At 40.5% G+C, this 71,046-nt stretch overlaps 5 protein-coding genes across 6 annotated transcripts in view; 2 read left to right on the top strand and 3 right to left on the bottom strand.

Annotated features, from left to right (window-relative positions):
- Positions 1-17,033: 17,033 nt before the first annotated feature.
- On the bottom strand, positions 17,034-23,093 carry LOC128381155 (gap junction delta-3 protein-like). The gene is made up of 2 exons (XM_053341106.1): positions 22,215-23,093; positions 17,034-17,354 (listed from the first exon to the last, which is right to left on the bottom strand). The coding sequence occupies exons 1-2, from the start codon at positions 23,091-23,093 to the stop codon at positions 17,034-17,036; spliced, it is 1,200 nt and encodes a 399-aa protein (XP_053197081.1).
- A 1,559-nt stretch (positions 23,094-24,652) lies between these two features.
- Positions 24,653-37,714, bottom strand: top2a (DNA topoisomerase II alpha). Its single transcript, XM_053340932.1, has 34 exons — positions 37,569-37,714; positions 37,312-37,402; positions 35,373-35,436; positions 35,072-35,217; positions 34,781-34,878; positions 34,488-34,700; positions 34,115-34,288; positions 33,670-33,771; positions 33,354-33,491; positions 33,130-33,268; positions 32,882-33,039; positions 32,559-32,684; positions 32,186-32,296; positions 31,776-31,881; positions 31,535-31,644; positions 31,258-31,350; positions 31,045-31,159; positions 30,800-30,921; positions 30,486-30,634; positions 29,916-30,147; positions 29,682-29,816; positions 29,327-29,527; positions 28,981-29,176; positions 28,765-28,856; positions 28,535-28,678; positions 28,340-28,423; positions 27,861-28,058; positions 27,002-27,122; positions 26,517-26,678; positions 26,009-26,189; positions 25,851-25,909; positions 25,641-25,766; positions 25,178-25,422; positions 24,653-25,096 (listed from the first exon to the last, which is right to left on the bottom strand). The coding sequence occupies exons 1-34, from the start codon at positions 37,662-37,664 to the stop codon at positions 24,950-24,952; spliced, it is 4,674 nt and encodes a 1,557-aa protein (XP_053196907.1). The 5' UTR covers positions 37,665-37,714; the 3' UTR covers positions 24,653-24,949.
- Positions 37,715-50,342: 12,628 nt separating this feature from the next.
- lrrc3ca (leucine rich repeat containing 3Ca) lies at positions 50,343-51,152 on the top strand. The gene has a single exon (XM_053341688.1). It carries the CDS (start codon positions 50,358-50,360, stop codon positions 51,150-51,152), a length of 795 nt encoding a protein of 264 aa, XP_053197663.1. The 5' UTR covers positions 50,343-50,357.
- A 2,003-nt stretch (positions 51,153-53,155) lies between these two features.
- LOC128381154 (uncharacterized) lies at positions 53,156-60,019 on the top strand. The gene is made up of 5 exons (XM_053341105.1): positions 53,156-53,336; positions 58,353-58,537; positions 59,392-59,499; positions 59,592-59,732; positions 59,828-60,019. Exons 1-5 carry the CDS (start codon positions 53,156-53,158, stop codon positions 60,017-60,019), a joined length of 807 nt encoding a protein of 268 aa, XP_053197080.1.
- A 1,294-nt stretch (positions 60,020-61,313) lies between these two features.
- Positions 61,314-71,046, bottom strand: part of med24 (mediator complex subunit 24) — an 11,255-nt gene continuing 1,522 nt past the window's right edge. The window contains exons 6-26 of one of the 2 annotated variants that reach the window (XM_053340971.1): positions 70,800-71,023; positions 70,182-70,293; positions 69,891-70,041; positions 69,537-69,650; positions 69,172-69,225; positions 68,935-69,017; positions 68,704-68,790; positions 68,291-68,402; positions 67,161-67,303; positions 66,940-66,977; positions 66,745-66,827; positions 66,446-66,624; positions 65,890-65,989; positions 65,359-65,534; positions 64,964-65,228; positions 64,357-64,538; positions 64,162-64,255; positions 63,837-63,936; positions 62,944-63,024; positions 61,976-62,124; positions 61,314-61,574 (exon numbers count right to left, since the gene is read on the bottom strand). In XM_053340971.1, the coding sequence (XP_053196946.1) occupies positions 61,458-61,574; positions 61,976-62,124; positions 62,944-63,024; positions 63,837-63,936; positions 64,162-64,255; positions 64,357-64,538; positions 64,964-65,228; positions 65,359-65,534; positions 65,890-65,989; positions 66,446-66,624; positions 66,745-66,827; positions 66,940-66,977; positions 67,161-67,303; positions 68,291-68,402; positions 68,704-68,790; positions 68,935-69,017; positions 69,172-69,225; positions 69,537-69,650; positions 69,891-70,041; positions 70,182-70,293; positions 70,800-71,023 (2,644 nt within the window). In that variant the 3' untranslated portion in view covers positions 61,314-61,457. The remainder of the gene's footprint in view (positions 61,575-61,975; positions 62,125-62,943; positions 63,025-63,836; positions 63,937-64,161; positions 64,256-64,356; positions 64,539-64,963; positions 65,229-65,358; positions 65,535-65,889; positions 65,990-66,445; positions 66,625-66,744; positions 66,828-66,939; positions 66,978-67,160; positions 67,304-68,290; positions 68,403-68,703; positions 68,791-68,934; positions 69,018-69,171; positions 69,226-69,536; positions 69,651-69,890; positions 70,042-70,181; positions 70,294-70,799; positions 71,024-71,046) is intronic. The other variant, XM_053340972.1, reaches the window with a different exon arrangement.

The raw sequence follows: 71,046 nt of genomic DNA, 5'->3' as shown, positions 1-71,046 counted from the left end.
TCTCATAGAACAGCTGACCTCGGTGCTGCCAGAGGGAGGAGGTGAGCAGTGGGGTATTTTTTTTGGGGGGGGGGGGGGGGTTTCTAGATGTCATTACTTTTTTTTTTGTATTTCATATTTTATCCTCTCATTCCCTCATCCCCTGACCTACCACCCCTCCATCTACACATCTCATTATTTTTTGATATCCCCCTCCTTTCCCATCCCTCTACGTCAACCCCTCGCTTCCTCTCTTGTCCCCACTTTTAAGGACACGGGCTTGTTGGAGTGGAAAGCCGGCCTGTCGCTTGATATTATGGCCAACATAGGACCAGTGGAGTGACACAAGGTGTGCAGAGCCAAAAGAATTCTAACAAAAACCGAACCAGACAGCATTAGCTCTCTTTCTCTCTCTTTCTGTCTTGCCTCTCTGTCCATCCCTACCTCATCTCTCAGAACTAGAACAAATGCGGACATGCTTAGAGCGAGGAAAGGAAGTGACGGAGAGTGAGTTAGAAAGGAGGAGAAAGCCGATACAGGGGGAGGAAGGGTAGAAAAAGAGAGAATGAACGAGCTTTTGGAACGAACCGAAATCCAGTAACAGGTTTAGTGAAAAGACATAAAAACTCCAGAAAGGTTGCTTAGAGACTTACACAATTATATGGAGCATGTCTAGTTGGCAAAAGAGGATGATGGGTCAGAGAAGGGGAAGAGAGGACAACAGGTTTGTTCATTTGTTAATCCTCTAAAGCCCCCTACCTCTGATCTGTTCATCCCAATCTTTCGCTCCAGTAGAAAGCCACCTCCCCTCTCTCTACTCTATGATAAGATTTCCCTGGAGAGAGTCAGCTGGTGCCGCTCCACCCCCACCACCTCTCTTTTTCCTCCATTCCTCCTCTTTTTCCTCTGTTTTAACCCTCCTCTCTGTCACTTGGCTAGTCATTCCCTATGCCACCTTTGCCATCATATCACTCAGTCTTACGGCACTGATGTGTGAAAAGCACAGGGGGAGAAACCTCCACTACGGGGCCTCTTAAATATTCAAGGTCACTGCACGACAAAGCGTATGCTGCAACGCGTGCAATGTTTCACAAGGCATGTGATGTTTTGTAATATTTGATGTGCTTCCCTGCAAATCTGATACTGTGTGGTTGTGTGTGTGTGTGTGTGTGTAGGGAGGGGGGTGTATGTGTGTGTGTGTGTGTATGAGCATGTGTGCAGTTTGCAAAACAGGATGACCTGTGGACAGGGTGTGTCCTATATGACAGTGTTTACACTCGTTTCGATTTTCTGTTCTAACATCATCGCTCTTTCATAACACATTGTTGACTAATGTGCCGTTTGTTATATAGTTGTTATTGCACATCTGACATCTGGGGAAAACCTAGAAGTCAAAGGCGTTGATTGAGTTTCATAAACTCAAAGATTAGATTTCTGTTTCTCAGCCTCAGAAGAGAAAGTAACTGAAGTTTTCACCTGACAACAACAGTATAAATTTGAATCTTCTTTGCTTCAGGCTAAACTTTTGTCTCAATAGCAGGCCTTCTTCACTGAGCAAAACGGAAACCAAAGATAATATGATGCAATAAAAAACAGACTGCTATCTATCACAAGTGATGGAAAAGATAAAAGACTCACTCACATTCACCTATTTCGACACACATTGTGAATGACAGTGATGTACGGTCTGCGGCCATCAGCCAAGCTAACATTGATCAGGACTGGCTGTCCAGCTCACCACCAAATCAATCATGTGTATTGATCCAACACCATGGGAAGAATGTATGTATGTGTGTGTGTGTGTGTGTGTGTGTGTGTGTGTGTGTGTGTGTGTGTGTGTGTGTGTGTGTGTGTGTGTTTGTGTGTGTACATATACATTGGGGGATGTTTGTTGTTGCGGCCTATAAAGAATATGATATTACTGTAAGGTTAAAATTAGAGGAAAATCAATGCTGATTTACAAGGTTGCAAGGCTTGAGGAGCACAGCAAAAAAAAAAAAAAAAGAGTCTGTTCTCCACTTACTCAATAAAACAGCATGAGCTATGCAAGGCCTTCAGTTAAGATACTTCTCGTGCACACATGAATAGATCAAGGCTGAACCAAGGTCCTTATACAGTATATTACATGTTATTTAACATTATTTTCCTACTTATCTCTGCTTTCTTATGTTCAATGAATAATTAAGGAGTAAAACAATGCCTTACAAGATTTTGAAGGGTAAGTTTCAGTGGGAATTTTACACAACATATTTAAAAGGAAAAACAAAAAACCATGAAAATCTGGAATTATTAAAAACAAAAGTGTGTTAAGAGTTCTTCTGCCCGTGGGAGCGTTATCTTCATAGCTGCTGTGAGGCCTGTTGTTGCATCCAGTATTCCAAGAGCGAAAGAGAAGTGGAGGCTGGCTGTCTTCTTTGGATCTTGTAAGGTCAGGAGAAGTCAGTAAAATATCAACACAAATCAAGTGTTGGCAGTTTAATAGTGACTGAAAAAGCACTGGGGGAAAAAAAACTCAATTGAGCTATGAATACGCACCATTTCATTGGATCTTGTAAGGTCACAAGACAGGGTGGCTGTTGCCGTCGGGAACAGCTCTGTGAATTTGCACCAAACAAATAAAAATTCTACATAGTCTTAAAAGGAAAAAGAAAACCATTTCATCGTATCATAAAATGAATATTCTGCTTCTGTATCAAATATATTAAAATGTTGCAGCATTCCCTTCAGATTCTTTGAGCCTGATGGATTTTAATCCGCATAAGCACCATTTGGCCCACGCCATCATTCGTGAAGCCCATTATGCCACATACCAGCGTCTTCTCATCAAAGAAGATGTCTCTGGATGTCTCTTAAGACAGTTTGCTTAGCTGTGGGCCATTTGCATTCAGCCTACAGCTGCTTGAGAGTCCAACCCTGAGGGAGTCTGCTTGGAGTTCACTGACCTCAACTCTAATGGCACAGGAAACAAGCAGAGACTATGACTGTCAACAATTGCCAATCTGTTCCTTTCATTTCAGTTTTTGGTATTTCATTTGGGATTTATTTTAGTTTGGTTCATTCGCAACATATTCTAACTGCCCTCCAAAGATAAGGTGGTGTTTGATTGTAGAATTGTTGCAAATATGAAGGGTTAAATATACCTTGTCTATTATGAGACAATATGTTATGAATAGTATTTCAGTAGTGTATTCCTTATTTTGCCAGACTGGGTACATTAGTCCCCTGAACCCATCTTGATAACACTTAACTTAAAAGCAGTGTGTAGTTTTACTGGGGCTGGGAATTATATCTATATTATATTATATATATTGTCCCATGGTGTAAGCTGTTCTATTATCTGAGTTACAATGTTACAATAATGTCGCAATATCGATAATAGGTACTTAGTCTAAAATATTGTGATATTTGATTTTATCCATATCAGCCACCTGTGTTTTACCTTTATCTAGTAAAGTGATTCTTAAAATAACAAAATAGTAACAATAAATGGAACTAGAAAATATTTATCATATATTACATTTCATGCTAAATACCCTTGTAAGTCTCTTTGGTAATGGTTTATTTCAACCAATTACTATATTTTATGTTTTATTTCCTTCTTGGTACATTTATTCGTCCCCTTTGTTCATATTCAAAGTCTCAAGAGAGATGCTCTCTAGTTTAAATCATATCCCCTCTTTAGCATCAGATCGAAGGCGATTGGACAAATCTACACATGTGCCACCAATCCAAATCATTTCACATCTGCTGCCTGTCAGACAAGGAGATGAATGAGAGAGGAGGGGTTAAATATCCCAACATGCTGAATGACAAGCACCAGAGAGAGTAATGTGTTATTAGAAGAACTGGCAACAAAAAAGAGTATGTGTTTTGGCTGGAGATTGTGAACACTGATCATCTTGCCTCCCATCTGAAACAGAGATCAGAGGAGATAAAGAGGAAACAGAGAGCAAAAGAGAGAGTGAGAGGAGGAGAAGAGCCATACCCCCAGGACCTGTGCATGTTTTCAGACAGTACTTTTACCACAGCTTGTCCCAAAAGAGCGGACGATGTTTGACATATACAAAGTGATAAAAGGCAAGCAAATAAAGAGAAATGTATGTTATGGTGGGTGGGATAAAGGAGAAGAGGAAGAATATACAAATGATGGCATGCTGGTGGAATGAAGAATACTCCTGCTCCTGTTATCTATCAGGGGAGAGGAGACGAAGGCAGAGTGAGTATCACACTGGGACCAAAACATAAAAATCAGATGGAGGGAAAAGAAGGGGTGGGAAGAGGGGAGGGGGGGCACCAGACCTCCCCCAAAAAACGATTGGAACATCAGCCTGCCTTTATGGTTTAAGAACAATGTCCTGCATTCTTTCCATTAACCGCAAAACTGCACGGCACTTACCCTTCTGTGTACACACACTCTCTCTCTCTCTCTCTCTCTCTCTCCCTCTCTCTCTCTCTCTCTCTCTCTCTCTCACACACACACACACACACACATACATGCACAGAGGCATTTGCACACGCCTCCTCCAGAACACATAAATGCAGGCGTCCTCACACACATGTTCATGCACATAGGTGAACACATGCACAGAGGCAGACCTTTTCTGCTTTAGAAAAAAGGCACATTACACATGAAAGGATGTGGTGGTGGGGAGGGGGAAGGGCATGGGGCTGGCAGGGGGGGTGGCTGTTCAGAGTGTGTGTCTTTTTATCAGGTGAAGGAGAAGCAGGGAGGGGGCGGTGTAAGATTTATCTGCTGCCTTCGGAAAACTTTGACCCCAGAGTTGTAAATCTGTCAAAGGAGTCTAGCCAGCTCAACAGGAAACACGAAGAGGAAAGAGGGGTGGGGGTGGGGGGAGGTGGTGGTGGTGGGGGGGGGGCAGGATTGCAGGGAGGAGGTGGGGAGGGGTGGGCACACCCATAGGCTCAACCATTTCAAAAGAGGCACTTTTCAGAGTCGGGGGAGTGTGGGGTGTCCCCGCCATGTTTACAATCCTGAAACTGATCCCTCACAGCCGGCGAATCTCCCTCCAACTTTACCCCCCGTCCCGTTACTCCCTCAAAAAAAAACAAAAAAACAGTTTAACTCATTCACACACAGAAACAATGCAAGAAATTACTGTTTTGATATGTGAGTATCAGTCTGCACTTGTAGCATGTGTCATTTGAGACGGAGGTTCCAGTGATCTTATGGAGCTGGTTTCACATTTTGGGTCAAAGCTAGCAGAATCAGTTTCAATACCACTGATAACACAATCCCAGTGTTGTTTATACTGACATGCTGTCAGACAACTACATGTCTATTCAATAGCTTATTTGTATTGAGGCTCTTAATAAAGATGCCCAAGAAGTACCATCTGTTTCAGCGACAATTACTTCCCTTCATCACATCATATTTTACACTGGTGCAGTTGTCTGAATAGAATTAGATGTCAATGGTTGTGTTCTTTAATTCAATGTTCAATGTTCAAAGTTTCAGGACAGGTGGAGAATGTTTCAATGTGGACAGAAAACTTTTAGAAAATAACACTGTGACACTTAAAATAAACTGAAGGTTTACACAAATGGCTATATCAAATGGAGCTGTGATTGTGAACATTGCCAATGTCTCCTCCATCTACATCAGGTTAACAAGCAAGACATTTTTATATACACACTAGGAGAGATCATGCCTTTACTTACCGTATAGCAACCACAAATAATGATGCAGCATAGAGCTGATTGAGGAAGTGTTGCACAGTATTTATGTACTCCTGATGGAGTTTATTTTCAAGAGTTCAAATTTGCCCTCCGGTCATGAATTGGAAATGACAAAACAATCAAGGATTCATTCGCTTTGCATTTAACTCAACACAGCGTTCACAAATACAAAAAGTGATGTTTGAATCCACATGCAATACATCTTCAAAAGGATTACTCAACCCAACATTTCTCCACTGGGATAAGTGTGTCCAGTCTGTCCTGTGTGTCCCGTACTATGTGCCTGGGCGATTGGACACGCTTGATGGGGACTAAAAGCGTCTATTACTGAGCCCTGGGAAACCCCAACACCTTGGCACAGGGTGGCACGCTGTCACAGGCTGCCCTGGGAACAGCTCAATTAGCCACCTGGCCACTGGCTCCCTGTCACAAGACTGAGCTTTCCGGCCCATGGGCAGAGGTGCAATGGGTCAAGAGGATGGGATGTTTTTTGGCAGCCAGCTACACACGCAAGCTTAAGGGAGCTCCTTCCTTACCTCTGGGTATTGTTTTTTTCTTTCCTTTCATCATCCGTAAACTGTTTCTATTACTGGGGTACTGGCATAAGAAATGAGATCATCCAAGAGCTATTGTTCACCACTCGCAGCCCACACCTTCACATTGCATTGCTTCAACTTAAATCACAAGAGAAAACAGTGAGAGACAATGAGAAGGCTGAGCTATTGTGTCAGGGAGTTCATTCACAAATTGCAAAGAGACAGTTTTGAGGCTACAGTGTGAATGTGTAGGAGCATATCTGGATTGCATGCAAACAGAGCTGTGAAGTCGCAGACAAAGAAACCTCAAGAGCATGTGAGGTGTGTTTTTGTCTGAATTAGCATGGAACGTCTACCCACTAACAAACAGGAGCTGGTGTGTGAGAGGGCACATGAGCTCAGTCTATTTCTGCATGTGCATGTGTGCATATATAGTAAGTATACAAATGACAAAGAGTCCAAACAAGGGCATAGTGAGTCTGTGCCCCAGAAAGATATTGAATGCACGCACACACACAAACACACACACACACACACACACACACACACACACACACACACACACACACACACACACACACACACGCACTTCTCACATTACTGTGGGTGAGGGTTTTTTTCATGCTTTCGTTGAGTGAAAGAGAGATAGAGAGGTGTGAAGCCTCAGTCACGCAATGCCTCTCTGTTTGACTTGTGTGTGTGTGTGTGTGTCTGTGTTCTGTGCACCATGGCACCAAATTAGGTATCTATGTTGTGGTTAGCTAGTGAGTGCAACTACACGTATAAAAGGTGACAATGTTGAGAGACCTGAACACAGGAAGTTCCTGTCACCACCCTTCCACACTGAAAAACAAATCTGCACAAAAAAAAAAAAAAAATCTCTACGAAAACTACTTCTTGTCACAGGTCTGAAAATATCATTAATTTACAACATTGCACTCAAAGAACAACCAACTAGAGCTATCTATATAGATATATACATACATATATACATACATATATAAGCAGTCCTGCAGACACGTGTGCATGTGTTGGCATGGGGGAGGTACAGAGGGCATTAGAGGCCACGTTTGGAGAACTTGTTATGGTAACAGATACATGTGTGGTTTTATAGAAGGGGAAGTGAAAGCTGAGGGCCACAGCTGTTCATGTCTAGAAGGCCTCATCTATGCTAGCAATAAGGGAAAGGAAGTGAAGAGCAGAAATTGCCCATGTGCCACAGTTATCTGAGTGTTACAATCTGCCATGAACGAGAGTCTAACTGTGCATGTTATTGGCGCCGGTGCCAGCGAGACACAATGGTCAAACTTCTGTTTTTCAGCCCTTTTCCTCTTCCTTGGTTAGCACTTGTGAGAGAAACACACGTTTAAAATTCAAAATCAGATATGAAAATAATTCTAGTGCGGACGGCTTCATCCTGGTTTTGTATGCTGGTAAATTGATCTGCCTCGACTATAAAAGGTCATTGTTACGACACATAGAAACCATTTCCTCCATTAACTTATGTGTCATCTGTATCCTCATAGGTCACAATGACTACTAGTTTGAGTTCATTTAAGGATGTTTTGATTAATGAATAAATGAATGGAATCTTTTGTATGTCGTCCTTAAAGCCCCGGGTGACGTTTGAGTAAATGTGCAACAATCCTAGGAAAAATTTATCAAATAACTTGAGTTATCACTACTTGAAGTTTAGTTTTTTAAAAACCCAGCTAATATGCTTCACCAGGACAGTGTGTGTATACAGCAACCAAACAACCCACCAATTTACATCACATTTTGAATTCAAATGCTGTCAAATTCTGATTGCTACACTTTTTCCAACGAAGCTCACAACTTCAAACTAGCTTGAAAATCACAAAAAGGAACATAAATACATTTTTGTGAAGTGCCCAAAAAATATTGGAAGCTAATAACTAAAAGCTGATTTAGAAAATATGGCTTCAGGGCCTTTAAGATGAGCTAAAGATCTTACAGTATATGAACACAATGAAACATATTAGCATCTTGTATTTTGATGGTCACTTTGCCATCGGTGACTGTAGAAAGTCCTGAATTACTACAATGCTAGTTAATCTTTTTTATTGCAGCTTTAAAACAAATCTGAATCTACGACAAAATCTCAACAGAGGAAGAAATGAATAACAGGGGACATTAAAAAAGTTATAAAAATTTTTTTATAACCCTCTTCAACTTGACTAAAGTGGTTGAATCTGGGCTAAAACAAACTCAAAAAGAGGATAAGCCTACTCATTGGAAAAGAAAACATCTCCTCTCACCAAACTATTGTTTAGGTGCTATTGAGCCAGACACTTCTCCAGCCACCCCAGTGGAGCAAGTGGAGCTGTACTGTGGCCTTTCTTAGGTGTTGAGGTGTGTGTGATTGTAGGCCGAGTAAAAACAACCTCGACTAGCATGCTCACATTTGAAAAATCAGCACAGAGTAGTGGAGAGAAGTGGAGGTGAAGGTTGTTTTTGGCTTGAACCCAAATACCCCCACACTTCACCTCCCCACGTTCCCCCTTACTCATCTCACAGACTCCCACTCTGAGCCCTGAGCTCCAGTATGAAATCAACATTGGGCCTGCAGGAAATGAGAGATCTCCACAGGAGATAGAGGAGGGAGGGAAGGAGGAGGAGGAGACAAAAGAAAAACAGCGGAAAGAACCATAGATTTGACTTTTGGCATCCAAATGTCCGCTCTTCTTGTCATGGTCCCTCTCCCTTTTCCTTTATCTCCTCCTTTCCTTGTCTTTCCATCTCTCTGTCTCTGTCTCAATGAACATCTGCTTGGTGTGTGTGTGTTCATGCGTGCAGCTGTGCCTGCGTCGATGTAGTGAGCTTGAAGGGCTCGCCTTATGAAAGGCTCGGGGCTTGTTGTTCTTTCCTGGCACAGTAATTCGCTGGCTAAGCCAAGAAAGTGGACAAGCAGCGAGCTATTTCAACGGGGCCTTGTTTTTGTTGTTCCACGCACAAAGACAACATGACCTCAGGTGACCCCACTGAGCTACTCGCTGGCTGGAACACAGAGAAGTGCTCAAGGTGTGGGAGGCAGATCATGGCACAACCATGCAGCGCTCCAAACACAGATGAATCCACGCTCTGCTCCAAATGTTTCACTTGAAAACACGAGAGAGGCCACTTTAAGAGGCGCTGTGTCAAATGTACTGCACAGGGAAGAGGGGGTACTTTGACTTTCTGCATGTGCACAAAAGTGTGCATAAAAATGTGTCTGTGTCTCTGTGTGCAGACACAGATAAGCGAGACAGACATGGACACACACACACTCATACACAGAAAGGGGTGGGGTAGCAATGAGGGGCTCGGTTAATGGCTTTTAAATTTCCACTGAGTGAGTGACTTACAACTGTGGAGGAGCACAGCTGTTCCTGATTTGGGGAACAAAGAGGGGGGAACGGCAGCGATCTGAGAGACTGGACCGGGCTGCTCTCATTTAATGGGCTAAAATCTCCCAGGAATGACACAGATGTGTGTGTTTGTGTGCATTTGTGTGTGTCCACACTTGCTTGCAAGTATCTGTGGTCATCCTTCATGTACTTACTTTACTGTGTGTAATCTCTTTTGTGTGCATGCATGTGCATGTTTGTGCATGTGTGTTCTTGTGCGTAGGAGGCTGGGAGGGCAACAGGATACGTCTGCATCTACAGCCATAGATTACAGCCGCAGAGCAAGCGAGAGCAGACTTACGGCTCTACAGAGCTGAGCGATAGTGAAGGTCAGCTCATTTGGGAATAAACCAGAGAGCTGGAGAGGAGGGGAAGGAGGGAGAGGAGGGAGAGGAGGCTCAGATGCGTGAGATTTAATGCAGGGAGAGAGGAAGGGAGATGAAGAGCGAGAGAGAAGGAGAGAGGAGATTAAGGCCAGAGCTCATCTGAGCATGTCAATAAGAGTTGAAAAATCTAACGTCAGCCAGGTGGAAAAAATCCAACTCGCTTTGATCAAAGACTTTCCTTCTCAGGCAGACAACAACGCAGCACGTTTGAACGTTGCCTGCCATGCTTCTTGATGTCAAACTTTTTATAGTGGAGTTCCATCGCTTGAAATACTGCTTCCTGACCCCCCCACCCCCCCACTCACACTCACTCAAACACACACTCGCCTTCTCCCCTCCAAGCTGTGCTTTGTTTCCTGCCGCTGGTGAACGTAGCTCTTTTCCTTGGAGGCCCCCTCGCTGCACTGCAGCCTTGTAAAACATAACAGGTCAGCGTCACATGACTGAGGTCTAGGACACTGAAGGCTGGGGCCAACCCTCTGCCGCGCAGAGCAGGAGTTGGGTGTCAAAGTACACATGGGTGGGGCAGCGTAGAGGGAGAAAGACAGAGACTGACAGCAGACAGAAAGAAATAGTGAGAGTGAAGGCAAGAATGGAGGGGAGGGATAGAAAAAATAAAGAAATACAAAGAAAAGTAAGAGACGGAGGAACAAATGTTAGCAGTAAACCAATAATTCTCCCAAGAAGCTGGATGTGCTGAAAGAATGTTATTTCCATTTATCCATCTCTCCCTCCCTCCATCCCTCCCTGAAGAACACCCCTCTCAACTCTCATCTATTGCCTCCTCCCAAAAAACTTGTTTCTTCTCACCTCAGGTCTGAGATGCTCAGTCACCCATAGACTGATGCAGATGTGAATGAGCCTCCACACCCTCCTCTTCCTCTCTCCACCCATGTTTCACTGAGTGATCAGAGCTGACATACATATGGAACACACTCATCCTAGTAGCACTCAAAGCAGAGGGGGGAGGGGAGAACATGCCCACGTTCACACGCACATACACACACGCACACACACACACACACACACAGACATATCGGCGTGTGCACAAGCAGACCTATCAATCTCTACACACACAATAGATTCACTTTAGGTTGTATGTACTGTTATGAATTTGCCTCATCAATCAAGTTTCAGTAACCCTCTGTTACCTCCCAATTCATATCTCTCATTTTGTTGGTTTCTATTTCCTTATAATTCAGCCTCTCATCTCATCTTGTACACCTCTTACCCAATCACCCTCGCTCTCTTGTTTTTGCGCTAAGCACTTGGAGTGTGTCCCCAGTGGTCTCCAGCTTTATAGGAGTCCTGTCACACTAATAGATTTCACCTTCTCTGATTTTCTCTCTTGCTGTCACCCACCCCACCCTCTCTCACCCCTCTTTCTCATCTGCTGCCCAGTACAGGCATGAGTGTCTCTCTCACCACAAGCTACTGTAGCTGAATGTACTGGGGGGGGGAATCAAATATCTTTTGCTGTTTTATTTATTTCCAATGGCAAACATGTCCGAGTATAAGTTTTAATTATTCAAAAGTGAGCTCACGGCTTTGCTCAGAGGCTGATGCTGCTGCTGTCCATTCAAAGGCTGTAAAATATAGCAGCAGAGTACACATTTCATTGTGGTGATCTGTTAATATGGCATTTAAAACAATGCAGTCAGCAGTGGGAAATTAGGGGAAGAAAACATGTAGTTACAGTATATTTACACTTCCTGTTTTGCACCTGAAATCAGTCAAGCACATTTCAATTTCCGTCCAGTGGGTTACAATATAAAAAGAAGCAGGACTCATTAGTTTGTAATTATGCTAATGTATAAGAATTATTGTATTATTGTATCAGTGCTACACGAATTTACATTGAACAACTGTATTCATACTCTTTGGGTTTTGTACAGTCTGTGCAATGTTTCCTGTCAATATAAATGCTTTTATCTCTGTATGTATATCTGTCCTTCACTGTCCACTTAAAGTATGCAGAAGTTGGTCAGATTGAAGCCTGCCTGCGTCACAGTTTGACAGCCTGACTTTGTGCGTCTCTCAGACCTGTGTATCAAAGTGTCCTCTGGAATTACCTAACCCCACCTATCCTCCAGTCCCCCCTCCCCCTGCTCCGTCTTGCTCATCCCGCATGTCACATCACATTTCCCAGGCAGCCACAGGAAAAGGGCAGAGGCCTTATGAATTGATGTGGGTCGCTTACAAGAGCATGGCCAAGACAAGGACACACACACACACACACACACACACACAAACACACACACACACACACACACACACACACACACACACACACAAAGTTGAATCAAGAATATGAGAATATGACACTGTACAGACAATGTCCTTCACCTGCTTTCATGTGAGCATTGCTGTACAGTCTGAACTGCAGCTTCAGTGTCTACTCTGCACACACTATGTTTTATCACATATGTGTGCATGTAACAACCTGTTCCTTCCTACAAATACACACACACGCACGTTACCTTGCCTTTGTCACACTTACCGAGCTATGGCAATAATGCAGTGTTACACCACATGGAGCCTCAGTAGCTTTGGGAAGGGAGCTCTCCCTGTCAGTGACCTGAGAACAAGCTGGGCAATGCCGACACCTGTTGGTGGATATGATACATTGTTCTGCATTGGGAGCTATTTCAGAGAATGTATGCGATGAATAACCAGTGATATTGAGTGCATTCATCATCCACTGACAGCAAATTCACAGAAGAAAATTGACATTAGCTCATAAACATCTATCACGGGCCTGCATGTTCTGCAGCACGTGGATGAATCAAATGCAGAGGAGCAGAATTATGATATTATCTATGTTTTAAATTTTCACCCTTCTGATTTTACACCTACTCGTTTTCTGTCACTGTCTCTCTATCATCAACTTTCTCATGGTGTTTCAGTGCTTCTTCGTGACTCCTGTTACTCCTGATTTATTCCTGTTCCTCACAGCCAGCACAGTCTTTTATATGTCCAGTTAGGCAATTCTCTCCCCTATTTGGTTAATGGAGAGCATGGAGGGAGGGAGGGAGGGGGGTTCTGGTGTAAAGGGAAATCCCAGGAGCCTCTGAGGCCTGCTTCATGCCCACTGGACTGGAAGGGAGCCAAACTGTAGCCTTCACCAGGCTTCACAGTCCCCCCCCATGCGTCCACTGGACTGGAGAAGATCCAAGATGGACACCCTCAGGGCTGTGCTGCTGTGAAATTTACACTATTGTAGATGGAATCTGGAGTTGAAGAGCTCTATAAATGCTGTTTTTGTATATTACAAATGATTGATGTTAGGACAAATTCACATCATATGATAATAATACCTAAAACTGCCTACTTTAAGCTACTTTAAACATCAAATATGACTTAATAGCCTGCGACAAGGACAGATAAATCTTATTACATCAATAATGTATCAGAACCTGATCCATTTTGTGACAAAAGCCTCAGCTCATAGAACAAATATTCCAAGACTGTAATTGCAGCATCATATCAAGCTGCCTGTCCCGCTCAGTGCTTTAGAAAAACGCTCTTTGGAAGAATGGAGCAATTTTTAGAGACTGTGTCTCGAAGCTCAGTGATCCACAATGCTTCTGCATGCAGCCGTCTCCCTGGGGACAGAGAAAAACACAGGATGGAGAGATGGAGGAGGAGGAGGTGGAGAAGGAAGTGCACGTAAGCCCACAGAGCAGAGGAGAGGTGAGAGGGAGAGTGATGCAGAAAGAAAATATAGACAGGGTGTTCAGTCTTAATATAGATTCTTCATGTATAAAAGGTCAAAATGGTGAAGGGAGAGACTAATACTGTCCCTTCTCTTTCCTTCCCTCCAAACCACTCGTCTTTACTATCAAGCACTTGTGTGGAGCGCAGGATGAGGACAGGACTGTTCACAGCCGGCTTTTGCAGAAGGAGAAGGTTTCAGAAAATAACTTTGCTATTAGATTGATATGCTCATTTATCATACTTAGTGTATCACTACAAGAGCAATACTTTTAGTTTTGATACTTTAAGCCATCTGAGTTAGTCAGATAAAGTGGATATCTTCCACAACCGCAATTATTAAGTTTCAAATTTGTCTTGAGCTTTTGTGTTTCCCTGGGTAATGTTTCTCTGCAGTGGAAAAACAGAAAAGTTGAATTAGGCACTAAAAAGACTCTAACTAACTGTGACTAATTTGGACAGATGAGGCTTCATGTTAGCTTCAAATAAATTCTAAGGTACAAATACATTTGTCTCTCATTGCTCACATTGAAAGTGCATTATGAAGGGATCTCTTAATGGCCAGTATAAACAGTAGAAATGATTACAGTGAGAAAAAACAAACCCGTGTCAGTGTTCATTTGGGAACCTTACTGTTGTTTTAGGACAGACTTGGACAACTGTGGAGCCCTCCTTTAAATAAAGGATCTGAATATTTCCTCCACCACTGGTTTAGAATCATATTAAAGTTGTTTCCAGATATACCAATCACCAGTTGATGCCATATAAATTTGTTTGGCAAATGTTTTATTGTTTTATCTTCCTGGATTCCAAATTAAGCTCTTTTGCATCCCAACAACAAACAACTGTTGGATTGTATTGAATAGTCTTTATTGTCCCCAGGGGACAATTTGGTTCACAAGCAGTAGTCAACAAAACCAATATGCATACATAAAAATAAATGAAAAGACATAAATACATATAATAAACATACTGTAGATGTCATCGTAATAAAGTAGCAATGAACTACAAAAGAGGAAGAAAGAGTCCAAAGAGTCATTTATTAAGCAACCCGGCCTACAGCTTGTTTAAGAACCAAACTGCTGAGGGAACAAATGATCTCAGATATCTGTTTGATTTGGCCCTGGTAGGGAACGTGTGCCTCCTCCCTAATGGCAGGAGTTGAAACTCTGCATGAAGAAGGTGTTGAGGGTGCGCCAGGATGGCCTCAGATTTTTGATACATATGCCAAGATCATGCAAGTTAAAGCCAGTGGTCTTTTGGCAAAAACAATCCCTTTCAGCCTTTTTTTGTTCACCAATGCGGAGGTTGCCACTGCACAAGTACTCCTCATATTATCTGTGTCTCAGTGAAGAGTGTGACCTTCCAGGTTTGACAACAGCAAAAACAAGCAAACAAAAAAAAACCTGCTTGCTGTTTGCCAAAAGACCTGTTAATATGTTTACTTAAAGACGGTGGTAACTTTCATGGTTGTTCTTGTTGTGAAATGTCTGTATATGTATGTGTACATATTTGCATATGCATATTGCCTAGTGTAGATACTGCAGTGCAGTAGGGAGGAATATTGTTTTCTTTCTGTCTTCATGTGTATTCAGTATGTCTTATGTTGCTTCTTCATATGTATTAGAAACTTAATGTAATGGAAAATATGCAGCAGGCAAGAAGCAATTCAGAAATGTCCTTGAGCAAGGCACTGAAAACTTTCAGTGGCCAAACACTGGGCAGCACCTAGGCATGAAAATGTGCAATGGTATAAATATGAAGCAGGGTGTTGCATGATAAGTCAACTTTCCCCGGATGCTGTAGCTGAAGGTTAAAAGAAAGTCTTCTGAATTCTCCTATATCAGGATGTTAAGATGAGAAGGTATTTAAATTTCTCCTTGCCATTGTACTTGTCCGGCTTGCACTCACCAGCTGCGAAGTCACAGAGGTCAAGGTTCAAACTGCGATAACTGCAAATGTCAAATGACTCGTCCCCTGCTGTGACTGTCATCTTGGCTCATCGTTTTTGAGAAGCCAACCGGCAGGGGGATATTGAAAGGAAGAGCGAAAGTAGAGGAAAAGAGCTCATCTCAAAGGGCTGGGTGGATGTACATATGGAAATGTGGCGTTGCATAATGGAATATTGCATAATATGTCCCATTTGATACCACGTCACTTAATGATGCACATTAGGACCCCTCGTAATGCTGCTGGCAAGCAGGCAAACAAGGGGGAAGGATTTTGGGGTGAGGTGAAATGAAGGGGGAGGGAGAACATGGTTCTGTCTCCGAGCAGAAGACATGGAGTGACGGAAGTAGACAGCCAATGGGGTGTGGGCGCAGTGTGGCGGAGTGGGAAGTGATGGGGGGAAGGGTGGCAGCGGTGGTGGCTGTGGCGGGTGAGGCTGCTGTGTGTGACGGTGGGTGGGCGAGAGCGTACTGGTATTTCTACCCTGTCACATCGTGTTAGTGTGCAGCCGAGCACGACTGCTGAGCACACCACTCTGGACAGCTCTGCACACACAGAGTGAACACACACACACACACACACACACACACACACACACACACACACACACACACACACACACACACACACACACAGGTTTAAATTCAAAAGGACACATAGTACCTACACTTGAGTGCACACACACTCACCACACGCACGCACACACAGAAATCTCCCACAAGGACATCCAAAACAAGTGAGCACCGATGGAGTTTTGACAAAAAATAGGGCAGAATCTTCATCGTCCAAACTTCACTTCCATCCATCCATCCATCCATCCATGCATCCATCCATCCATCCATCCATGATTATTACTCACCATTAGTGAGTGTAGTTAATTTCCTTTTTTCTTTTCTCACAAAAATGTGCACACTAAATGGAAAAAAATACTGGAAACGGATAAATCAGAAGCAAATGAAGTTTGTCTGTCCCAAAACATTGTGTATTCATGTTGGAAAAATATTGCAACCTGATGTTCTTGGCTCTGCACTTCAGTAACACAGGCAATATCTTGTTTTGGAAAGAAGCTCTTCAAACCCAGATGTGCAGACTGCACAAAGCTACAAATGAACCATAACAATTTACATTACCACAGTCAAACATATTGCCGCACTGAGCGAAAAGAGCAGCCAAGAACCATCATCCACATCAAACAAAGCTATTGTGTCAGCAAGGGCAGAGCAGTCAGCTCATCCACTCTCTGGTCACTGTATACAACATGGCTTAGTGGCCGGAGCCCAAAGGCTTTACACAATATTTTCCTTGAGAAAATGAGAGAAACGGGAGGGAGGGAGAGAAAGTGAGTACGGATGACGGTGCAGCATTCACACTGCGTCCCCCTTCAGGCAGGGAGAACAGGAAGAAGGGGAGAAAGCAGATGGAGTAAGAAGTGAGGGGAATGAGTAGAGGCAGCGAGAATATTTCTCGGTAAATGCTGCATTCACACAGCGCACCCTGTGGCAAGGGAAGGAGAGAGACAGGATGGCACAGATGGATGGTTGAGGAGGAGGTGGAGATACGATGGCGAGGTGTGATGTGCGGTGACCCGAGCTCTTTGGTGACGCCATAAACTTAGCAGCACGCTTCAGTGGCTCTGAGCCAGGAGAGAGATATAAGCTGTCCTTGGCCACCGGCTCTGTGGCTGACTGTGTGACAGGGCAGAGGTCACAAAGTACACACAGAAATGCATAGGGCATTGTAAGCAGCACAGACAGTCACAAAGGTCAGTGTTACATAACTGGACCTGAATATCCTCTGTGCTACAAACACTTATGTTCTCACACAATGCATTCTTGCAAGTTTGGTTTCACATTACGACTAGAGGGACACGTTCACTCCACATTAGACATGTTTAGATGCGTTTATTCGACCTCTGGGGCATTTTCTCACCGGCTTTAGCAGCAAGGTTCTCGCAATTTGCATTCTGTGGTGTGCCATTAGCAGTGAGAGCTTAAAGGAATCATTCAACATTTCACATTGCTTTCTTGCCGTGAGTTAGATGAGAAGATACCACAGCTGCTCTGTCCTAAGGTAACAAAATGCACATCTGAAGATCTCTAAAAGCTAAACTAACGAGATATAATATGTTCATTTGTTCTCATCAGAAAGTTAATTGGCTAAATTTGAAAGAAAGCAAATAAAATATCAAACCACAAACCACATAGTTACTAATCTGTCTCCAGGTAATATACATGTTAAGATCATGATGTATATTCCTGAATACATTTGTGTTAAATCAAATAAGCACAAACCAACTGAGCTTGAGCAAACCTGAGGCTGGTAGAACAGAAAAATAGCATTAGTTGTTTTTAGCAGCATAATATAATGAAAGAGTCCCTAATGGATGCTTAAAGCAGTGGTCCTTCAACTTGTTCAAGAGACCCTAAACTGACACAAATTGGACCATGGACCCCCATTAAATAAGATTTTGTCCAAGGTTCTCAATTTGATGAGACTTTTGCTTCTAAAAATGTTATTACAGAAAGTGTATGAAACCCATGACCAAAACAGCTGAGAACCCTGTAGCACAACCCAAAGAACCCCACAACCACTAGCTTAAAGACAACAGAACACCCAATGCAGATTTTAGGATGAACCACGGTCTCAGTGATTCATTTAGCCATTTGGTGGTTTCTTGTGTATTTCCTAGAAACGACCTATCACTATAAATTCTTGACAAGTTATCAGGAAGGAACTGTGTAATCTGCTACTAAATGGAAACAGTGCTTGACTGGTACACAAACAGATGAGTTGTGCTTGTAAAAGTGTCATTTGTCTTTGTAGTTGAAAATTACAGGGCAAGCATGTGATGTATAGTAATGTTTCTAATATTAAGTGATCATTTACTTGTGTTTAAATAAGGAGCTTTGTCAGTTTGTCCTGTTAATGTTTTAGTCAAATCAACAACCACTTTTGTAGTTGTCATATTTCCAGTAAAACCTTTGAGAAAATGATCAAATTGCAGGGCACATAACAGCTTTTTCATATGATCTTAAACTATCAAGACAAATCGGTCATGGTTATTCCAACTTTCAGGAACTAGGGTTGACCTTATTGGATCACACGTTGCCAGGCAACTTAAACAAGCAGACTTGGGAAAAGTAAACACGCAGCTTCATTTTACTTCATCACATCAAACAGTGATGCAGCAGAGTGAGCTGCCAAGACTATACTTGGACCAAAGAAAGTCAACATGTTTTTTTTTAAATGTCCCTTTGTTAGGTGTTGTCCCTACATGACTCAGTAAATTGTGAGATGCTCAGAGATGTGAAGCTGTCAGTCAGCTAGATGTCTACTTCAGAGAGCCTCCATGGAGCAGACTGGGGATGCAGGTACAGTAGAGAGCACAGGGAGTCCCTGAATGTCTCACTCAAGGTGGAGAGAGAATGGGAGGGAGGAGGGGCACCCACAGAGAAAGATGTTATCACTTCCATCTCCTCCTCCGTGTTGGTGAAAAGGGAGTCGCTGAAAACAGATGACCTACATTTTCTTTGAGGCAGACTTCAGCAGCGAGGCCTCCCTGGATTCAGAAAAGACAGAGTGAAGTACGGAGACTCAGAAAAGAAGAGGAGGAGGTATAGAGAAACAGGCAGGCTTCCAGTTTGACGAGGCAGACATGAAAAGGTGGAGATGCATGCAGACAAAAGGAAACAGGGAAAGTTTTGACAGTAATCCTCCTCGACTCTTCCCTCCTTCCGTCTCCAGTGAGAGAATGAGCGGTTATATAAAACACATCTAGAATTCTGTTCTGTGCACATCAAAGAGCCTGCACCGCTTTGCAATCTGCATATATGATGCGTCCAGGGAACAGCAGGAGGGATGTGTGCGTGTGTGTGTGTGCGTGTGTGTGTGTGTATGTGTGTGTCTCTGTGTGTGTGTGAATTACTGGGAGGAACATTTGAGTCAAAAATAAGCTTCTTTGGAGAGTATTTAGGGTACTTTGTGTTCAGATGAGCCACTCGGATCTGTGCTTCAGTCTTCAAAAGACAATCACCTTTTCTTCATGTGAGCATGCTCTCACTGCAAACACAGCAGTAATCATTAAAAACAACAACAAAAGAAACAGTTGATTTAATTTACATGCAGCTATTAGCATTGTCAAGGTGGAAAGACTGAATGAATACTCCCAATGAATGAATGTTCCCAATCCCCAGGATCATGCTGTGATCCTAAAAAATGAATCCGCTCCTGTAATGACAGGAAAGTGCGGATGCTGTCATCGGGATAATGTGCCTGCAAATGAAGTCATCTTACTGGAAATGAGAACTTCATTATTCAAGTGAGCAGTGTTTCCTGTTCCGTTGCTGCCACCTGCTGCTGACAAAAAGCACTTGGAAGAAGGAGGCAGGGGACATGACGCTTTCATGCAAGGTTACATACTCAGTTTCATGTTGTAAAGTTGATATTGTATGACTCAGTATTCCAAAAGTGATATGATATGTGATACCCAACAACATAAAAAGATGTTTGACGTAGCAGGTATCAATAGGCTCATAGAGGCATAAAACTTTAATGATACATTTCGATGGTATAAAACTATTGGATTTGATGTGATGATACAGTCAGTTTTATTGTATACTTGTTACTATTTTTATAAAATGGAATTATTTCCATACAGAAAGTAGCAACCTTTACTAATGAGGTATGTTTAAGATTTTTTTTTAAATTACTGTAATATGTGTAATAATATAACAAAATTGTGGTAATGTAAAGAAGAGGATAGAGTGTGTGTGTTTTTTAGTCAGCAAATGCATGAGCTGTTTTAATTATTTGTCCTCGGTTATCAAACATATGACAAAATGGAAAGTGATAATGATAGTGAAAATTATATATTCTACGTGCAGCCGACAGTTACATGTCCATAAAGCCTAGGCAACAATGACTTTATGAAATGCCACTGAGCTGGTTTCTGCCACGCTATTTGACAGATTATCTCAAGATATGAGCAACAAACAGAGGCATACTGTGGGAAGATCTGTACGGCATACTTAAGATACAAACGGCTCATTCATAGCACACTTTATTTTAAAACAAGCATGATACTTAACCAGAAATATGCATACATAAGTGCCAAAAAAAAAGAAAAAAAAGAAAAGAAATTTCAGTCATGTCAGACGTGATGAAAGGTGTTTCACATCAGAATCATTCAGGGGACAAATAAACAGGATGAAACATTGTTGATCTTACAAAAGGTCTTAAAGTATGCAGTTTCATTTATGGAGCGCCTGTATGAGTAACCTGGCTCTTCTTGTTCTACAACTGTGACATCTCATGCAGTCTATGTTGGCTCTCTCACAGCCACTTTCAAGTGAGTTATGATTTATTGAAAAGTAAAGACGTGAATTCAAAAATCAGCTATTGAACCCAGCTGATCATAATCACAATATAATGATTGCTACTAAGGGATTTCAATTGTATATGTAAATTAACACAATGTTGTAAGGTTGTAGGGTTGCCAGTCCCCCCCCCCCCCCCCTTTTAAATCTGATACCTGGTTAATAAATAAAATACCAGATCAGTTATAAACCGTTCAAAGGCGCAACTTCTGAGTAGACACATTGTGAAACATTTTCCTATTTATATCATTTCTTTTAGTTACACAGTAAATTCAACCTTTTATCAGAAGACATACTTCATAATTCAAATGGATTTTTCATAATCTGGCAAAGCAAAAGTTGCTCTTATAACTGATAACTAATTAAAGTTCAGTGATTTATGAACCTTTGTTACAACCTATAAACCCTTTCTGAAACTTGTCTTGTTAGTAACCAAGACAACCGTACAACAGTGATAAACATGTCTCTCCCTATTAAATTAACAAAAGACATTGAAAAATCAGTACACAGACGAACCTCCTTAACATTCCTGTCATTATAACTGTCATACCAACTGTCCACACTTTTGATAATTGAGCATTTTGGGAAATACACTGCTTTGCTTTCTTACTGAGAGTTAAATGAGAAGATTGATATTACTTTACAGACATGATAACTCTAATTCTAACTCTTCCAGAAATGTGTAACTATTCCTTTTAAGGACAAATACAGACTACAACAGACCTCTAAAGGTGATTGTTAGCATGAATAGATATCACTATATACATTTGCTGAAAGGTGTGGCATTAAAGTGTCCAGTCAGGGTTTTTTTTTTTTTTTTTTTTTAAACCAAGAAGGAATCATTGTGAAACTTGCTTGTCAGGTGTATTCCAACGGTTTTCCCTGTTTACAATCTGTAATGATTAATCAGAGGAGCAAACCAGTAAACAATGTCTTACATAACTCCATCTTATCAAAACCATCTGTCTTTCCTTGACTTGATTTGACTCCTTATCTTCTGATCTGTCTCCCAAGCATTTCCTTATGATGTCTCCCATTTTTTAAAATAACCTTCATTAATGGTGGGATAGCTATATTGTGTGAAATGCCATGTGGGATTTTTTAAGAAATGCAGCAACAATATTGAAATAAAAATTAATAGTCTCATCATCATATTTGGACATCTCACACCATAAGTGTCCTGCTGCTCACATATTTGCCGTTTCTTGTCTTCTGCCCGATGCTGGAGCCCTTCTTACCGGTGCTGCTCCTCATCGATCCCCCCTTCATCCTCAAGCTTCCCAGTGCACTCTCTGACCTTGCCTTTCCTAGTGGTTTCTTCTCCCCCTCCTCCTCTTCCTCCTCCTCAGCCTCCTCTGTCCTCATGTTGTGATGGTTCTGGCAGTCACAGGAACGATCCGATGTGTAGGGTTCCGAACCACAACAAAACCATTTCGCGGAGCCGTAGAAAAGCTCTACACAGCTGGAAACCGCTGCCAACACTCCAACGCCGAAGTAGAAGTAGAGGAAGACTGTTTTCTCTGCGGGACGTGAGACGAAACAGTCCACTGTGTAAGGGCAAGGAAAGCGGCTACAAGGGAACTGGGGGTTCACAGTGAAACCATACAGAAACCATTGACCCACCAGAAAGCCCACTTCTGCAATTATTCGAAAAGCCACATTGATCATGTACAGTCTTCTTAAACTAAGGGTCTCTCTGTACTCCTGGCTGCAACTTTGGCTGTTTTTGGGGCGGCTGTCCTTCTTGCTATTGTGATGCATGGCATACATGAGGAAAAGCATGGATGGTGTAGCGATGAGGACAATGTGAAAGACCCAGAATCGGTACTGGGAGATCGGGAAGGCCATATCGTAGCACACCTGTTTGCAACCTGGCTGGAGGGTGTTACAGGCAAATTCCTCTTGTTCATCGTCAAATAGATCACTGGCAACGGTACCCAGAATTAGTATCCTAAAAACAAGCATGAGCAGGAGCCAGAAACGACCAAGCATAGGCGAGTGTGCCTGGAGGTTATCAAAGAGTGCTCCGAGGAAGCCCCATTCACCCATGATTGCACCAACGTCTCAGGAATGTCTTCTTGGAAGGGTTTATCCACCTGTTAGTCTCACACCAAGTCTCTGTTTCAACAGTGAAACTAAAATGTGTCTTATTACCACCAGTTTATAACTTATCATGACCAAACCTGCAGGTCAAAGTTTGCTGCACAACATTTTTATGTGCCTTAAATGACAACATCCATGTTCCAAGGTCCCTGAAATAAAGAAACCAAATCTGATTATTACATGCAATCTCATCAATTAAAGCATATCACTCCAAGGAATAAAACAATAATACACACCTATGTTTAAACCCCCCCCCCCATGGTATTTTATAGGTTTAATTTAACATAGCTATACATTTAAAGAGACTGATAAGAAAAACAGCTGATTTCAGAAACCAATCTTGTCTTAATAACTTGTTTAAACAGGCACAAGAAAAATACTGGTTCTTGTCCTCTCATCTGAACATAATGGAAAAAAGCACAACAGGTATGAATGCAGCTTCCATTAATTACAAGCTGATACTTGTACTGGTGTGATACTAAAGGAAAAAGGCTGGTAGAGCTGCTTGCTGGTCTTTCCAAAGAACATAAAAGGACAAGCAAATAAAACCAAGATGACAAAACTGTTATAACCCGAAGGCATTTTATCTACCTTACACAGAGGCATGCGAAACCTGACTCGCCTTCCGATCAGCGTTTAAAAAATCCTGTTCCTGCTCTTCTGCTACTCAAATAAACCAAAAGGAAGATTTAAACAAAAATGTGTGGTCATGATCAAAAATGCTATTCCTCTCACATGTTCTCCAAATGTGACTGAAGTTTGTCACTGGTTCTAATTGAGAGGGCGGCAACAGTTCAGGAAATTCCTGCCACGTCCTAATCTGTACCCATCAAGAGTCCCAGACAAAACTGATGTTGACTCAAGAGAGGCGAAGTCTTGATGAGCATTTCAAACAGCTTCCTAAATGGCAGGATGTACCACTAAGCTGTACCAGTTTCCCCAGTCACAAGGGAGAACATGCAATGCAACTTGGTGGGACTAGAGACTCATTTCTTAGAGGTTTGAAGCTCAAAGTTTGTTCTTTTCTGGAAGAAGGAACATTGTTTCGATTGCTTCTCAGTGGTTAGATGACTAAAGAACCAGTTTGTCAATGCAGCACTAAAATGCTAGATAAGGAAAAGTCTGTCTCACTATTCATACACTCATATCTACATACTTAAAATGGACATAAAGTCAATTTCTGAATTAAAAACAGGTGGAAATTAAAATATTGCTTACCTATCTGACCTCCCCAATGATTTTTTCTCATTACACCGCAGTCTATTTAACACATCAAACTGATGCTCCACCCTTAAAACATGACATTTGAATACTCCCACTGACAACTTGTACAGACACAAACAAAATATACCCAATTATGTATTTCAGAAGACATTAGTCCTAAAGCAAGGTATTCATGCAACTCCCGATTCAAAAAGCACTTCACAATGAATGTATAAGTCAACTTTATTTTTCAGAATGTAAAATGAATAGCCATTGAAATATTTACAGGACGAGACAACATTACAAAAGGTAGAAAAGACTAAAAACTAAAAAAGAAGCATATCTAAGACAAACTGTATTCATAAATGGAGTTTTTAAACTTCTGAAAGGATGAGAAACTTCTTTTTTTTTTTTTTACACAGTAAATCAGATTTCTTCAAGCTTACAAACCGGAGCATAAAAAGGTCCAATAGAAACAGTTCAAGTGAGCAGAGCCATATTCATCACATGGCACAAACTACAACTTAGTGAAGAAGTTACCTTCACAAAGTCTCAAAGAAACAAAAGCACCATGTGGACACTGACTTATGGACAAGATCTCAATCAGAGTCTGAGTCCAGGGTGTAGGAGACAGGTTTCCTGGCACGAGAGGGCTTGTCTCGTGCTGCCACAGGTGCAGGAGCTGTCGACTCCCCTTCCCCGTCTGAAATCTGGAAGCTGTCGTCCTCCTCCCACGTCTTGGTTTTCTACATGAACAGAGAATTTAATAGATTATGAAACCTCTAATGACTCCTTTGGAAATGAGAGCACAATGTGTAGAAACTGACCTTGGAGCCCACAGATGATTTGGCTTTGAGGCGTGACATGAGGTCGTCTGAGCTGCTGTCGGAGTCATCGCTCACGACCTGTTTCCGTTTGAGAACTGGCTTTGCCTTTGCCTTTGTCTTTGCGGCTGGAGCTTTAATTTCACCCTCTGAGTCACTGAAGTCAAATGAAGGATCTTTCTTGGCAGCAGTGTTGGATGAAGGTTTGGGTTTAGAAAGAGCTTCCAGGATGGACGGCTGTTTCACATCTGTAACAGAATTAAAGGCTGAAGTGAGAAGACTGTTAATCATATAAATCAGAAGGAAAATCCTAGAAGAAAATTAAGTGACAATTGTACAACTATTACGATTTATCTGAAAAATCTCAACCATGTAAGATCTGTTCTTCTATTTGTGTGACATAAACCACATCAAGCTGTTCCTAACAAGTCTGATCCCACTTGAGACAACAGGCTCGTCTGAATACCTGCAGCCTTCTTCTTGGATGCGGCTGGTTTCCTGGCGGCGGCAGGTTTCTTGGGTACAGCCTCTTTGGTGGTTTTACGTTGAGCTGGAGCCTTTGGTGCGGGGGGTGCTTGATCATCAGACGGAGCTGCAAATATCCATCAAGAACAAATAATTACACCTCAGACTTTTCTCAAGAGCTTCAAAACTAGTGTAACATGAAAATACTTACAGCTTGATTTGCTTTCAGCTTGTCTCGAGGTCGTTGATTTGCTCTTTGTCACCTTCTTCCTGCACAAGATAGAAAAGAGGAAATTGATTTGAGGTAAATTAAATTAATCTGACTGAAAAAGCTTTGCCGTGACAGGTCGTTTGACGTTTTGTACTTACGTCACTGGAGCTTTTGGAGGCGGGGCTGGAGAGTCCACATCACTGTCGGCTGTGGCGGCGGGCTCTGGGATAAAGCTGTCATCATCATCACTGATCACTGCTTTCCGTTTTGGAGCATCCTTCTTCCCCCAGTCATCAAACTCCTCATCTTCACTGTCGGACAAACTGTACTTCACCGCAGCTACAGCAAAAGACAACAGAAAGGCTCGGTTTAGTTCTGCTTGTTTACTGCAAGTTGTTTGTTTGAAGCACCAATAATATATATATATATATTTTTTTGCTTTTATAAAAATTTGAGTGAGTTGGTTTTACTAGATTCCTCAGTGGTTGCAAAGTGCCGTTTGGGATTAAGTGAGACAAAAGAGGCAACTATCCTCAGGAAATGAGCTTTATCCGTGTTTTAATTAAAAGATCCAAACATCTCTGGAGTGATTACATCTTGACTCATGGACTTTGTGGGGAAAGAATAAATATTTGCTAAGTGGTAATGTTATCCTAGTGAATTCACCTTTGGTTTTGCGTTGAACCTTTTCTCTGGGGGCAACAAATTCCTCTGCCTCCATGTCACCATCGGACAGAATGTCAGACTCATCGTCCGACCACGCGTTCTTCTTGGGCTTCTTGTCAACAGCCTTGAACTGAAGTGTGGTCTGTTTGCCGGTCGTTGACGCTATTGAACAGAAAAAAAGTGTTAAAGTCATCTTTAATAAAAGTGCAATGAAGCTAAATTACAGCACATCTTGGTACACCATTTAAAAAAGATTGCAATCTATAACACTTTATGGAGGTATGAATACGTTAATAAATTACAAGATACATTGTGCAGTCAGTCAGATCTACAATGTTCTCCAATAGTTGTGATGATAAAATCTGTACAGATCATGCTTAATGTATAACATATTTTTGTGGCAAATTCTGTTCTGTGGGCACTTTTGAACCGTTGACTAAACTCAAAATGGTCAATGAAACATTTTCTGCAGTATTTGTTCTCACCTTTACCCTTCCGCTCAGTTTTTACTTTCTTGGTGAGTCGAGCAGCCAAGCCCATCTCCTCGTTTGGCTGTGGAGTCTCTCCTTCTTCTCCAAACTCCATCTTCATGACTACGTTTTCACTCTACAATTACAGAAAGGGAATCAAGCAAAATATAACTTGCTGTACACACACACACACACACCACATTTCAATGACACTGCCATTGCACAAATACTACATTTATCTATCAAAGGTGGCCTCTCCTCCCTGTCTCACCGAGCAAGTGAATGAGACTGAGCTAGAGAATGAATAAAGAGAGTGAGCAGCGCTGGAGAGAACAAAGCTGTGAATCAGATAAATAAAACTTTTCTTTTGGATTGCTTCAATGTGGTTATATTCTAAACCACAAACCAACATGCTCACACCTCCTGTGCATTGCCAGACTTTGTGTGAATGCAGAGCTTCAACTTGTCCACTGTGGTGTCTCTGCTCTGTGTGTGTGTGTGTGTGTGTGTAGTTCAGCTATCAGCAAAGAGACACACCGACCTGCACCTCTTTATACAGCCATGGCACATAGACAGAGTTGCGCAGATGAGACAGCTGTAATCTAATCACAATACTAAAACTCGTGATTTCACACCTCTCGTGCTGTTACTAGCCCAGAAATATCACAAACTCAGCAAAATAATAAGAAAATACGTATAAGTGGAGTGGTCTCTATAGATAAATGCACTGCCACGCACTTCTAGAGGGTCATAGTTTTGATTGATAGGGATTACTTTTGTACAGGTCTATATAAAACAAATCCTGCATAGTATACTTTTAATAAAATGAGAATTACATCCAAAACTCTAAGATATGTATTCTGAGAAGACATACCTTGATTTTCTTGCCATCTCCTTTCTTGTTAACGCCAGCCTTCTTGTTAGCTTCAGCTTTCATGGTGCTGGTGATGCGTGGGACGACACGGCGACCCTGTGGCGTGGGCAGAGTCTCTTGCTTCACCTTCACTTTGCTTTTTTTGGTCCCCTTAACTTCGGGCATACTGGCGTTCTCCTTTTCTTTTGCCTCAATACGCTGAACAAAAAGGGAACAATTTTACAGTGACAACTCTGACTGTAACTAGGGATTCTGCACCCTTTAACTGAATTCATTCATTTTCCCCAGACATATATTTCTTGATCAATAGCAATATTCAGTGTTCAGTATGTCTACATTGTCATGTGGGATTGCTAATAGGATTCAATTAAGCCAGTTAGTTTTTCTGAAACTGCGGTGGAGATATCTGACAAAATGTGACTCACAAGATGCATGAATAGTGAACGAGTCAGTATGATGTGTTGAATAAAAGCCATTACCTCCAGTTCCTCAGAGAAAGCAGCAAGGTCTTCCTTCCACAGGTCAGATGGAGTCTTCTTCTTCAGGGTGTTCAGCTCTGTCAGCTACAGAACAGTGGTTGGATAAAAATAAATAAATTGTCAGCATAAAGTATTTCAATGTCACATTTTTTTATTTTTTAGTCTACAAGATTTCAGAATAGCTCAAAAGCATACCTTTGCATCCTTCTGTTTGCACAGCTCCTCTTTCTTTTCCTTAGTCAAGTACCACATGGGCATGCTCAGCAAGTAATTATAGTCTGGTCCACTGTTGTCCTCTTCTGCTTCTTCCCCCTCGCCATCCTCTGTCTCCGCCTCATTCTAAAGAGTAAATATACTATGTAATTTTGCTCAGCTGGCTGGATTCCTAATTCATGTAGCTGAAAGCCATTTTCACCAACACCTACCTTCTCTTGAGACTGCTTCCACGCCTTGACTGGGTCAGAGTCATAGCCCATCTCCTCCAGCATGCGGATCAGTTCCTTCTTTGGCTTGTTCTCTGTAAATAGAAGGATACTCTTGATCAAAGGAATTTAAAAATAGTGGACTCAATGTTATAATCTACATAACTCAATTTCAGAAGATGTGTGTCTTTTGAACTGAAGCCATAACAAGCTACTGACCAATGACCAAGGTGCCCTGGATTTTCTCCAGGATGAAGCGAGCCTGGTTGGAGAGCTTAGCGCTCTCTGCCCCCAGCATTCCAGCCAACCAGTCTTTTCTCAGCACATAATACTTCAGTCTCAACTCAAAGAAGACCTTGAGAATATCCTGCACGGACTCATACTTCTTGAGGCTGCCCACATGGTCAAACAGGACCTAAACGGTAAAACAAACACTAAGGTTGGTGACAGGCTAAGCTATGGTAAGACATCCTTGCCATTTCATGGTAAGGTGTAAAAAAGTCTTGATTCATCCTCAGTCACAAGAACATACTAGATATGTGCATTTTTTTGTGGTATCATTTACCATAGAGTTACAGGTGAGAGTATTCTGCAGCTTGAAGACTTTATGGAGACCAGCAGCCTCTGCCTCCCTCAGCTTCTCTGGAGCCATTTTGACCACAAAGCGAACAGTGCTGTCGGTGTGGTATTCCTTGTAGTCCGTGATCAGAGGAGGAACCTTCTCTGTGCCATTCAACATGGGCTCCAAAACATTCTCCTTGTAGGTCTAGACCACAGACAGGAGGATGAAATAATATAGAGGTCATTAAAATGAATAAGCCTCAGTTAAATTTGAGTCTATGTTATGAACGTCATTAATGAACTTTATAGAACATCATGAATATATCCACAACAGAAAGGACAAGACTTTAGTGACTAACCTGTGTCCAGGTTTTTACAGGCAACTCAGAGATCTCAATTGTGGTGTCATCAATAATTGACACTTCTCCACTGTTCATGTAGTGGTTGTCCAACAACTGGTCAATTGTGCCTCTGAAGCCTTTGTAGTTTGGAAGCTATTGGGGAAAGGCAACACACAAACAAAATGCTTTTTAATCACACCTGCAACTTAAGTTCACTACAACACAAAGCAACCAGTCATATCCTGGCCTCACCATGGGCAGAGGCTCATCTCCGTTCAGCATACGGTGGATGTTGTTGACGATCTCTCGTATGTCGAAGTTGGGGATTCTGCTGGCCCAGCCTGTGCCGATACCGTCGCTGCCGTTCACCAGCACAGTGGGGATGATAGGCATGTACCACTCTGGCTCCACACGCTGGTTGTCATCATAATTGTACTTAAGCAGGTTGTCATCCATAGATGGGAAAAGAAGGCGGGCCAGAGGGCTGAATGGACAGACAGTTGGGGGGATATTTTTAGATTTTGCACAATATACCTATGCATATGTTTGTAATTTTTTTAAACCAACTTTTGACAGTGCAGGTCAATGTCACACTAATAAGATCTTTAGTGTATTAAACCACCAAATCAGATAGTATAGTAAATGAAGTTAAATATTCGTAATTTGGGATTTATAAACATCAAATTTGTATTTTACATGTCAAGACTTATTTTTGCCATCAATTCTGTGACATTAATTCCACCACACTTTCTCAAATTTGGTGGATATGTACCATAAGCCAGTAGGTTGACATCAATTGTAGTTTGTTAAAAGGATGCTGACCTGAGCATGGTGAAAATGTATCGAGGGCTGGCGTAGTCCTTGCCACCATGCAACCTGGTTCCAAACTGACCCTGAGGCTGCAACAGGTTCAAGTTGTTGCTTCCCACAAAGTTCTGGGCTAAACCAATAATGGTCATCATCAGAGAAATCTGGGGAAAAAAATGAAGGTGATTAAATCAACAGTACTGCAAAAAAAATAAAATACTTTAGACTATTAAAAGATAAAACAAATATGTATACCACCCCCCAAAAACAAAACAAAAAGCTGTTTAAACCCATTAAGAACCTGGCTGATTCAAGTATAGTTATCTCACCTCTCCATGGTGGTAGGCTGACATCTCAGCCACCGAGCCAGCCAATTGGGCCACCTTCACTTCACGCTTGTCATTTCTCTTGAGACAACAGAACAGCACCTTCCTTTGGCCTGGCTTCAGACCTGACATGCACAGTCAAATGCATACACACATAGACACAAACATTAGAGCAGTTTCTAATCCCAGCATACAGTGTTCCTTAGAGTTAGAAATGTGTTCTTGGTTTTTACAGTTGTTTCACGCACCATCCACCAGGCAGGGAATTGACCTCTCATTGTCAGAGTTGGAGAAAAGCACCAGCTCCTTGTTAACAAAGTCATTGTAGGAAAGGGATTTGAGGGCCTGACCATACAGGTAATCCTGTGAAGAGACAGCAAAAGGTTCAATTTAACAGTAAACAGTAATAAAGCACATGTTGTTCACCAGTAGTTGGAAGATCATAGCAACGAATAACTAACCTCTGGCAGATTGTGCTCCTTGCGCTGGCGCCTGTCAGTCATGAACCTAGTGAGCCACTCTTTCCGCTCATCCACTTTCTTCTTGCTAAAGGCCTAACCAAATGACAAAGAAGCAACATTTAGATATGGACAAACAAATTACTAAATATATCCTGGCCAGAATGTTTGATATAACTTATAATAAATCATGTTGTTATTTTCTAAATTTGATGTGATCACCACCAGTTTTAAATCACACTGGCTGAGGAATGAATTGAATAAATGTGTGATATCTTACAAGGGTGATAGCCTCATCGTCTTCAGGTCCAGAGTACTTGAATGGAATACGGTGCCTCTGCATATCAGCAAAGTACTCCTTCGCTTCCTGGGATGTGCTGGTACCCAAACCTAGTTAGTAGAAGACACCCCATTAATTATAGAACTTACAATGAGGTTTTAGACCAGAACCATGACATTGGCCAGGTATGAAGGGCTGCTTACTTGTCTGTTATACTACCACACAGGGGTTTGTAACAAACCTTTGTAGTATTTGATTTTCCAAGATTTGATGTTTGGCTGACTGGCCTTCCATGCATCGAACTCTGGGATACTGTAGAAAGACATCTGAGTTTTCTTGTGCGATACCTAAAGAGAGATACAAACACATTACAGCAGCTTTCCCATACAAAATACAGTTCTGTGGTTTCCATGATTTTGACAGCAGATGGCAGTGTCGTAGCAAATTCAGGGACTCAGCATGTTACAACTGCCATCAGTGCTGGAAATCAACATTGCTTTACGTTGAATAGCATATCTCCATATCTTTTAGCTACTTTCATTAATTTGGCAGGTAACTAAATTAATTGGATGGGAACAAACCAGGTAAAAAAGGGAAAGTCTGGCCAAAACATCCTTTGGTTTTATTGAGACATTTTGTAGGAACATATACCTTGATGATGGGGGTGATGAACTCTTCCAGGAAGCTGTGGCGCAGCAAGGATGGCCAGTTATGGTGGATGAAGTTGATCAGCAAGCCCTTAATGTGGGATCCATCTTGATCCTGTCATAAACACAGTGATACATAGAGGCTATTCATATTAATCTAACAAAATCAGTAAAGATTAATAGTACTTGCATTTTAACATGAGACACTGCACCTATAATGAAGTGAATGATGACCTCAAAACTATACAAAAATGCAGACAGGCTTAATGAAAAGCAGTTTTTAACAGGTGGTTTGTGACAGCACTAAAAAGAAACTAAATTAAATGATGAAGAAAAGTTGGATACAATAAAAAGCCAAGCAAAACAGCATAGCACACCTGATCTGTCATGATCATGAGCTTGCCATAACGCAGTGTCTTAAGGGACTCTGGATCGCTGTAGTTCTTCTTATACTGCAGGCCGAGAATTTTAATGATGTTGTTGATCTCAGCGTTCTCCATAATCTGTGAAGGAAGACCACACCATTTCAATTGTCAACTGCTTTTTTAAAGTATATTACAAGCAGATTATTTACAAGACAGAAAACATCTTATATTATTGATTATGATATATATAGATTATATCTTTTCTTGTTACATTGGTGCTTAGTGACACCTGGACAGGCTAAACATGGCAGCTGCCATTGAAAAACTCTGCTAACCTGTTTGTGTGAGGCCTCCCGCACATTCAGCAATTTTCCTCTGAGAGGAAAGACACCATAGCGGTCCCTGCCGATGACACCCAGCCCAGACACAGCCAGTGTTTTGGCTGAGTCTCCTTCAGTAAGGATTAGTGTACAGCCTATGGAGTTCTTGCCACCTGCCAGAGGTAATGGTTATCACAGAATGATGGTCACCAACATGTCTGCTGATAAAGCCAGACTCTATTAAAGTTACTATTATATAGTACCTGCATCATTGGCATCATCCAGTTTAGGCACGCCTTTGATTTTTGTGTGTTTGACAGCTGAGCATTTCTTGTTGAGCTGGGTTTGAGCCTTGAACTTCACCCAGTTCATGATACTTTCCACAATTCCACAGGAGGTGGCCTGTGGAGAACAGAAAATGATAAGTTGTTAGCAAAGTGAAAACAATTGTGAGGGGAAGACTGCAATACTAGTCTTTTATTAGCACCTGTTTGATGAACTTGTCACTGAGAGGACAAGTGGACCCAAAGCTCTTCTGTTGCAGAGTCATGTTCTCTTTGGTCTGTGAGTCAAAGGTGGGGTTCTCAACCAGGCAGTTGACAAACAGCCAGATGTGGTTCTTCACCTTGAAGGAGAGGAAGTAGGGCATATGTGATTATTATGATGTGATCTGATAACAAAGAAACAGTTTGGGATACTTTTCATTCTGCTGTTCAGTATTGCTCCAGCAACTATAGCAGCTATGTAATCACACAATTTCAGCTTCATAAAAACAAGATTTGAGTTTAGAACATAAAATTTACCTGGAAAGGCTTGACCGTCACCCCAGCTTTGTTCTTCTTTTTCACCACATCAATGAGCTTCCCAACCACCTGGTCGGCCACATAGTCAACGTGCCTCCCACCCTGGGGTCCAGAGGACAAATATAAGAACCCATTTACAGAATAAATATCATAAGTCTTAATCACAGTGACACCAAGTGGCTGGGAGAGCAGCCAAACTTGTACTTAGCTGCCAAGGAAAGCTGGTCAACTAGTTTAGCAAGCCTCAAAATGCTTTATAGCTGCTCTAAGATGTAAATTTAAAAAGGGCTGACAAAAATCTGATCAAATTTAAGTTGGCACTCTGTATTCTGGTAGACTAATCAAAACATTATTTTTATTGGTTTGGCATGGAGGGTAAGGCCTACACCCACCGTTATATATAGGATAAATAGATTAAAGAGGCTCTAATACACTATGACATTACCTTGGTTGTAGCAATACTGTTGACAAAGCTGACTTGCTGGAAACCTTTCTCACTCATGGTGAGACAGACCTCCCAGCGTTCATTGACAATCTCATGAATGACCTGGAGTTCTCCACCCAGCTCATCCACCTTGTCCTTCAGATACATGTCCACGTAATTACGGAAACCTGTGATCTGGAGCACAAGACATTACCTTAGTCTTAACTATAACAGTACACTGATCAGTAAAATCTAAAAAAATGGAAAAAGTGAAAACCCAAGTAGGCAATGAAAAGAATGGTAGAATAGGAGTAATGTAGTTATTCCTGTTTGTTCTATTTGAGATACTAATTGATACATCAAGTTTGTTTTAATTTTTAACATGCTAACTTACTGGAAGCCTTGCACCATTGAAGAACACACGAACACCCTTGCTGGCGCCAGCGATGTCATATGCCCTCCTAGTCATCAGAGCCACTATATCTTTGTCCAGGGTGCTCATTTTAAACTTGAGCAGATCTGGGCGGAAGGTAATGCAAGTGAATTCCTCCTTGTCAAATGATTTGATCTGTGCATCTCCAGCCCTGCCCATGTTGTCATACCAAGTCTGTGAAAAACATGGACAATAATAAATGTACTTTTCCCCGACAAGTGTGATTAGAAAGGATCAAACGTTGCTCAGTCTACCTGCTTGAATGACTTCTTTGACTCTTTGCAGGCAGTCTCAACGGTGAACTTTGTGCTAAAGATGTTGCAAAGCTTAGCACCATATCCATTACGTCCACCTAAAGAACAATAATTGGTTTAGTATGGGCTATAATGCTGTGCTAGCGAAACACGTGGCTGTAGCTGTTTCCACACACCCACAGTTGTTCCAATTACATTTCCTGTTACATAAATCAGTCTACTGTATGTGCAGTGCACTGTCCTTATAATAAAAAAACAAACGAGTCCTCAGAATTACACAATTAGGCTTACCGGTGACTTTTTTCTCGCCATCGTCATAGTTACTGGAGGTGAGGAGCTGTCCAAAGATGAGAGCAGGCACGAAGACTTTCTCGACCTTGTGCTCCACCACAGGGATACCCTTGCCATTATTCCATACACTAATTGTGTTGTTTTCACTGAAATGAAAAACATACATTCATGAGAAACTTTGATAACACTGAGGGCAGTAAAATTGGATATATGTTAGGACTATTCAGCAATCTAAACACAGTGATAGTACCATAAGATATTTTGTGATCTTAAATTGGCTGTGCAATGATGCCATACTCACACATCAATGTTGATTTTGATGCAGGACATGCTCGCATCCCTCTGCTTATTGTCAGCTGCATTTACTGGGGGGACAAAGAAAAACAAATTATCAGTATCGTAGGCCGTCTGTGAGATGTTAAACATTTAGTCTTTTGTATGGAGTTAGATTTGTTTCATAATGTTGTGTGTGTGCAGATCGACAATCTGTGTGTAAATGTGTAATCTGTAAATATAAACACCTTCCACAAATACAAAAAAAAGATTTGTATACTCACAAAAATATTTTGCAAATATAAAACGGATCTGCAAATACACAAACAAATTCCACAAATATAAAAAATACATTAAATTAATTTACAAATAAATGAAAAGCATTTGTGAACTCAGTTTTTATTTGTGAATCGAAAAAACATTTGTGGATCTCAGTTCTACGCTTGTGGATTTGCTTTTTACACACACGGAGTTTTGAAACAAACTTTCCGCCGGTCCGAACGAAAATCCACTCGTATCACTCGGCTATTTTCGGATAGCAAGCGATCGCCTACTGGTTACGTCATTTCCGCATATCAAAGTAAGAGCACGCAGTCTTTCTATGAGCTTTTTAAAATGTTTATCAGCGATAAGTGACGTGCATTCATGGTTTCATGTTAATGTCATACAGTGATTATTAGTGTGTGTTTATTTGTTCTATGTATATTATCTAGCACACACTTTCATATACACTTCTGTTTGAGTATGAAAGGCACCAGGATGCTTGTGGGCAACATTCAGACAATTTTTATCGTTAAACAATAATAAAGAATAAACACAGCTATTCATAAATCAGAATGAATACAAATGTAAAATATATATTATTATTATTATTTTATTATTGTTTAATGATAAAAATTGTCTTTTAAATGCTGTGCTGAAAATGTCTAAATCTTAAAACCCATAACTTTCTACTGATTACACTAGTATTGAAAGGTTGTGAAGAGATGTCTGGATGTCAGTCACCAGCATCTTCTACAGGGGCCCTCTTTACAGGTTGGATTGTTATGACTTCTGGTCTATTTACAATGCATCTTAATCATATTTGCAATGTATAAAATCCTGCACCCTGTTCGTTCTCCCAACCCGCAACATGAATGCTTACACATAGACATTAGAACTACATTAGTAAGAGTCAGTACACTACTAATAAGATGAAGTGCGTTGTGACTTTTACCCATCTGAAAGAATAAATGAAAAATATAAAGGATGAGGTGGCTGATAACTGCTTACTGAAGAAGCAGCCAAGCCACCGTTTTAGAGAGCTGAACGTTGCCCACAAGCATCCTGGTGCCTTTCATACTCAAACAGAAATGTATATGAAAGTGTGTGCTAGATAATATACATAGAACAAATAAACACACACTAATAATCACTGTATGACATTAACATGAAACCATGAATGCACGTCACTTATCGCTGATAAACATTTTAAAAAGCTCATAGAAAGACTGCGTGCTCTTACTTTGATATGCGGAAATGACGTAACCAGTAGGCGATCGCTTGCTATCCGAAAATAGCCGAGTGATACGAGTGGATTTTCGTTCGGACCGGCGGAAAGTTTGTTTCAAAACTCCGTGTGTGTAAAAAGCGAATCCACAAGCGTAGAACTGAGATCCACAAATGTTTTTTCGATTCACAAATAAAAACTGAGTTCACAAATGCTTTTCATTTATTTGTAAATTAATTTAATGTATTTTTTATATTTGTGGAATTTGTTTGTGTATTTGCAGATCCGTTTTATATTTGCAAAATATTTTTGTGAGTATATAAATCTTTTTTTTGTATTTGTGGAAGGTGTTTATATTTACAGATTACACATTTACACACAGATTGTCGATCTGCACACACACAACATTATGAAACAAATCTAACTCCATACTTTTGACATGATACACATTGTGAGATAGTAAAAGCTTTTTACTTACCAAGGATCTCATCAAATATCTTGTAAAGCCCAGGCACATATGTCACATCACGGCAGTTCAATCCAACACCCTCATCATACACCCACATTTGCTACAGAAAGAAGCAAAATAGTGACTATAAAGTTTGAGCATAAACTTCTGTAATATTTAATCTGCACTGAGAGAAAAGTTCTTCAGGAAAGTATCTATTAACAGGTCATTAGCTCAGGACATGAATAAAGGTTTGGTAAAACACAAAGATCTGTGTGACTTCCTACCTGTGTGACAGGCTCTACAGAGCCAATGTAGGAGTCTGGCCGGAGCAAAATGTGCTCCAATTGAGACTTCTTCTGATAGATCCGCTCCACTGACATCCGCTTTGGATCTTTCTTTGTCTTTGCCAGAGGCTTGTTTTCAAAGAAGTTGTCCTGTGAAAGACATGGTTATCTTTAATATGAAAACATCTTTACATTTTATTCACAAGTAATTACTTTTTCAGACAATCGGAGGTCCGTTCATGCAAGCAGAGCACTGAGTACAAAACACTTGCTTAAAGTTGCTGGACCCTCAGTTTGTTTATTGCTGAAAGACACTTTAAAAAGGAGCAGATGCTTGATGATGACTATAGAGTCAGGACCATGGTTTGCTGGTTACAGACACTTTTATTTACTCAGTACATACCAAATGTAAAACTAGCCACATTTAACTCCCCAACGTGAGGTAACATTTTCACCATTTTTTAATTTTCGACAGTTATGACCAAATAATCCCCCAGATAATAACTATGACCAAAGTAGAGCAAATGAATGATGTTAAAGACACGTTATTAATGTTAAATAACACCGGATACCCCAGACAAAGATAAGAAACAGGGGTTGACCTCATATCTCAACGGTTAGAAGCAGATTTAACGTGTAAATTAACACGTTAAATTGTTTGTTACCGACATGACATGTTTACGTTTTCGTAATCAGTGCATTATGCGTTTTAACATCACACACTACGAGTAAACGTCATATATTATTAACGATGCACTAATTAGGACAATACCATACTAGCCACATTAGCATGTACTAGCTAACTGTAGTCGTTGCTAGCGTGTTTCTTTTCGCGGTGCTACCGTTAACTGAACGAGATATATAAGTGACAGTAACGTTACCTTCAGCGGCTCAGCCATTTTGTTTATATTTACTAAGAAACGCCGGTTCTTGAAATATAGACTACGTTTCTGACTACCTAACCAACTTTCAGCTAACTCCTAACAATAACTGCAGCCTTGGGCGAGGACCTGTTTGAAAATTTGAAACTGGCACGAAATCTCTGGCGCCAGCGACATCGACCAATCAAACGAAGGACCTCTTGAGGTTTTCCTCCAATAAGACACTTTAGTTAAGCTCCTTTCGAGTACACAACCAATTAAAAATGAGAAAAGAGATGTAAGCCCGCCCTCACTGGCTCTGACCGCCAATCAGTTTCCCCTATTTGAAGTGCATAGAAAGAACAGAGTAGTTTGGAAAATGTGATAAATTCAGTAAATATATATACATGAGGTCATCTTAATGACGGGTAACGACGTAAGGGACAACATGAAGTAATTATTTGTCATGCTTCCAAGACATCAGCTTACATTGTCCTGTAGCACTCACATACATCAGCTAAAGAAAATATTGGAAATTCAGAAAAACTAGATCAAACCCCTTTTTTTCTCCAAAATACAACCACAATTATTATCTTCATACGTTTATACATCTACACAAGCCCATACACGTTGCACACATTTCTTTAGTAGTGCAAGTTTATGAACAGTAATGTGTGTTTTATTATATATATTGCAGTACACTGGATAAATGAAACAAACACTGTGAGGTTGAAGTGCTGATTTTCAGTGTTTGCAGAATAATAGGTGAGCTTTGACAAGGGCTATGATCCACACAGCTCAGTGGATATAAATGAAAAAGCCTATAAACCAGCGCTAGTCAGCACTAAAACATCATAATACAGTACATACAGTGCAGATCCATTTGCTGCACTGTATGTAGGCAACTGTCCATACAGTGCAGCAACAAAATAGCTCTACAAAAGAGCCCTTTTTTGAAAATGTAAACCATATTGGGGCTCTTATGGACAATGCTGTTGATTTACATTTTGGAAATTGTAAGATGCAATGATACCCTACTAGAAACTCTAAAGGTCAGGATATCTTTGCCTTTGTTGCTTGGATTTTGACGATTCTTTATTCTTGAATTTTATGGAACACCAAATTGGTGAAGTGCCATGTTCACAGTAACATAAAGAACAGCTCAAGAGAGAGTGTGGATGTTTCACAAAAGTACATGACTTTGGTCTTAGTAAAAATGTATAGACTTCTCTAATTCCAAGTAGTTCCCAACTTGTAGGCCTAACTTAATTGATGACTCATTCATGGCAGATTTATGGATATCACACAAGCTACTGTGCAACACTTTTTTGTAGCATTAATATATTATTTGAATACCAATATGCCAGTTGTCCAATCCTGCAGGATTAATATAGATCAGAGAAACTACAGCTGCATAACACATTCAGAATGAAAAGATTTAAGAAAAGTTGAAATATTCAACACTTGTGCACATTTCATCTTATATCTTGTCTTGCAGCTATACCTACAAAGTCAAACTATTTCAAGTCAATTTATTTTCAGAATAATCTAGATTACAACAAAGATTGATTCACCAGAAATTTAAAAGTAATCACAGTTCATGATACATACTGATCTAAAGGTTTCATTGTCTTAAAGGTACATTTCCAAATCTGTTACATGGCCACATTGTCTGGCTAATGGGGTCATTCCAGTGGTTCAGACAAACAAGCCTGCCATTAGTGGTGCTTCTGACTTGGCTCCTTGAAGTTGGTGAAAGATTGTATCCTGGTAGGGGGTCTGTCTCTTCCCCTATACACCCGTCCCTGCCAAAGAGAAGATAAATTCATCACAAAATGGGAGGAGAAAGTGGAAAATGGAAGAAAAGGATCCACGCTGGCGCTTTCAATATCAGCTAATGATTATACCTTGTTCTGTAATGTTTTCTGGGAAAGCAGTGTCCCTATTTTCCCAAAGTGTAATTTAAAATTTTCTTCATTTATCAATATCTCCTCCCAACACACACACACACACACACATACTTATCTCTCTCCCTCATTTCCTCCAATCTCTCTGTCAGACACGCATACAATGCAGTACATGATAGCTGCCTAAAAGCTATTTAGTGGTTAATGGGTTTATCTCCCCCAGTGTGCTGTTGTAGTTTCATGATAGCCCTCAGCTGATGTATTTTTGCAGCAATGTATAGTCATGCAGAACTTGCCTCGTGTATTACAGCCGTATTTAGTTGATATGAAAAGATCCAGTAGTGCAGGATTTAAGAAAGCACAACAGAGAAAAGAAAGAAGATTTTGTTCAACACTAAATCTACATGGATCTTTATATATCTGTTCAGGTGGCTAGCAGTCAATGGAAATGCAGTAACCTGATTTATCTAACCATTTTACCAGTCTTATCTCTTTTCCTCTGCTATGTTGCCCACTCATCTGACCTTGGCATGATAATAATAGGGTTGAGGAGATTGAGCTGTAGGCCTAGTTCAGCTCAGCAGATGTAGTGGAGTGTATGTACACGAATACACCCACAGCTGCACACATGAATGGAGGTGCAAAAACACACAAATAGGCAACAGTTTGATTTGGCACCACTAGGAAGACAGATTTATCACCTTTAGGAAATATAAAAGAATGTGCCAACTGCCCCAGCCTCATCCTTATTCATATAACACAAAGGAATGAATATGGTGTGTTGGAATCAGACGCGAGCTGCACCTCATCTCTGTTATCAAGCCTTCAGCAAATACTCAGCCCTGCCACTTCCACTCTGCCAGATTGTAGCCTCTGTTTTAGTCAGTGTTACTATGCTTCAAGCCTCTTGGCCTGTTGTTGCTTGTTTTCCCGTGCCTAACCCTGTTTCCTGTCTCCTGCAGTTCCATTTGGTCTTTCTAGGGCCTCTGTCTCCAGCCCTTTCTGATAAAAAAACAAAAAAACAACCCAGTTTAAATTACTTTAAAACTTGTGCGGTCTCCCTCTTTGTCTAGCTCCTCGACCCTGGGCTATGACACCCTCGTTTCATCTCATCAAGCCTGCCCTGGATCTCTGCTCTTCCCATCTTTCAGCCCAAATCTTAGCCCCAGGTTCCCAGCTACCAGCTTCCAGCCCAAGCCTCAGTTCCTGGTCCCTTGTTTCTAGCACCAAGCTCCAGCCCCAGTTTCTCAGTTACCAGTCTGCATTACCTTTCCCCAGGCTTTACAATAATTACCTTGTTTCCTTTTCTCCTTGGCGTTGATTCCCATCCTTGACAAAAAAGACAAATTAGATTCTTCTTAACTGGACCTTCAAAATATATTCCATCACTTCATCAAAACTGTTCAATTTTTCAAAGAGACTCTGTATAAAACATACAAATAACATAAAAGATCAGCAAAACACAATGATCAGATTATTTCACTTTTCTACCATTTGGGTAAAATACATTTATTTGCTTTTTTGCTGAGCGTTAGATGAGATTTATAGTGCTCTTATAGGCTATATAAATACTAAATATGAAGCATAGGATTGAGACCTTAGCTCAGCATAAAGACAAGAGGAGGTGGGAAACAGGTAGCTTTGTCCAAAGGATACACAATTAAACTATCAGCAAACTCACAAATTAACAAATTGTTTTTAAAAATACACAAACTGAAACAAATATACCTCAGTTTGTGTATTTGTGGGTTTATAAGGAGTTTTGTGCCATATACATATACACATATGACCACCTACTATACGTATATAAAGTAACATGTCACTTTTTCTTTGCCATGTAATATTTATGTCGGCACTACTTGCACTCTTTACCTGTGTGCACTATTTGTATCCTGTTTACAGATCACAGAAATAAATTCACCTCCATATAGTCATTCCTTGTGTGTCTTTCTGAAGATTGTGTTGATTGTGTTGTGTGTAAGATTCTGATTTTGATATGTCTGACTAACGCACAGTAATGACAAGGCTCCAGGAAGTCAAAGAAATACTGTAGACATGTGAATAAGCCCCCAAAAAACACAAACTGCCAGCTACACTTTGGTTTTGTACTGATTAAACAAATGAGATGTATTGTGCTGATCAATGTGTTTGTAGAGGACCTGGTAACTTCAGACTGAGCCAGGCAGTTCCTATCAGTTTCTAGTCTGTGTTACCTTAGCTAACAATCTCCTGCTGCTTTTAACTTCATATTTGAGAGTGGTATTGATCTTTTCATGTAACTCTCAGCAAGAGTGCGGATAATTTGATTTCTCACAATACCTTGCTTTTCTTTTATAGTCAAATCTATCTATTTACATTATACATTCTTTTAGGCAATTTAAGAGGACACATTTTTGTCATTTTCAAGTCTGACATTACTATTCTAATCCTATAACACACTCACGCAGATTTCTTCTTGTCTAATACTAGTGGGCAGTTTCAAAGAGAGAATACTATGTACTTTGCATCCAAAAATAGTTCTCCATCTGAAATGCTGAGAGATGTTAGCAATGTAGATCGACACCCGCGGTCTAAGTACCACCTGCTTTCCTGTTTATTTATTGATGACCCTGTGTTTTCTGAGGCCTGATGCAGCTAGACTGTTGGGTAAGTGGGGGAAAAGGAAACTTGATGTGCCATAGATCTGTTGATATAGCTTAATGCAACTTATGTAAAGCTATTCAAAGTGTCTCCTAACTGCAAGCCCATTTTTAGGCCAATGGTTAGGTACTCACATGAGTCAAATAACGCCTCAGTTCTTCCTCAAAGGTAGGATTGAGACTTTTTGCTCCATCGTAAGTTTAAATGAATTTGCTTGAGTTCAGCTCAATGTTTGTGAGTAATTATTTCTTGGCAAAGACTAATCCCATTTCTTCCTGTGGGTGTTAGATGATCGACAGGAAGTAGATCATGTGGAGCCCAATGTGTGCACTGATATCAAAACACTCAATTACAATGACACGATGATGAAAAAGAGACATTTTTAATATTAAACTACGGCTACATGTCCACCGTGAGTAATTGGCTCTCTTAATTTTTAGGTGTTTGACAGATGAAATGATTAAAAGTAGAAAAACAAACCTTGAAAACTCAAGCTATGCAGAATTTGTGCAGAACAGGACAAATATGAGAAGAGCAATGTAGATGACCCACAAAAAGCACCTGCGACTTCTTAAATGTAACTCATGAATTATTTATTGTCTTAACATAACCTTTGCAGGACTTCCAACAGTGTTAAGGGAAGAAAATAACACATACAATAAACCTCTAACACACAGCAATGAAGGATATTCACTCTGTTTTCTTTATGGGTTTGTGTTTTGACCATCACATTTCCAGCAGTGTCCTTAGAGGTCCATAACATGACCTTTAAGGTGAACACCCCTCCCTGGCTGTCATTGTGAATAAGTCTGAGAGACACAATGAAGGAGTGAGAGTTATTAATTACTTTTAAAGGGCAGTGGAAAACAGCTTTAACCACCTCTATCCTGTTTTGGTAGGCAACCGAAGGCAACTGTAAAAACTTAACATTTAAGATACCATGCTTTAAATTCAGTGACGCCACTCTAATGATTGTTCTCACTTACTGTGAGAAATGTGACCACGGGGTGTTTCACAGCCATGACTGTTATACATTTGCAGTAGATGAAATGCCTTATTTTCACAGTATACAAAGTAAGTAAAGTTTTCCTTTTTTATAACAGGTTTTCTTCAGCAAGGTCACAATTAATATGGATTCAAGGAAGCAAGCATATTGACTTTCAGGCAGAGTGAAAAATAGAATACCTTGACCTGACTTGACTGATTGAGATCAGAGTCAATGTAAGCATAAATCATGACTGTGCCTGTATCAATTACGTTCAGACACCATTTGTTTCACCATGTTGTTTCCAGAGTGAAATATCTGAACTATTAGATGGATTGACATGAACATTTCTACAGAGTTTCATGATCACCAGAAAATGAAACCTACTGACTTTACCGATTACCTCATTTTTCCTGTAACGCCACCATGAGGTTGACATTTGTGGTTATGAGTGAAATTTCTCCAAGACCTCTGAATGGATTGCTGCATCATTTTAGCCAGATGTTTGTGATCCCCTCAGGATAAATGTAATACATTTGGTGGTCTGACTTTTCTTGTAGCTTTGTCATCAGGTCATAATTATTATTGCTCCAATATTTTGCTTTATGACCACAATATTGTAAAACAAAATACATTCTCAGCCTCAGTTGTAGCTTGTATTTAGTGGTTTAGTACCCTAAACCATTCTCTTGAAAAATTATGTTTTGTTTTTTTTGAGCTACAAACAACATCAGCCACTTGTAACATACCAGAGGAGCATGATATCATTCATAATCTGCTTTTACTTAAAGATTCAAGGCTCCAAAGCTTGTGGTTTGAAGCTTTTGACAAGTCTCACTTAGCCATATTTCTGTCAGAGGAGAATTCAACAAGGTTCAATTAATTTCTACAGCACTTTCATATTCCCTGTCCATTGTTCCCTTAATGTCAGTTGATATCATACTTCAAAGACTCGGCTCCTCACAGGGAAGATGAGGTGAGGTGACCCCCCTGTTACTGGCAGTGGCAGGGAAATCCTTACAATACACCTTTCTTACATGTTTTGATTAAAGGGTTCAAGACATGCAGGGAAATAAATAAATAAAGAAGGGTAATGTTGTATTCACAAAGACAAGCCAGGACTTTGATCTTTGATCAGGGACGAGGAGTAAGCTGGGAGCCAGACTAAAGAGACAGAGTACGTGTGTTTCTATGAACTTAGGTATATATGTGTGAGCAGGCAAGACAAAGTGAGATAGACAATGAGGGTGAAAGAGAGATAACTCATTAATATGAATCCTATTGTTCCACTGCAACTCGGAGCATACAGAAAAGCCTAATGGCAATACATTCTCACCTTGGTGAGGTGACATTGTAGAAGTTTTAGCACAAGCATTTTCTCAGCCCAGCTTCACACTCAGCACTTTGACTCCATGGATAACTGTTCGCTTGCAGGTATGCCACCTGCACTGGTATTAGAGTAAAAAAGATGAGAGTCTGAGCCAGCTACGACTTTCTTGACAGACTGGAGAGGAAAAAAGTACGGTAGGGGTGGGGGTGGGGGGTAGGGGGGGATAACTTTGATCCACTTGAAAGTACAGTCTATCAGGACTAATGCTTGGTTGATAATGCATACAAGCTGCCAACTGCAGCAGAACATTTGAAGTAATCCGATAAAGCTGGCGAAGACTGATTGCCAGTGCACTCTCCTCTGTCAATGAGGAAAGTAATCCTATTTTCTGCTGTTTCACTGTCATATGCTCTCTCACCTATCTGATCTTCCTGTAATTGACGAGAACAGTCTCATGACCGCAGGGTTGTCAAAGCAGTGAATGCAGAGCTGCAACAATGAACACAATGTTGTACAGTATGTGTTACTCGCGGGGACTGAGATACACCACTGTGGTGGTTTTATTTATCAATCAATCAACCCTGTCCAATGAGACCAAGGAAATACAACCGTCAACAGTCTGTAAACAGTCCAACCAATGTAACTAGTAACTAGTAAAGTTATTTAGAGGGTTAAACATTATAGTAGCCCAATACAACTGACTTTTGCATTGTGGAGCTGCATCTCCTGCCAGTTGTTCTAGATGTTCCACTATTAAGTTTACAATGAGATGAGGAAAGTGACAACCAGAGAAGTGATGCAGATTTTCCTATGTTACACACAAGGACAGTTTAGTATTGAAAGAACTGGTTTTGTAATTAGTTTTTATAACTGAACTGTTGTAAAGATTTTTTTCCGTTAAGCAAAATTTTATGGCAAACTAGGTTAAGTCTTCATAGATAGATATACACAGTTGAAAGAATAAGAGCATTTATTCAGGGATGTGAAACAGATATGTTATTAAGGATCAGTATGATCTGACTCTAATTGGTCACAATATACACATGTAGCTGCAGTTGATCACACATAGTCTGCCACCCCAGAGCACCAGGGAGGGAATTTGGGTGGAGCAACCTACTTTATTGATTTTAATTCCATTAATACCATATGACTGGCTGCTTGGCAGACTCTCCTAGGTCAGTGCCCATACACGTCTGTTTTTATAGTGCATTTAACTGGGCTTCCTTATCGGTTGGCAGCAGACAGGAAAAGGGCCTGGAGACGGCCAAAGATCCACAGCCCTGGTAGCCAGGCTGTATGTTTGAAACAAGAAGCTTTAAATCAAATATGATTAGTGTGGGCTCCCAACTCAGTCATTCCATGTGCGCTTTGCACAGTGTATGAGATCACTTCTGCGTGTGCGTGTGAGAGATGTGGGGGTGGGGGTACTAAGTTGGCACCTGATGCATGTACGTTAAAGCCGTTTCACTTAAGAGTAATCAACAGATGCATTGAAATCAATCTAATCATGCCATCACAAATTTGCATGAATGCATTTCCAAGATTCAAATCCTTCCGGTAACGTAAATTATATCCAGCCACTAAGGCGAGTTCTGTGCGTAAACGCATTGCGCGCCATGTGTCTGCCATTTTAAACATTGCATAATATTATTATTTTTTGGTCGTACACATGATATACCGCCATCAATGACAGGCTTCCCGTCTGGCAATTTGCGCCGGCTCCGACAATGTTGCCTAGTTTTCTGGTTGCGTGGAAACTGAACGGCTGCACTGAGCGAGCCCTGAACTGTACACGCATTTCCAGTGGCGCGTCGCGGCTGCCAGAGCGGCTCTCAGCACAAGTTTAATGAGCTACTAACAGACCTGATGGAAGCCAAACCAAAATATTAACCGAACCGACTTTTGGGGAGCGCTCTGGACGATTTTTAGGAGGACACTTTCTGAGAAACACATCATGAGAAGGAGAGGAGAAGCGGCAAAGACGTGAGTATGCGTGTATGTTACTGATCTTTTATACAGTCTATGATCAAAACGCATGTTATTCCTTGTGATATTGCCTGCTCCTACACAGTTTAGATACATAAAAGAGAGCATGTTGGTACGGGTTTCTAAATGTGACTGGTGCAGAAAACATTAATTGGATGGTGAGTCTGTTTAGGCTATTACTGACCTAACAGGATGAAAGACAAACTTATCAATGGTAGCCTCTCAGTTCCCGGTTATTGCTTATGAGCAAGAATTTATGCTTGTTTGGCCTTTTTTTCATATTAAATGCCCTCAGCTTGTGATAAATATAAATTAAAGTTTGAAAGTAATGGCTCAGTATGGATTGAAGTTATCTGGAGAAGATTGAAGTTAAGTTAATCTTGAGATATTTTCACTATGACATCAAACCTTAAATAATTTCCAACATGCATTAAATGCCATTACACCATTAACTGCCCTGGTGAAACAGGGTGATTGCATATTGCTCTATAGGTAAACTCAACCAGATTGTTTTATGGGGGCAAAATGGAGTCTTCAGGTACAATGGAAATCTGCCAGGCACCGTTTTGTGCTCAAAGTGAACAAAGAGAGCATCCCCAGTAATGAAAATGGACACTGAGTGAGGTGGTCAGGAGTGGATGGAGCTAAGAGCCCTGCAATCTGATTATAGTTGCATTGATAACCTGTATTTTAAGTTAAATATGTCGGTGTATGGCTGTGATGTAATTTTGCCATAAATAGGTCAGATTTATACATGAAAAATATCATGTCACAAAACATATTCATTTATGTTGCCTTTTAATGCCTCTGGTGTTTAGGTTTGAGTGCAAATTACTGCTTACCATCCAAAGATGCCAATGACTTATCAGTGCAGCACTGACAGCAGCAAATTTATGAAGCAAGACACTGACCTTTGGCTGCAAGAGTGCTGTATTTATTGTGTAAATTAAAGGCAGGACAGTTATTTATCACAGAAGTAAGCAATGACTTTACAGACACTGACGATGCCCTCACCTGATTTAGAGGTCCATTGATTTATTGTATTTACGGTATAAGGAGGTAAGAAGGGCTGTGTTTGTTGTAAGGGGATAGGCCATTAGTAAAATTAAAGTACACCCCCCCCCCCCCAGTGATAGCATGTTTTTAATTGAAGTATAGTTTATGAAACTCTGACTTGGAATTATACTGATGCTCCACCCTGTGACTCATTAGGTTTACCCCCTTTCCTGTGTGTTTATCTCATCCAAAGGCGACACATGTCTGTTAATTTGCCAGTTGTCTTCATCATCTGTTCCTGTGAATTACTAACATTTGCTCCTTTCCTCAACATCTTATTAGTGTCACACAATGTTCTCAGTGTTGTCATTGTAATGTTACCCCTCTCCTTAAATCCTCTTGATATCAGTCCTTCTCTCACAACTCTGCACTCGTGTGTCCAATTTCCTCCTAGCCCACATGCTTTCTTCTCCTCCTCCTCTGTTCAAAAAACCTTCTGCTCCTGCTTCCCCATTATCTCCCAGCAAAATACCAGGCTTGCATGCTGTGTGACAGGAAAAGTACAGCCTTTGCAGTAAGCGTAACGTTACCGTTCAGTTTAGGCGAGTCTCTTTATATCCTTGGCTGTTAAGCTGCAACGATCATGTTATTTTACTTGCTCATGTACCCTGGTGACACTAAGTGCAGGGGGAAACCCTTTGGAAGTTGCTTTGCCTTGTCTCGATGAAGATGTATGGATAAACATATCATGTCTGAGGGAGGCAAACTACAGCAGTCAGACACTAATAGCACAGGCTTCATCTGTACTTTGCTCTGGCGCATCAGCCTCCATCTCGCCCAATGGCTCATTATTGGTGTTTGTCTGGCAGGCATCTCTTAAACCGGGCGTAACACAATGAGTGTTATTTGCTGTGTCTTGTAGACAAATAATCTGTACCCCCTCTCAGACATATACTACCACCACCGTTGCCACTACACGCTGTCCTCTACCCCCCAACGTCATGTGATACTTAGAGGTACTTAGAGATCGATTTCATTTTTTAATCTTGGTAAGTGGATCTTGCTCTGTCTCCATCCATTTTGAAGAAATTAAGAAGTCTGGTTGAACTCTGTGGTTCCTTTTTGTCTCTAAGAAGACAGGCCATCACATTGTCTGTTTTGTTGGCCTTGGCACTGTTTGTAGCATTAGCATTTACCCCAACAAAAGGATTGGGTGGCCAACACTGATGCTACACTGACTTAAGAAGTTTTTCCTTAAGAGGATTAGTAACAGGATAGGAGGTAGCCCTGATCAGCTATTAATGAAGTGTGTTAAGGTGGGTAGACCTGCTTTTTCCAAAGGCTTACATACAAAATATAAAGTGTAATTTTACCTTGGCTACCTGTGTTACTTGCACTGCTGACTAATTGACCTTATGGACTAGCGACAACATAGCCTGACAGACACCAATCTAGGAAAGTTACAATGGTCACTTTCTAGAATTTGAATGGTAGATATAGTTTAAGAAAGAACTGGAAACATTACATAAAACTATATCAAATCCAGTTGGTTTTTAAAGCCCAATAGGCTTTGTTCAGAACATTTGTGCCTCTTGGTGTCACATCACTATGTTAATGCCAGTCTCTGTGTACTGAAATAGCCCTGCACTGCAGGGATGTCAATTATAAAAGAGACGAAGTGACACCAAAGGATTTTCTTAGCTTGTTTATTGTGGTGGTATGAAGGGAATGTTTGATCCTTAGACTTTCCTAGAAATACAGCAGAAGTGCAGTTGTTTCTGGCCACCAGCATGCTGAAATGAGCATGTAGCATTCCTGCTGCCTCCTCACTACAATTAGACAAGCTACTATACCCCCCATTTGTGTGTTAAATAACATGGTGGCGTTTAAAGAATCATGTTTTATGTAGAGGAAGTATTTTTCACTTATCTTTTTACTTTTTTTCTCTCCAAATGGCTGTGTTCCCACCACTCCTAATATGTTGTTGTTTTTTCTGTCACAGGCTCAACAGCTACTGGGGAGATTGACGTGTACTTCAGGCCCTTCATCCAGGTGGTCCTCCTTGGAGCATGCCCATATCCCACAATGTCCCTGTTGGCAGACTGGCTATTGCGCCACTCAGTGGTCATGTGTTTGCTGCTGCACAGCCTGGTGCTAATGACCTTTTGCTTCCACCATGCTGCCACCAGTTGCTCCAAGAACTGCTATTGCTCTGGGAGCGAGAGTGGCGACAAGACAGTGCGCTGTAGTAATCTGCAGCTCACAGAGATCCCCAAGGACATCCCCAATGACACGCGACGTGTCTACCTGGACTTCAACCAGTTCACTACAGTCCCAGCTAATGCTTTTTTAGGTTTGCCCCACCTGGTTGAACTGGATCTATCACACAATGAATTAAGTGAGCTGGAACCAGGGGCATTCAGAGGCCTGGGCTCCTCACTACAGTTCCTAGATCTTTCTTCTAACAAGTTAGACAATTTTAACCCTGAGTCCTTTGAGGGCCTGCGGGCTCGTGCCAACTTAACAAACAATCCTTGGCATTGTGACTGCAACTTGCAGATGGCCATGCCTCGCGTGGACCTGGAGCCTGCGTCTTTGACGGGCATTGTGTGCCAGACTTCAGATCCAGAGGAAATACGTGTTCAAGGTCTTGCCTTCCTGTTGGTGCCAGATGTAGATCTATGTGTGGTGATGAAGAGGACTACAGATGTGGCCATGCTGGTCGTCATGTTTGGCTGGTTCACCATGGTCATCTCCTACCTGGTCTATTATGTCAGAGCTAATCAGGAGGATGCCCGCAGACACCTGGAGTATCTCAAGTCGTTGCCCAGCAGACAGGGCAAGTCAGAAGAGTCTTCTACCATTAGTACTGTGGTATAGGGCTGAGGGAACTACACCTGGGACCTGAAGTGGTAACCACCCCAAAGCAGATGGAGTTACAACTTGCAACTACATTCATAAGTTGTAGTCAGTTCTGCCCAGCTGTTGTAATGGAGCCAAGGTGGGCTACAAGACATGTACCTACACAAGAAAAACAGGCCAATACAACCTAGCCCAGATTAATTATTCATCTATAAGCTGGACCATTAGGAGTTTTTGCTGGCTGAGTTGATGGTCTAGTCTGTGCGCTAAGGGAGTGAAAGCACTGGCATGTTTTTGGTTAACTCCAAATATGGAATATTAATGGAATTTACCCAGTGGTGCATGCCCCTTGATGCACCTCTCTGACACATATTATTCAGGAGGCAACATCAAAGAGCAATATGAACAGCGGAATACGTAACTCTAATGTTAGGAACTCTTATTACTTCAATTCATGTACAACCCTTTTCACTTACAATCCTCTTTACGGTATTCATCAGTGTATTATCAGTAAAATTATGTTTTACAATAACATAGCTGTTTGTGGATTTCTCTTTTTGCTTGTTGAGATATTATATTAGAATCAATGCCTTCCACCAAAGCAAGTCAACTATCACACCAGAAATGAAAAGACGTACAGTGTTTCAAATTTGAATCACTCTTAAGCAGATGCATGCTTAGCTCACTGCGGATGTATCAGATCGCTGTGTGATGAAGGACTCATCAGTTATTCTGTGATGTGTTTAATAGCTTCTGTACCTCAGTTCCATACTGATGAGAACCGCAGACCTCCAAGCTGGCTTTTGGATATTAGGACTGTTTGACTGTGGAGGGTTTCTGCTGTATACAGCTGATTTTTCTCACCAAGGTATGAAAAAATGGGACTCCTGAATAATCTGTACAACACATCTCAGTACTCCACATTGTCCATGAAGAGACTTATAATTTTCTTTTAATTTACCAGTTTCCTGGTGTGTCTCTCCATGTCAGGCAATTGAAAATTGTAGTCGACTTAGTAAATGAAAGAACATGGGAGGATGTAGGCTTGGTGAAGAGGGAACGAGCCGAAAACTCAATTGTCAACCAGTGGTGAAGGACAATTTGATTGTTCGCCACCAAATAGGAGCAAACTGGAAAAGGTGTGACAGTCAATGCCTATTTGATATCAGAAACACACTACACCTCTGGAATTACTTCTCAACATAATATGCCAATTTTGAAATGCTAGTTCTTAGTCACAAGACAATAACCTTGTAAGCAATATCATCTCATTGTCAGAAAAGGTTGATTTGAGAAGCAGATAATTAAAGGGTACCACAGTTCAGCTGTCATGAAATGAAAAGAGACAAGGAAACAGGGATGAGTTCTTCATATTCTGGTAGGAAAAGCCCTTCAGCAAACACTCATTACTCTCCCTTCTACACTCAGAGTAATTAAGGCAACACGGGAAACCTTCATGATCACACCTGGTTATCTAGACAGAGCCTTTCCCCCTGTGCTGTTTTTCATTCTCTCTCAAGTCTTTAATAAGCACCCAGGGTGCCCTTGGGAGCCATATTGTCTGATGCGGTCACTCCCATGGGTTTTCCAAATAACATTTATGGGGCCATGACCTGCTGGTCCATTTAAAAGAGCTGTCAGGGATGTGGCTCTCCTATTTCACTAGACTGTGGCAAAGAGGATGATGCATTTGTATCTCTTCTGATTAAATCAACAGTACTAACTGAGACCCCAAAAAGGAAACTTGTTTGAGAGGAGACTTTGCACTCTAAAGATGAGCTGTTGCCTTTTTCACAGAGCAAGGTAAGAATAACCCAGTGCAGCACTGAATAATGAAATTTGATGTTTATGATTATTTGTCAACAAGGGTATCCCTATGTCAGACACACATGCCTCCAGAGCAGAGCAAGACAATAAATCATTAATGATGGCCATAAAAAAAACACTTGAGCATAAAGTATGGGAATGCACCCATCATCTTGTGTGACCCAGTTCTCGAGGAGAAATTAAGAGAGGATGCCATGGGGGATCAGCTGCCCCCTTCTCTGCTGCCTGGCTGCTTGGGTGAAGGGCTGTCCAAATACCCTTTGGGTGCCGTAAGGGTCCAGAGGACTCACAATGACAGCACAAAGACAGTTTCACCTCAACCTCAGTCTGCCTGTTTCCCAAAAGAAACGCCCCAGTCTTTTAAAAGACATTTTGGTAAATGTGCTTATTCACTTTCTTGCCAAGAGTTAGATGATAAGATCAATACCACTCTCTCTGATAGTGGTATTAATCTTGTCTCCTAACTCTCGGTAAGAAAGCAAATACATTTCCTCATTTATATCAAAGTACTTCTTTAAGAAGACATGTACTTTTTCTGTTACTTTTTTTGCTATCTGGTTAACAGTTTCCATGCTCTGTTTCTATAAATAGGCTGAGTTTGTTTTACAGAAAACAATGATATTGATCTTGACAGAGTTAATCTTAAGGACGCCTAGGTACAGCCTCCTGTGACGAACAGGAGGTTCAACAGTACTGAAAAATAGATGGTAAGCCTCTCTCTTTGACATTTCCTGCCACACACACAGCTCCCTCCTTCCCTCTCTCCTGTGATAACAGACTAACGCATTTAGACCAGCCACTGTTAAGGGAGGCTCATAGGAGGAGATAAACATAAAAGTAATGGACATGTGGGTCTCTGTATTTCTTTCAACTAATGTATGCGAGTGTGTGCATTCTTTTGTTAACCTCTATGTACGACAGGGTTGAGTGTGTCCATGCATAGAGTGAGGGTACTGGTAATGTAACACCTCTGTTCTCTAGCACATATAAATGTCACTGAGGTTAATTTAAATTTCAGGCCAGCTCAGCTTGCCCCGCCTGCTACCTTAGACACGTTACACTGGTGTGAGCATTACAACTGCTGGGTAATGGGACACAAAGTGGGGGATAGGGTGACGCATCCAATCCCACAGAGCGCAGCCCAGTTTGGGGTTGGGTTGCAGGTGAAAATGTTTCCAGTGAGGGCTTGTGTGGGCACCTGCTGATTTTCTCTTGTAGCAAAAAAAAAGGTAAGTGGCACCTAAGGTACTGCATCTAAGGAGAGTGACAAGGACACCACCCTTTGGGTCAGTCTCAATACTCTGAGATGGTCTCGTTTTCAGGTTTCCTACAGGGTGGTCATCTGGAGATGAAAGATAGATGATTACAGCTGTGTGGGGAGAATAGACTGCTCATTTTGAGTAACACAGCTCCCTCTGTTGTGGAATCCATGGAAGTGTGAGGGGGGAAATCCCTTTATCTTCATGTTTTCAAATCAAAATGAGCATTTTTTGGTGAAATATGCTTACATACCTGTAAGACAGTCAACCCTAGATGTACTTATGTGCATCAGTAAAAACACACAGTACTTACTTGAACTATACAGAACCAAAAACACAAAGTGGATGCAGAAAACATGTTTTATCATAAAGGCATCAGAGTGCTGATCTTTGTAGCAGTATATTCAGTTTTAAGACTGAGCAACATCAAGGCACAAATCATCATATGCGTACATATGTCCCATATACTGTCAAAACCGTTACATTAACAACTATATAAATAAATATTAAAATTGTAACACAGACACATGTGAGTGTGATGGGTGTAATCTATATACTATGCATAGCTAATATTATATCAACAGTTTAAATGTAAGTAATGTCAGGTTTAATGATTTCTAAGTATAACTGGCAAAGTATTAGATATGTAAAATGTTCTCTGTTGATACATTTATCATGTGGCTGGTAAACTGCGTATTATTTATGTTTTTCACTATATTTTCTATTATACAGGGAAGTCCATTGACTAGAAAAAACACTTTTGTTATATCTGCTGTATAAAGGCAAACAGGGAACATGGAAGACTAGTGTGCTCTTACATAAATATTTTAAGATATAGTAGGTATTGCCATCATAAGATTTGGGTTTGACTCAGAAATTTTGATGGAATGCCAAGTTATGGTCATGTTTGCTGTGAAATTGATTCCTGACAAATATCCGCTCCTGGCTTCTTCCACTGAATCCAATTTGTTTCACTACAGTTTCACTACAGTTTCACTACAGTTTCACTACAGTTTCACTACAGTTTCAACACATCCTCCCAGTTGAGCTTGAACTTCTTGTACTGGCACTTCTTGTACTTGGCTAGCAATCTATGTAAAACAGATTTTGCAATTCTTAACTCTGCACAGCTCAGCATTCCTCTCACCAACTGTGGAATCACATCATCTTGATTACAGATCATTTGTCTTTGAAAAAACTTTGAAAAGATATATAAACTGGCTGGTTTCCTGGTGGATTAGTGATATCAGCTTCAACGTAAGAATATCAGTGCATTATCACAAACTTTCCCCCTTTTCTCAGAAATGAGTCAATAGGAAATGGTGTTAGTCATATAAGAACACATTTGTCAGCACCAGAAGGCTGGCATTTACGGAAGGAAGTATTTAATATTCACATCTTTCATCAAAATGATCATTATCAGGAGCAATTTCACCTAAAACCTGTTCTCTTTGTATGTTAAATTACTTCATTAGTAGTATGACATTAGTCATTTCATGGTCATTTTTGGCTTCTCTGGACCCTTTAATGGCTTCCTGATGTGCACAAAAATTATTGATTTAAGAAGTGAGGACTGAATTTAAAACCCCTCTCTGTTTACTTAGTGGTTGCCTGCCGTTTTAAATCCCCCTCTTCACCTTTTGAATCCTGCCAGATTGATTCTTGGGTCCATCTTTTAAAGGCCTGTTGAAGAGCCAAGCATTGTTCATCTCTAAAGAACCTTATTTTAAATTCCTGTCAATGCCTCAAAGCTTTCACAGATTACCAGCACATCATACTATTTCCATTTATTGTAATGGCATCTGCAGTGAAAAGCTATAACAGATAAATCAGATAGAAAGGTGACACTTACGGATCAAATAAAGCATTAGTATGCATATGTTTAAGGGTTAAAAAGGCAGGACTTTATTGTGCAATCTTGCCCTGCACGGCCAAATGTGAGCTATACCACATTGTTCCTCTGTTACAACCAAATAATGTTTCCAACTGGGTCACTGACGGGGCCACAGAGCGAAGCCTCAGCAGTGAATAATGCCGTCCTTTCATGTGCAGGATTGATTGGAGATCAGACCAGTGTGGATTTCAGGGATCAGATTTGACGGCTTCACTTCACAGCCTATCAAGCATGGCCAGATGTAACATAGCTACACTGGCTGATCAAGGGGCCCCGTGTCAGAGCATGAAGCAAAGCGATCTGCTACAATGGAGGCACAGGGCTGATTTATGAGGTGATTACACAACTCTCAGCACATGTGTTTTTTTTTGCAACATGGAATTTAGTGGATAAACTGAAGTGGTAAAATCATAAGAGGAGCTGGACTGAGAATTTTTTTGTATGGATTAGGGTTATATCATAGTTTTAAGTAGTTCATAGTATTATTGTTTTTTTATTGCACTGTCAAGTTTGAGAGGTTTGTGACTGAGATACAAGCTTCCCACTTTTTGCAGAATATTAACTTCAGAAGTGGAGACAAATGCAAAAAACATACAAGTCCACCAGATGGCACTCAAGTCTTTTCACTGCCTAAAATGTTTGATCTAATAATAAAGTGTCACTGTCCCGAAGACCCTTCAGGTAAGATCAAACCTTAACTGATATAAAGCCTCTCACATGACAGATTTCAGACTTAGGGGTTTGATTAATTTTACAAAACTGAGTAAATATACCCTGTTTTCTCTTTACAGACTTTTTTCTTTGCTCTTTTCCTTTTCTGAAAACTAACAGCAGCCGGATACTGGATTGTTACAAAATGAGTCATACAATGACAGTGGCTGTTTTTGATTTAGGTGCTGTTGCAGTTTTTCTGTGTAAAACAAAGCAAAAAACGAAACAAGACACTTTCAATTTCAAATTCCTCTTTCTAGCTCTCTATGTGTGAAATTTGAGATTTAAGCAACTGGACAAATTCATACTCAAACTACTGTTTTTCCTGGAAAGTCTTGAGTTGTGTTACATGGGAGATTTAGACTGGAAATGTTGTAATATAAAAAATCGATATAGCGTCATATAAATTGTACTTTCACCATTTAATTTTCCAGTGTTTGCACTTAAATATTATATCTCTGTAACCTATGTCACTTTTATATTGTTATTAATTGCAATAACTTCTTTGTTTCACTATTTTATTTTATTTTTTAAAGATTTATTTTTGGGCTTTTATTTATATAGTAACTGGCAGAGAAACCGACAAACAGGAAGAGAGAAATTGACTTATTTGTGGTGGTTTTTGTTGGAAAGATGTTTATTGTTTTTTGTTTTTTTTTTAAATGTTGATTATTATTTTGTAACCCAAATTGTTAAATTATATAACTATGTTGTTTGGGCTTAATACATTGTATCATTATAATTTCAACAATTTAAAATTCAAGTCAGTTAGGAGGGTATTAAACTGTACCAGACTCTGAATATAAATGTGCAATTATTAGAAATACTCAGGAACCACTCATTATGAGACATCTTTCTTGATGTCCTCATTTTGGGGAAACCCAGGAAATGTGCACCATATATATAAACGTTAGTGTAGTCAATCAATCATGGATAGTGTTCATTTGAGGCCAATTACACACAGGCCATGTACATCCTGATTGGTGAGTAGTGAGGCAACTTCAGTTTTTCATCTTGGCTGAACTTCTGGCACAACAGACACTCTCTATGCTGCTCAGGATCAGTTTCATTATTATCTCATCAGCATTTAAAGTTAGTATTATTACAAACTTGAAACTAAATAACCAGATTTTTATGAAGCAGATAGTATTTATTATAACTTTCGTGCCATTTATAGAATTTGGAGCTATTTTTTTATTTTTTATTATAGCCTACATCTACTCAGATTTATTTATATTTAACTCCTGCAGTTACTTTTGGCTAAGGCTTCATATTACAGAGAATATTGTCAACTCATTCAGCTATTTTAGCCTCAGAGGAGAAGGAGGGGAGCATACGCAGTGCTGCAGCACAGACAGAGGAGCAGCAGATGACATAGCGTTGCTTTGTTCTGCTGGTGTCTTCCTCGCCCATTCGCGCATTAAATACAATCCGCAGCACTGTGTTGGATGCAGGCAGCTGTAAGGGAGAGAGATTGTGTTGATGCTGCCTCGGTGCTTACTCTTTCTGATTTGTCTCCTCTTGCAGTTTTCGCTTTCCCCTACTACATGAGTGACCTCGTCCACAGCGCTCCTCTTCCGGAGCTCCAAGGCGGACAGAGCGCACTTGTTGCGGATCCGAAATTTCAGGAAATTGTGCAGAGAAGCCGCAGTTTAACAGAGAAGATCCTGCTCTCCATCCCCGAGACGCACAAATCCTGCATTCATACAGAGGTGAGATACAGTATATAGACATCCTTACCTAAGCTTGTATTTATAATTGATTTAGACAGAGCCTCGAGGGTGCTGGCTGTGGAGAGTGTGAGACCTTATAAGGGCCTCTGTAGACTACATAGAAACAGTATTGTGCCTCTGATAAAAGCCTCTTTTCAGAGTTCATGTCTGGAATGCGCACATTTATCACGAATGGAGCAATAAAAAAAAAGAAAAAGAAAAAGAAAAAAAGTGATGAATTATTAACAGTGGTGGAAGAAGTACTCAGATCTTAAGTAAAAGAGCAGTACCATAATGAAAACATACAAGTAAAAATGTGTAATGTAATGTAATGTAAAATAAAAGTATGTTCAGCTAAATCTACTTTTATACAGACATATGCACGTGAGCAGCATTTTAATGTTGTCAAGGTAGTTGTACTTAAATGTACACTTTACACTATTAATCTATTTATAACAATGCAAATCACATACTAATCATATACCTTTACTTACTATAGCTGTGAAATAAAAGTAGTGGAGTAAATGTATCAGTTAGTAGAAAATTGATTTTTTTTTTTTTTTTTTTTTTTTACATCTCTCCACTGATTATTAGAAGTTACAGTATTACTTGTAGTAGGTGTTATAGCTCTAGTATTAATTGAGTTTAAAGCAGTAATAAAGTAAAAACTAATGAACTGCTAAAATGAGTCTGTAGTTTTATTTCCAGCCTTAAATCTTCTGAAATCTTGTATTCTTTTTGATTTTCTGGATGAAACACCCAGCATTCAATGATCATATGAAGCCAACGCATTTCCTCTTGCATTTAAAGTTGCAATCTATCCATAACATCTTTATATTATGTCTTCACCACAGACCCTGAAACTCAATTCCTCAGAAAATGCAAAGCTTGGGATAATGGCATCCAACATTGGCATCCAGTCTCCTCCTGTACTCAGAGTTGTGTCAGAAAGCTTCTCTTTGGTAAGCATCATTCAGAGGGAATCAGTTCATAAAGTGCACACAAGCTTAAGTTCGACAACACCTCTGATCTGTTGGTGTTCTTTCCCTCGTAGGACACCAATTTGAAACGGATGTCTGAGGGTCTTCAGCTTCACCGGGACCTGCTGAACTCTGTCGCTCCTCGGCTGGAGAATAAAGACAGAGTGACTGAGCTGACAGCTGATATCAGAGATCTCAACATGCAGATCAATAAGGTAGCAGAAACACTTTTACATCAGTCTGTTCTGTTAAATATTTCCTTTTTTTTTTTAGCACCTTCATGATTGTGTTTTTTTTGTACATCTCGCAGCTGTTGAAGATGCTCCAAACAGAGACTGTGGCTCAACCGACTCCAACCCCTGTGGCCTTACGTCTCCCAGGGGAATATGAGGTTCAGGTGGCAGCACACCTGACCCTGGTGCAGCTGCAGTCCTTTGGGCAAGACATGGTCCGCCATCTCAGGAGTATTGACCAGAGCAACGAAGAGGAAACCGAGAGCTGACGATAGATGCTGAAATTTGTCTAATTTTGGCCTTCATGTAAAAGTGTACGTTATACAGCCGTTCTGTTTACTATGATATTTATTTTTTTTATGTTATTTATGTGTTGAGATGTTTTATTTTTGTAAGTGATTTATATTTAATAATTTATTCACAAATTAAATATTTATTTTGGAAAATTATTTATTTAAAAAGAAGCAATACATGTCTATAATATTAAACAAGCCAAAAACTATACTTGTAGTTGTTCTAGTGGAGCAAGCAATGTGTATTTTATACTCTACTCTACTCTATGCTCCCATGCAAAAGTGTGTATTATACTGAAATTATACTGCTGTTGTTTTCTTTTTTTTACTGTGGTATTTATTTATTTATGCTGTTTAGTATAGTATAGTTACACGTTAACCTGGAAGATTTTGGGTACAGCTTAAATATAAAAGTTTCCAGTTAAAACACACAGGAGTGTACCCATTAAAAACTAACCATGCTACATTGTTTTTTATAATTTTACAAATAAAATAAATATTTTCGTATTTTTTTTTAACACTAATAGCTTTTGTTCACTGAACAAGAGGGTAACAGAGAGTGTTGATATATAAAAGCAAATTTAAGACCTACCTTTTTAATTTGAGCTATAATTAAACTTAATTTTATTTATTGTCTTTTTTTAGTTTTACTGTCTGACTGTTTTCCAACTTGTATATCTTATATTTTTATTGTCTTGTTTGGTTGATTTGAACTATGTAAAAGTACTTTATCTTAAAGTAATAGTTTCAATAAAAAAAATGTTCCTTGAAAGGAATTTGTTCCTGTTTGACAATTACAATACACACTTGACACATCAGGCACTAACTCATGATGTTATAACGTCTGTATTGAAACTGGTGATTCCTAAAATTCTGGTGAATCTATAATATCCACTGTAATAGAGAAGTGCAACTAAAAGTGAAAAAGAGGCTTGTGTGTCATTTCTGCCATACTACGGTACTACCAGACAGATTTTCCTTCAAGTGTTGGAAGGAGGAAGTGTTGCAATTGGCGGATGACTGACTGACGATCACAAGCGTAAAAGGATGGTCCAAAATCCCTTGTACGTATATTGTCATGTGGTAGTCTTGCCAACATGTGACAATGCACCTCACTCTGGTTAATCATTGCAGTAATCTGATGTCATGTTATTGTAACTTCCAAATGAGAGAAACCATAATATAATCTTCCACATACAATAACTGAAACTCAATTCAAATGTGTAAATACTGGCAGGAGGAAACAAACAATATTCATCTTCATTTTTTTTTAATTCTAAAAATTATTTACACATTTTTTAAGAGTGAAAAAGGACATAAAAAACAGTCTTTACAGAGACATGATCATAAAAATGTTATTTGCCAACAGAATGGATGATCCAGTACTGATACTGATAGAAATTTAAACTCAGTTTTACAAAGCAGAGATGGCTTTGGCAGCTACTCTCCTCCCCAGCGGCAGAGTCAGGTCAGTGATAGCCAGGACCACTCTAGGTTTGGCCAAAGCAGGCAGCTTCACCAACTCAGAGACCTGGATGCACAGAAGTAGACATCTTTATTTATCAGTCAATATTGTTGCATAAGCCAAGCACACAAAAAAGCACCTCGTCATTGCTTTTTACAGGATGTTTTGACCCTTGATCTGGTTTTCAGGGCAACTTCCTTCTTTGCATGGTGAATGTACTTAAATACTAAAAGCACATTCTTTTCTTAATCTGGTGCATACGCAAGCGCACAGCATAACTCAAAACCCTCCTCACTGAATTCTAGTCTTTCTCACAGTTTTATCCCTCTTCACTAAAGTGATCAATCTTGAAACACTGAGTTTGGGAAGGATTTCCAAACCCTTTCCAATAATGTCTGATGTAACATCCACATCCCATGCTTCCTTATCACAACCTGTCTGGCCTCCACTCCTTACACATTACTCACCATTGTAAAGGGCATGAACTGCAGAATGCTTCCACGACTTCCTTGCTCCAGGCAATCGACACACTCCTCCATGAAGCTCTGTACGAACTGGGTGTGAGGTCCTGCCATCTTGGAGCCAAGGATGGAGGAAATGAGGAGGAAAAGGTTGGCTGGGGAGATGAGAAAAAGGTGGATGTTAAGCAGTTCTCAAATGTTTCAATTGGCAAACCAAACTCAGTACTGTAAATTGCACTAACTCCCTGAATAACACAACAGTTATGCAACAGTAGTTTCTGTAATACTCTCAGAACCACTTGACCACTTCCATTCAAATACATTTTAAATATTATTTTCATGTTTGATAGCTTGGAAGTGTCTACGCTGGTTTCAAATATTTCTTTAAGTTTGACTTTGATAATAAAAGCACTTTCTTAACAGTTTGACCCTAAACATTGACAAATTAAAGGAAAAACCAAAACGTTTCTTAGAGAGCCACAAGGCTAGAGAACAGCTTCATTGCTCTTTGACATAGATTTTCTGAGTTTCTTGAACTCTAGTGGAGGGATGAACACTATTCTTCAAAAGACTTCGGTTTTGGTTAATGACCACTGTCAAACACAGCTGTCTAAAATCTCCCACAGATTATCGATTTGATGGAGATCTAGTGGCTGTGAAGGCCATGGTGTATAATTCAGATTATTCTCATACGCAGCAAACCATGTATGAATCTGCATTTGAGAGCTTCTACCCCAAATTTCATTGTACTTGTGCAATGACAATAAAGACATTCTGATTCTGATTTGTTACATCTGAACTAATTAACTCATGTTTATCCTTTAATTTGTCTCCTGTCTATATCCTTAAGTATTTCATTAAGGAGGCAGCAAGGGAGGCATAGAAAGTAAGACACATGTTCTTTGTTTCACAAGCCAGAGGTGTGATTCATTTCTTTGTGCAGGAATTAAACGGAAGATGGATGAATATCTCACCCAGGACTCGGTTAAGAGGGTCCCTCATGTTGACAGTATGAAGCTGGGAGGCAGAGAGGGAGCTGCTCATTGATCGATCTCCTTTGAGAAAAAACATGATGTCATTTTAATTTGTCAATTGGGGAAAGAAAAAAACAAAACATACACAAAACAAATGTCAACAGCTAAGCTGAGGTTATATTGTGTTGGTGTTTGACGAATGGAAATTCGAGTTACGGTTGTGAAACCCATTTACCGCCTGACGTTATCTCCTTCCTTTGTTCCTAAAAATAACATCTACTTAATCACTACACGCACAGTAATGGTAACTGTTGAAATCACCATATTTTCAAGTGAATTTGATGATGGATCAGTTTCTAAATGACTTGTCATGTTTCCATCTGGGTGTCACCAAACAGTCATTTTTCCATGTCATGCTGAAGAATTTTTTTCCCCCATTTGATTGTAGACAACTAAATAAATAACAATTCCCAAAGCCAATAACCTCAATGCTCTTTACATCTGTAAGATTGGTTGGATGATGAGAGTAGTTGTCCAGAACCCACATACAAAACCTCTATTGCTGTCAGTCTCCCTCCTGTTGTTGAATCGTTACAAGTAAAAACTGCAGTGCTCAAGTTAGAGCCTGCCGACGGGCAAGATGCTGCCACTCACTTGTCTTTTAAAGGTGAGAGAGGCTGATTTACAAGCTCATTCACGCTCTTCTATAATTTAGCCTGAAGGACTTACCAGAAGCAACTTGCTTGTAACATGATGTCAGAAAGTTGATTTACTTAAGAAAACTGTCTGATATTTTATATAACCCCTCTGCTGCTCAGACTGAGACAAATGGCTGTAAGGTCACAGACTTCATAATACAACTGTGTATTAAACCCGGACATTTATAGACTGACCTGGACTGGAAAGGGCTACAGGCTCATCTTCATTGGAGCTGAGCAGACGCATTAGTTTAGAGGGTTGAGTGTCATCCAAGGGAAAGAGGCTACTGTAGTCCTGCAGCCAACAATACAAATGTGTTACACAACATTGTCTTAGAGATGATTTAAATAATACTTATTACCAACCTACTTATTTTTAGTGTCAATTATTTAAAAAAAAATCTAATTATATTATTTACACAATTCAACATGTTGGTTCCTTATCTTGAAAATTTCACAAGTGATACAACACACTGCCCTAATGACACATACTGCACCCCGCCTTGTGTGTCTGCTTTACCTCAATATCTTCCCGCTGCCTTTTGCGTTGATGAGCGGAGAACAAGCCTTTGTGGTGAGAGGAATAAGAGCTGAGTGCACACCACACAGACAGCCTGAGGGAGTCATCAGAGGAGCAAAGTTAACGCCTGACTCCAAACTACAAAACTCACTCCCACGGTCATCATCAACCCTTAAAGTATGAAGCTTCTCTTACTTGGCCAGTGCTTTGCCAGGTGGGTCTGCAAGGCTTTGCCAGTGGGCTGAGTCTGTGAGCAGGTTGGGCAGTATGGTACCCAGCAGGGTGAGGGTGATCTGTTGAGTGTCCAGGCAGAAGATACTGTAGAGCAACTCCACCACTCGATTGGCCCACTCCTGTCGAGTCTCCTTCAGCAGCTCCTGAAATAGTACAGAATGCTTTTTTTGATACCACAAGATTGAGCCTTCATCATCTTAAAAAAAAAAAAAAAAAAAAAAAAAGGTACCATGTGAAGTGTATGATAAAATGGAGCAATGTTTTGATGAGTGGTCTCACTGTTGTCCCCATTATACTGTACTGTAGTACACAAGGGGTTAATGAGGTTAAGGGGTTGATGCCGATACCGATATTAGGGAGCAAAAAAATTCTGTTATCGATACGACTTTTGACAAAGATATGTAATGGAGGCTGTGATATTTTACAGTTTATTAAACTTGAAATAAGAAAAATGTTCAAGTATACATACAATGCTGCTTATATAACTAAAAAGGCACATATCGGACAACATATTCACAGATACCAATATATCTGTGATAGGTCAATATCGGCTGACCGATATACCTACCTTCACCAAATTGTTAGTGAACCAGAAGACCCCTCCCATGTTGAGAAGACTCTCAAACAGATGCAGGGCTCGGCTGTCTACCCAGCCTTTGCGTAGCACTGTCTGGAACTGCTTGCTAAGGGCTGTGTGGATGGGTTCCTTGGCCGGCAGCAGGTTGCGGTAGGGGATCGGTTCCTGGCCCTCAACTGGGGGACGCAGAGTCGCAGCTGTTTGTTGGAAGACGTCGGCACACATGTGCTCCATGATGGAACTCATAATTATAACCCTGGTGAAAGGGAAAATTTGTGTGTGGGGGGGTAAGTGGTAGTGTAGATGTAATTGTTAATTCATGTAATAATGTATTGTAATTGACTGTCCAGCAAGTACAAGTTGCTGTGTAACTTAAATATTTGTACCGTTCATTGTAAAACTGCAGGGTGTTCTCCCCGTACAGTGGGGTCACAAGTTGTCGGATCATAGTCTGGGGCTTCTCCCTCTCATCCCGCCCTAGCATCCTGACGTGGGCCACCAGCCAGGCTACAGCGCAGATCGCCATACTACACACTTTGCCCTTGATGTTGTCAGTGATCTTCTACACTCGAAGAGAGATGACGGATTACAGCAAGAAAAGAGGAAGGAAGAATGTTGTTAGAGGAAGGTGGAGTAAAGTAAAAGGACTGATGATTCCGACTAATATAGCATCCTGGCACACTGTGTCATATGAAAACTTGAATAGAATAGGAAAATGACATCATCAGCGGGTTATCACTGATGCAATAACTACTTCAGTTTCCACAGGATGTGGACATCCTCACTTGAAGAATGAGTCAAAAACGGAATGAGGAGAATATTTCGATATGTAGGGGCGTTTAGAAGAAAAAGAATGTCGTCTATTTACAGGAATATGAAAGAAAAAAAAAAAAAAAGAGTATGAAGACTGGACAGACCTGTACTGCTTCCACAGATAGCACACCATTCTCCCACGCATTCAGAACCTCCAAGATAGCCGCTGGAGTGCTGAGGCAGATTTCGTGCCATTTCACCTGACTATGAGAGCAGATAAATGACAAAAGAAAGTCCACATTTTAGAGAGTGGCTGCTCAAATAAATATTTTGCAAGTTTGTTGTAGATAATCTGACTTAGCAACATGTACTTTGCAAATAGGAATGAAAGCAGTCTTAATCAAGTGTTCAGCCTACTGAATTAAAACAGCACTATCAAGCAAATCAAAAGCACCCACATTTGAAAACAAAAATAGATACTGGTAATGACGTTTAAAGCATAGTTTGGTGGGTTTGTGTGTGGGAAGGAAGTTCAGTCATCTCAGGCATACAGTCAAACCGCTGCACTTACGTAAATGTAAACAAATAAGTTCTAAGGCTGTGAAAACTGAAATGACTAAAAACATAATGACATACGGAAATGTTAAGATCGTTGTAGACTAAGGATGATTTTGGGAAACTAGAACCAGTCCCATGACAGAAGATTTGTCTGCAACTCACACTAGCTTCATCTCTGAGGAGTTGTTGAGCAGGGTCACCAGGCTCTCTACTTTGCCAGGCTCAGGTCTGAAGCAGGGGTGGTCTGGGTTCAGAGTCTTGCCCTCTTCAGGCATACACGTCTGCAGCCATGTTTCAAAGAAGGGCGTCTCACCTGAGGGACTGGGGTCTGACAGGATCACCTGGACAGAGGAGACAAAAGTCTGCCATGTACTGTATGCACTCAATTAGGCTAAACTGACTACAATGGAGAGATGACACAGATCCCATTAATGTGCAACCTAGCATCCCCATGTACTGACCTCAGAGCCATATGTCTGCACCACGTGGCAGAGCATGAGGAAGGAGATGTCGAAAAGCAGGGCCCGTACTGATGCAGATTTAGCTGAAGGGAAAGGAGGAAAATCCGCAGTGTTAGTAACTCATGCAACAGAGGGTATGTCAGTGAAGAAAGAAATTCCCACATTGGAACACATCACTCTTGTCTTTGCACTCACATCCTTCGCCGCTGATGTGCTTGGGAAACTCATTAAGCCTAGAAAAAAGAAAAAACACTGTTAAAAATACACTTCACAGGCTAACTGGAATTTCCAAGTAGGACACATTGCAACATCTGAAATTTGCCACCCTTCAAAATATGTGTTTGTTTTGGTGGCACAGTAACTAGGTGTTCTAAAAGTGATTTGTCTCTTTTTACACTAGTCTCCAATTTACTCACTTAATGAACTTCCGGGCAAAGGATTTGAGTTTCCCAGTGGCAGCCGCTGCTGCCAGGAGCAGATCGAGGCTCTTCCCAGACAACATGTGACCAAGAACCCCGAGAAGGCCCTCAGGAGACTTAGAGTGGTCAGCATCTACTGTCTAATGAACAAGTAGGAAAAACATGTTCATTTTTCTATACAAAAGGTGCAGTCATTGCAGTGCTGCCATCTTTGAAAACTGTGGCAACTTTATTGGGATGCTGTAAAAAGTTTTTTTTTTTTTTAAAGGCAAGTTGTGTAAAAGTCTATAAAATCTTGATCAATTATGTGCAACTTAACATGAATCCTCCACAGTTCCCCTCCCATATAAAAATATAGTTTTGTGAGAAAACTTTTGTCTTCTTCAGTTACTATTGATTTTGTCTTGACATGTAACTTTAAACATTCAAGATTTAAGATACTATATTTCTATTTGTACATGCACAGGTTACATGCACATGAGTTCTTGTGCGTCAGTAAAAAATGAATTACAAATATTAAGTTAAAAAGGAAATGAAAAGTAAGTGGTAAACTCAGAGATATTTCACTATTTGCAGCATTCAAACAATTATTCACAGAGCTTCTAATGAAGTACAGAAGGAGGTAGGATTTGCTTATTAGACAAAAACACCACAGTGCATCATGTTATACTAGAATATAAATAAAGGTTTTGAATAAATAAAACAAGCAAGGTGTTTGTGTGCCACATGCAGAAGATTCCCTTGCATCTCGTTGCCATGGTGCTCTAGTTGCAGGAAGGAATGGAGCTCTAATGGCGCTTTTCCACTATACAGTTCTAGCGCTACTCGACTCGACTTGGTTTCCATCAGGGATAGTATCTAGTACTTTTTTAGTACTTGCTCTGCTGCAGTTTCCTAGATGTAAGAGTATCTCCCTATCAAGTGTTACATGGGTGAAAACTCAGTTTCAGTAAAAGATAAGAGATAAAGAATAAAGAAAAAGATACAACACCAGGCAAAACCTGTCAGAGACAGTACTGCAGCTTTTCACACTGTACCCCTTCTGAGCACTACTTAGTACTGTTCAGACCAATGATCATTGATCAACAGCACTGTAATATTATTTATATCAGATTACAATGCATTACCTTGAGGATATTGGTGACAGTAGGTTCAGCTCTCAGGATGAGACCGGGATTAGGCTGGATGTTGGCATTTTCTGCTGTCTTTAGCCTTGGGGCGAACTCCCTGTCCTCGGTCCTGAATCAAATGTGCAAGGGGAGGGGGAGGGGAGGTAGAGGAGAGGGGAGGGGAGAGGCAGAGAAGGAGGAGAGGGAGAGAGAGAAGGAGAAAGAGAAAAAGGGAGAAGGCAAGGAGGAGAGGGGGATATGGAATGTGGGATATTATGTCAATATGGTGAATAAAAATGAATTAATCATAATTTTAGAAAAGGGTTAGGGTTAGGGAAAACAAGGTTTACTGCTGGACTTGATTCTTGATACAACCCTTAAGTTGACATGTTCTCAAACATATATGTTCACTGTGAGACGAGAATGTGTACCGTTTTGATGTGAGGGTGGAAGTATTTGAATCAGACAGCAGGCCAAGCTTGTTGCACTCCTGTAGCAACATGCCGAGACAGTCACAGCTATGGGAAGAAGGAAAGGAAATCAAAAAGTGAAATTATCAAGGTGCTGCCTTACCTGAAATCCAGCTGTCTTTATTATCTATATTATCTAGGAATGAAATAACAGGCAATGAAACGTCTGTAGCAAGATTTTAACACCCTTACTTGCATCTTTGGTCAGCTTTGTCCAGCAGTGGTGTGAGCTTGAGTAAGTACTGAAATGCAATATTCACATCCTCCATGAAGTCCTGTAAAATATATTTGCAATGGTTAAAAGTTATAGTGAAGGTTCATTACATTTTAAAAACACAAACAGTTGATTGATATGTTAGACAGATAAGTTTGACAGTACTAATTGCTTTTAAATAAATATCAGTGACTTTATTGAGTGGATAGCTTTACCTGTCCTTTATCACCCTGAGGATACTTCTTAAGTCGGAGTAGAACTTGTGGTATCTAGGAAAATAAAAAAAAAGAAACACATTTCTGTAGGCCGAGCAGTGGCAGCATGTGCAAAGATGGCAACAATGTTAATTTAATTCTGTCAGTGGCACCTATACTGTGGCTCACAGAGGCAATATGTAATCATGTTTGATTATGATCATGATAATTATATATCAGACGTAAATCAGTTCATAACACTCAATTTTTTTGACTTTCAGATTTAATTTAAAGGAAAAAATACAGTCAACACTTAGGCAAAGGATAACTGGAAGACAGATCACAAACAGAGAGGAGCCGGTCCTCGTAATAGAAATAAACTGCACCTTAAGGAATGTGAAGGCAGTCCATTTAAGCTCTTCTGTGCCCTCTGGTGACTCGATGAGGCCGGTGAAGCAGGCCTTCCATATCTCCAACACAAAAAGAGGAGCAGGGATTTGCTGTGGAGGACACAAGTTTGGAGAACACTGCTGCTAAAAACAGTAAAATATATTGAAACCCTGCCCATATCCTTCAATCTGGCCAGTGTAATAGAGAAACTCCACAAGTATGACACAATAAATATAAAACTGTTCAAAGTGCTTTCACTGATGTGCTAATGATAAGGTAACAGGAGCACTAGGAAATATTTTAACACCAAGGTAGCTTTGCATAACATTTCTCTGCAGCTAAAGGTTCACCTGCATCCTTTTGATCATCATCAGCTGCTCCACCAGTGGTTGCGTCTCGCCTGTCAAATTCATGGTCCCTTCAAGCATTATGAAGGCATGGACTGATGGGAAGGAGGCGTGGACTGGAGGGTCACTCTGCACAGACAGCATCACGGGAATACTGAGGAGAGAGTGAAAAATTAGCACAAGGCAGATTGATTGTTATGGTCATTAAATCAACGCACTGTCACGCTTAAGTTTAACAGCGTTAGGCCAAAACGGCATGATAGCTCTGCCTCATAATGAAGAGGGAATCCTTACCCTTTTACCAATGACACACTTTCCTCTAATTTAGTCCTCAGAGTCTGGTTAGGCACGCTGCTGAGGCCATCGGTCACTTTAAGCATTGCTTGCTCCACATTGCTCCAGGAACCTGTGGATGAATAGCAGCAGAAACACTGTAGGACATCATCTTCATGATAAGCATACACAATAACATTTAACTAAAATGCATTTTTTAAAGTTTAGGTAGCATTCTAGTATCAAATTTACTGACATTATGATCATTTCTAATATTTGACCATTTTCTATGCCACTTAATTACAAGTGATCAGACCTTTTCTTATGGCTGCTTGCTAATACATGTGGAAAAGCCTAAATCGTGGAAAATCAATGATTTACAAATTCCTTATTGACTATTTACAAGTGGTAGCATGGTAAAGGGGAAATAAATAATTTTGGAAGGGCAGAATTATCATCATTTATGTGTTAATATATCAATTATCTGATATACTGTGAAAACATTTATGCATTGTGCACAATATCTCTCTCTCACACACACACGCAGACGCACGCACGCACACGCAGAGACACACACACACACACACACACACACACACACACACACACACACACACACACACACACACACACACACACCTTGATCCTCCAACCGAGCGATGTGGACAAGGGCTCTGTTTTTGGTGCTGCACATCAGAATGTGTAGCCTCTCCTGGCAGGCTCTCAGAATGGCCTCCGTGCTGGGTGATAGGCCCAGTTCCCTCAGCCTCTCACAGTACCAGGCACAGCCCTGCAGCAGCCACACCACCACCCCAAGCAGAGCCCGGCACAGCCCAATGCATTCCTCTGCTTTCCCGTAACAGCTTCATAGTCAGAGATGAGATAC

The sequence above is a fragment of the Scomber japonicus genome, chromosome 20 (genome assembly GCF_027409825.1).
Source record: "Scomber japonicus isolate fScoJap1 chromosome 20, fScoJap1.pri, whole genome shotgun sequence".
Lineage (NCBI taxonomy): Eukaryota > Metazoa > Chordata > Actinopteri > Scombriformes > Scombridae > Scomber > Scomber japonicus.
Note: the sequence above shows the minus strand (reverse complement) of the source record. Positions and strands in the feature narration are given on the sequence as shown.

Bases quoted from the DNA above. Each gene is read 5' to 3' on its own strand.
- LOC128381154 (XM_053341105.1), top strand. From the start codon at position 53,156: ATGGGGGATCAGCTGCCCCCTTCTCTGCTGCCTGGCTGCTTGGGTGAA. The intron at 53,337-58,352 runs GTAAATGTGCTT...CTCCTCTTGCAG, and splicing joins GTCTTTTAAAAGACATTTTG to TTTTCGCTTTCCCCTACTAC. The intron at 59,733-59,827 runs GTAGCAGAAACA...TACATCTCGCAG, and splicing joins TCAACATGCAGATCAATAAG to CTGTTGAAGATGCTCCAAAC.
- lrrc3ca (XM_053341688.1), top strand. From the start codon at position 50,358: ATGTCCCTGTTGGCAGACTGGCTATTGCGCCACTCAGTGGTCATGTGT.
- LOC128381155 (XM_053341106.1), bottom strand. From the start codon at position 23,093: ATGGGTGAATGGGGCTTCCTCGGAGCACTCTTTGATAACCTCCAGGCA. The intron at 17,355-22,214 runs GTGTGAGATGTC...CCTGTCACACAG, and splicing joins TGAGCAGCAGGACACTTATG to TCAGCCACAGAGCCGGTGGC.
- top2a (XM_053340932.1), bottom strand. From the start codon at position 37,664: ATGTCAGTGGAGCGGATCTATCAGAAGAAGTCTCAATTGGAGCACATT. The intron at 35,218-35,372 runs GTGAGTATGGCA...TTTTCATTTCAG, and splicing joins ATCAAAATCAACATTGATGT to TGAAAACAACACAATTAGTG. The intron at 28,679-28,764 runs GTAGGTGTTGGT...TTTACTCTTTAG, and splicing joins GGAAGCAGTCTCAAGAGAAG to AATGAGGCGGAGACAGAGGA.